Genomic DNA, 72,089 nt, shown 5'->3' with positions numbered 1-72,089 from the left:
GTAATTTTAAACAATTTTCCAATTTACTTTTATCACCAATTTTTCTTTGTTCTCTTGGTATTCTTAGTTGAAAGCTTAACTTAGGAGGTTCATATGCTAATTTCGTAGACCTTGAAGGCCGCCTCTTAAGAATGCATTTTAACAGGTTTTTCACCACTAGAGGGTGTTAGTTTATGTTTTTCATATAGATAACACTGTGCTTGTGCACGTGAAGTTACCTGGGAGCCATCACTGATTGGCTAAACTGCAAGTCTGTCAAAAGAACAAAGAAAGGGGCAGTCTGCAGAGGCTTAGATACAAGATAATCACAGAGGTAAAAAATATATAAATATAACTGTGTTGGTTATGCAAAACTAGGGAGTGGGTAAACAAGGGATTATCTATCTTTTAAAACAATAACAATTCTGGTGTAGACTGTCCCTTTAATTAATTTAATAAATTTTATAAGCCTACCGATCATAATCTGTGCATTTAAAATATATTTATGCCAAAGAATGCATTTTTAAAAAAAATCTAAAACAATTTGAATAATATATATCATAACATTCTCTTCGCTGCAAAGCACATTCTGACATCTGCTAATTCACTTGTCCATTTCATATATTGCATTGGCAATTGTCCATGTTTTTTTCATCTTCTTCTTCTTACTTATGAGCTTAAATATACTCAATATCAGAAATCACTTTGATGAAATTTCCTTTAAATTTTCACTAACACTCTTGGACAATGAAAATATATTACTTTCCAAGGAAATCAGTGTTGAATCATGAAGTATTTCTCTCTTTGAATAGAGCCTTTGTTCGAAGGTTCTACACAATAAAATCCAAAATAACAGCCACAAAAGCTAACATAAAAGTTAATTACATGATGTTTTATTGCCCTGGGAAACGTTACAGATGTAGAAAAGCAAATATACATGGTTTTATTGGAAAATGGCTTTCATTCTTTGTGATTCTTCTAAAATATAACAAAAATAAATTGAAGTGAGAAAAAGTCACTTTTATAGTTTATAATATTAAACAGAATTGCAATATTACATTATTATTATTATTAGTATTGTTATTATCTTAAAAATATTTACAAAAAGGGGCCAATGTATTAAGCAGCGTAACCCGCTCATTCCGCGCGAGCCTTAGGAAACAGGAGTTAAGGAGCAGTGGTTTAAAGACCGTGGCGGACTGCAATTATCCCGGTCAGATACGATCGGGATGATTGACACCCCCTGCTAGCGGCTGATTGGTCGCGAGTGTGCATGGGGCGGCACTACACAAGCATTTCACAAGAAATGCTTGTACAATGATAAATGGTGACAGCGTATTCTGTCTGCATTTATCGATGTCGTGCAGACATGATTCGCTATAGCAAATCATGTCCGCCTGCCATATCATAAATCGGCCCCTAAGTATCAAGTAGTAAAATATGACTGAAACTAAAACAAATCATAATGACAAAATCTTTGTATTATCTATAGCAATTCCACTAATGATGTAAATTATTGTCATTTTGAAAAGGATTTAGAGCACTGTTATCAATTTTGATCTTAAACGTTTGGAAGCCCCATTTCAAAAGTTAAAAACTCCTTATAAAAAAGAACTTAATAAAGAAAATGTTTTAATCATATACGCTTAGATTACACGCGCAGTGTAAAAATGGAAAGTTTTATGGTGCTCTAACATGGCAATCCAAAGTGCTTCTATTCTTTCTCTTACATTTTAATTAAAGAGTACAATGTTTGCAGTTGAGTTAAAATAAAGCCTAGAGTGCATCTACATCTGGAGGTCGGAGATCAAGGCCACGATAGATACCTCACGTAATAGACTTCTATAGGTGCACGGAAAATAAACTCAGGTCCTGGCTATTGACTAAACTCTAACTCGAAGGTGCTCTAAACAGTACATGCACATATACTTACACCTACATATGTATACACATTTATACATAATTACACAATGTAACTTAAGAGTCCTTTGTGTGCCTAGAAACCTAATAAAATATGAAATCTTTAATTGGACAAAAAATAACATGATAAAAAAGTGCAGTTGAGGAGCGCTAAAACAGTCGAAAACTGAGAGAGCTAAAGTATGGGGATTTAAAAGAATAATTTATTACTCTCAGATAAAACACCAATATGCAACTTGGCTAAATCTGCTAAAAACTATCAGTAAAAAGCATCCATATGAAACAGTATAACTTTCATGTTGATATATATATCAGTTAACCTAACATAGTAACATATATAATAAAAAAATAGAAAATGTCCCAAAAATAATTTCTTCCTTGTGGTACAAAGTCTAAGTTCAAAGATGGTGTCCAAAAATATAGTGTCCAAAAATATGTGTGTATCCAGATGAAGAAATAGAGAATGTGGTGCACACCAAAAATTATAAAAATATAAAAAATATAAAAATACAAAAATACCAAACTGTGTAGAACGTGAAAAAATATATAAAAAATGAAGAATGTGTAAAAGTATATCCAAATTCCTTTAGTGTGATGTGTCTTCAAAAAAATATATATTGGAAATCTTCAAGTGAAGTGTGGGTCGATCTTTTAAATCCCCACACTTTAGCTCTCTCAGTTTTCAACTGTTTTAGCACTCCACACACCGCACTTTTTTGTCATTTTACCTGAGATCTGGTTGGGAGATCTTGCTTATAGGAGGAGCTTGTGTGTTTTTACCTTTGGCGCTGTGTATTTCTTTTAGTGTTCGCAAAAATAACATGATGTACTATGCATACACAAGTACTTTTTCTGCATTGTTGTCTGGTTCTATTTCATTGCTTTTATATTCTCTGTAGCTTTTCTAACCAATAGACATGTGCAGCTTCGAAAAATTCGGTTTGGTTCGGATCGGATCGATTCGGACCGATTAGAATTTCGGTTCAGATCGATTCGAATTCGGAAGAAATCGAATGAATTTGTTTCGGATTCATTCGGATTCTTTCAGATTCGTGAAAAATTTGGTTCGATTCGGTTCGAATTGATTGGGAATTTCGGAATTTTGGTCAGTCTTAATTGGGATGTGCTGTGTATTACACTAGTATACTGTACAATACAAGTGTAATACACGGCCATCCAAATCCATCCGAATCTACCGAATAAATTCGAATTGATTCGGATTTATTCGGTAGATTCGGCACTACCGCAATTTGGAAATTCAAATCGATCCGAATCTCCGAATTCGACAAATTCATCCGAATTTTGATTCTGACCGAATCGAATCACACATGTCTACTAACCAATATGGCTGTCTGAAGAGTGAAAGATTGCAGCCACATATATATTTCCTGCAACATTTTGTGCATCACCTGAAGAGCTGTGAATATCAGCCGGACTGCTTGATTTTAAATACTGCCTCTTCATTTTTGAAGCAAGAGTCTGATGCATAGGGGCCGATTTATCAAGTGTATGTCCGACATGATCCCCTCTGTGGATCATGTCAGATAGACATCGCTGTATGCCGAAAGCATATGCTGTCGACATTTAACATTGCACAATCAGTTCTGGTGAACTGCTTGTGCACTGTCGCCCCCTGCAGATTGGCGGCCAATCGGCTGCTAGCAGGGGGTGTCAATCAACCCGATCGTATACGATTGGGCAGATTGATGTCTACAGCCTTAGAGGGGGCTTACGAGTTAAGGAGCAGCTTCTTCTTAACTCCTGTTTCCAGAGAGCCTGAAGGCTCGCGTGGAAACAGTTGCATTGGGGCTGATTGACAGCTTGTTAAATCGGCCCCATATTGTCAAGTTTGCTTGGTTTTAAATAAGTGCCACAGGCGTCCTAGGTGTATGTAGTTTATGGTCTTGCCCCTGCATATCAGGAATGATATCTTGTTGTCATAAAAGACTGTGAGCCTAATTTTTGCTTGTCTACTTTATTTTTTCGTGAAGAAATGTTTTCCAAAACATCTTTGTAGATTAGTGCATCTGCTTGTTCATCTTATAAATTGAATGATATTTTATGATTTTGACCAATCAGTTTGCTGAAGTAATGAGAGAGGTCATAAATCAATTTGCTATGTTAAACCTTTGTGCTCCATGTACTAAGCAGCGTAAGCTGCTCCAGAGCCCTTGCGGGCAACCCTGCTTCCTGCAATGTAAGAAGCAGCAGTCATTAGACCACTGCTTCTCACACTCTTTGCCACCTCTGAGATGGTGAGGAGAAATCACAGAGAGCTTGCACGCTCCGAGTGATTGACCGTCCCTTCTCTCACGTGATTAACCATGTGAAAGAAGAGGCGGGCTTTACACGCTCACTTGAGCGTGTGATGATACATACGGGCAGCAGATCCTGTTAGTCCGCTGCCCATATGCAGCGAAGGTGAGTGGACAACTTTTCGCCTTTTTTTTTGTCCGCCTTTTAGTACATGGAGCCCTTTAACTAATACTCTTTTAATAAAATATTACATTCTAATCATTTTAATTTACTTTTTCCTTTAGAACAAAAATACTTAGTCTATCATTCAATTTTTTTTCTTTTAAATTTATTTATTCCATCTGTTTTTTGTTTTTTTTAAATCAATGAATTAATATTTTGTACCCTATATGATCTTTCCCTTGATCTATACAATGTGTATAGTTTTTAATATATTTTTTTTCCTGACTATTTATTTGATTGCAGTTTGTGTCTAGTATCAGTGCACCTTTATGTTAGATTCCTTTTTCTACCTTCAAGATAACATATTTCTCTGTGTCCTTTGATACAAGTAAAATGAAGTACTGACCTTAAAGATAAGGAATTTCAGAAGAGAAATGCAATATTGAAGTCTGGTGCCCAAAAATTAAATGTCTTTTTTTTTTTTATAACTTTTTAAACAAAATAAAAATAATTTTAAAGTAGTCAATCATCGTATCCTGCATACCTTGACGTGTTTTTAGAAATATGTATATTTTTTGCAATGGATATAAATGTATGTATTATAAAAGCAATGAATTATCTCTACACCTATAAAAATAAATGTTGTATACATTTTCCAAGTTTATCCTACTTTAAATTGAATGTGTTTTCTCACTTTTGAATTTGCAACAAGACTGGCTACAATAAATACAACATAGTGACAAATTGCTTTTTGTTTAAATATAGCTCAATAAATAATCATATTTTTTCTTAAATTGATCTAATAGATCTATAGCACTAAATTTTGCATTGTCTTTCATTGAGGTTTTTTAAAATAAAAAGCGGATAAATTTATCTTTGTGCATTTCTCATATTGGTTATAGCACTGTCCCATCTTTCATTTTATAGTGAAAGACCAAAATTAAAAAAATAACCATCATAAATGTATATGTAAAATAAATCGCCACCAATATACACAAATATGTTGTTTTTGACATATTTTAATAAAAAATGCAAGAGACAAGTGTGTTAGATTTTCACATTAAAAAAAAAGAATAATAATTATTGTGATACACTTTTCTTCTGAAATATCTTAAGTTGCAGCTTATAAAAATGATGTGACTTTAAGTAAAAAATAAAAAAAACATTTTCCTGAAAAGGCTGAAGCCATTAACTTAAATCAACGAGGGTATTCTAGCCTCAGCCATTGCTTACATCATACAAGTCCCTTTACAGAATGAATCTGTTCTTATTAATTGTGCTTCAAAGCAATGTGTTAAATTAAATAATCTCTTCTATCCTTTTAGTTACATTTATGTTATACAATAATAAGTGCATCTTACACTAGCATGCATATTACATAAATAAAATAATGAAATTCAAGAAGGTAGTTTAGGATTTAATGTTATATAGGTTGATTGCCCTAAATATCAGGATAGATGATGTTTTCATCTCACATACTGTAGATGAGATAAAAATATCCTGGGAATCAATGAGACCTGTATGGAATGATCCACTTATATGAATGAGATCTAAATGCTGCATTGTCCATAAGACCTCTAAACTGTGTATTTCTGAAATCTGAAATCCACTTGTGCTGTAGCAGATCAATGCCTTCAATAATGTTTTTTTCCATTTTCGCGCTTTAACTAAAAAAAATATTGCCATGCTTTTTCACATATCTATGTGCAGAACACTGCAATATGTAATCTCTGGACCTGATTTATACCCTTTAGGTTTGTTTTTGGCACCAGCAGCCTTTCTAGCACCCTATCATTGAGTTTATATTGCTTTCTAATATGCACCATCTCCAACACCGACCCCTCCTTTAACCATTACACCAACTCTCTGAAAGTGATATGAAAGTCAAAATTAAACTCTCATGAATCAGATACGACATGCAATATTAAACAGCTTTACGTATCACATTTGCTTGGTTCTCGTAGTATCCTTTGTTGTTAGCATATCTTTATAGCAGCAGTGTTTGTAACAAGTTTTTTTTTAACTATGATATAAACTGATGTGCACTAGCAAGCAGCAGTATTTGTAACATTGTATATCAATTTATAAAGTAAGCAAAAATGATCTTTGATTGCTGAAACCAATTCTGCAGGAGAAGTGTTGCAGGTAGAAAATTGAAATAGCCTTGAATCAGCTCCCAGAAGAAAGCAGACAACACCCAGGATTAAGTTATAGTAACAGATGAGTAGTTAGGAAAAAGACAGTAACCGTTCACCACAGCAAAATATAACATAAATGTGTCCCAAATACCCCCAAAATACAATGTAGTGTATTTGATTAAAAAATACAAATTGTTGAACTTTTAATTTTTAATAAAATAACTGTACTAGGCAGTATTTTGGGGGTAAAGTTTGAGGGAGTGGGGTGTTAGAAAAAAATGGCATGAAAAGTGCCTTTACATTGCGGTCTATGGGAACTGTGTTTTCCCAGTATATATATGTATATGCTTATATACATAAATATTTAAGTGTTAATTTGTGCATAGTCAAAGTTCAAGGAAAGAGTGCTTATTTAATGCTTAAAAAGGTTACCAGGTAGATAATACCTCCAAAGTCATACAGCCATTCGTACACAGAGAAAGTCCCCTTGACACCTACAATATATGTATAAAATACCTTAACAGGTACCTTCGCTCCTGTAAATCCCCCTGGAGTTATACTCCAACCTGCTTTGCAGTCTTCTATGATGTGGGATATGTACAGCCTCTTGGACTGCTCTTAGGTGCATACATGGACTGAATCGTCTTCACCTCTTTCGGCATCCTCTCTAGCATGTCCCTCCTGCTTTCAGCGGTACAAAGGTGATGATGTCATCAGGCGATAATTGAGCGCCCATGTAGTGCTAAATCTCGGAATATTCGGAAGCAAAACCAGGCTGGCTAGAGTGAACAAACAAACAGAAGAATGACCAGCTTCCATAAAACAATTACTTTATTGGAAAAATTTAAAATCCAAAACGAAGGTCACAGCATCACAGGATAAAAACACATGACAACGCAATACCAGATGCATGTTCTATTTTTTGTTTTAAAAAAATATTGAATTTATGTATTGACTGCCATCAACATTTTGAGGCTAGCTTGCACACTTACCTGACAGGGAAAGTACACTTTAAAATTGTTTTTGCATTAATGTGTTTTCAATGACTTGTTAAACCAGCAAAGTATTCAATGTATGATAAATTGCATTTTCAGGTTTATTTGTGCATATAAATTAGCTGGTTGTGTGCTTTTAAACCACAGCCTATTACAATGCGTTGAGATTGCCGGTAGTATCATATCTCATTAAGTTATCACTTTGTGTATACATACATGCTTCCTTATCTTATGTTCGTCTGTAAACCAAAGTTTAATACTTAGGGGCCGAATTATCAAGGGCCGAATGGTCCCTGATCCCCATGTTTCCGTGTGAGACATCAGGCTTGCCGGAAACAGCAGTTAAGAAGCAGCAGTCTTAAGACTGCTGCTCCTTAAAGGGACATGAAACCCCAACATTTTCTTTCATGATTCAGATAGAGAATATTATTTTAAGCAGCTTTCCAATTTACTTCTATTATTTAATTTGCTTCATTCCCTTGTTATTCTTTGCTAAAAGGTTTATCTATAAAAGCTCAGGAGCAGCAGAGAATATAGGTTCTAGCTGCTGATTGGTCGCTGCATACATATACCAATTGTCATTGGCTCACCCATGTGTTTAATTAGAAACCAGTAGTGCATTGCTGCTCCTTCAACAAATGATACCAAGAGAATAAAACAAATTAAATAATAGAAGTAAATTATAAAGTTGTTGAAAATTGTATTCTCTATCTGAATCATAAAAGAACATTTTTGGGTTTCATGTCCCTTTAACTGTTCCGCTGCCTCCAGGCTGCTGACATTAATCCGCCCGATCCTATACGATTGGGCTGATTGATACTTCCTGCTAGCGGCCGATTGGCCGCAAATCTGCAGGGGGCTACATTGCACAAGCAGTTCACAAGAACTGCTTGTGCAATGTTAAATGCCGACAGCTTATGCTGTCGGCATTTAGCGATGTCTGTCGAACATGATCCACTGAGTGGACCATGTTGGCCAGACCGTTAGTAAATCGGCCCCTCTGAGAGAACAATAGAAAATTAACATTTTATTACTTAAAAATCCTGCACCCCATTGAGAGTGTAATTTCTTCTGCTGGCTCTGTTTACATAGGCTTATCAATAGCCTTGACTCGAGTATAGAAACTTTCAGTATAGGTGGGAATACCACAGGCTAAATCAGCTATATCAAAAGCCTAAATAGGGGTAAAGGAGCTACTTGTAAACAATTGTATACACTCCAGCAGGTAAAATGGATCATTGGGAACAATTTAAAGGGGAGAATTTTTTGGAGGTAAACTGTCCCTTTAAACCTGCAGTGCTAACCTGAAGGTAGTTACGAATATTTTACATTCCAAAGTTCTTCAGATAGAAGAAAATGTTCTATTTATTTTTAATTTTATATATATATATATATATATATATATATATATATATATATATATATATATATATATATATATATAAAATGTTTTTTTTTTATATTTTCAGGTATTTGAGTGGAAAGAAATCCAAAATATATATACATACTGTATGGATACATATATATATGGAACAGAGATTGCAACAGAGAGGCTATGGTGCCAGAAAAAAAATCTTGTCAACTCCATTCTACGGAAACACTGGGATATTATAAAATCTGACCCAACTTTGCCATTTGGAGACTTTGAGCTACCAGTAGTGAGAATCCAGATAGATCCATAAACTTGACACTTTAACCCCTAAAGGACTAAATGTGATGCTAGAATGGCATTGCTTCCTTTAAACATCCCTAATAAAAGAGATGCAATACCCTAGATTAGGGTTTAATGATAGATTTTATCCATTTGCTCAAATGCCAACATCTCGAATTTATCTCTGGAATTTGACCCTTGTAATCTTCCTATCTAGGAATTTTGCTATACTTGTTACCTCACCTAAGCCCAGAAGGGGTAGATTATTTCAATTATGCACTGGGATGTAGTTTTCTTGTAATAATCATTTTTCCTAAAATTGGACAAATATGTTTGCTATATGAAGTCGCCAACCCTGGCTCCGACTGAGCTATTCGAGATGAATGTATCACATAGCTATAGGCTAATTATTGTCTAAGCAAGTTAGTTTGTACACCTACTTTTATTCAAACTATATGTGTTTTACTTATTTCTGATAATGTCGCTATTTTTGACCAGAAGCTCAGAATTACTGTTGTTTTTTTGGTAATCTAACCCTTGCACATAGGATCAACACTTAACTATAGGCATACTGTTGCCACTTAAGGTTTTTTCTTAAACAAGGAAATTTGCACTAACTATGTGTTTAACCTGACTTAATTTAATCAACTAGGTATCCCAAGATGTTAAGATCTTTTCTACCTGACATTTACTTAATGTAATGTATTGCATTGTATTTATTTTACACTTATATAACCAGGAATGTTTATGAGTAATCTATCACTGCAAAGGGCCTCATGCCCCGCTATTTATTTCTGTTTGTACACAGATGACATAGATACTGATTCCATTCCCTGTTAGTTACGTAGATCCGATCTGCTGTTATCGATGTCCAGCTGTCTTTTGACTATTGCCGTTTGGCTTTTTTCGTTTTCATTTTATATGATTATGTATATATATGTTTACATACATAGTTTGTTTACCACTTATAAGACTCACTTCTTTGGTACACAATATGAGTCACACCACACTATCTATTAGATGTCTGAGACACACTATGGTTTGTTATGTTTCACATAATTGTTTATTCATATCACCATGGTAACAACACCGTGAGCTTATGAATCACTTGATACCGGAAGTGTTTGTTTTTTTAAACCATGTCGGTTCACCAATGAACAGAGGAGTATGTTCATTTTCCTTGTTTACACTTTACTTTGTATTTGCATATTTGATTAGGTTTGTTATATATAGCATTTGCTTGATACATTATACACTGTCTGAGGAAGGGGTTAACGACCCTGAAACGTCACAGGAGTGTTGTTTTGAAAATTAAAGCTCTTTATTTGCTTCACAAATCTAGTGAGTGCCGCTTCCCATTCTTTGACCAGTGTTGGAATTTTCTGCATATTCTACATACAAGCTGGACACCCTGGTTGCTGACCTGTATGTGAGAGTGCCTGCCTTTTTGGATATTTTATATATGTATGTATATACATATATATATACACATATAAACACATAAATACACATGTATATATACACACACACACACATATATATATATATATATATATATATATATACCCACTGATATACTGTATATGTTGCAGGTAAAGTAAGAATTTGGTTAATCCTAGCATTACCCGGGTAAACCTGACAAGCGGCTATGGGCAAAGCCTGAAGTAAGATGATAAATCTTCTCAGGTGCATCAAGTCACTGCACCAAACATAATTACGATGCACTGTAATTCACACATCTTCACTATCTTTTTTGCCTCCTCCAGGGGGGTTCAAGGAAACAAAGCCCCCCATTTAAACCACATTCACCAAGGTTTACTTGGGGTGGATGCCAGAGGATCGTCGGGCACCTTCCTTAAACCACCCAGGCAAAGGCAAAAAAAAAAGTCTAGATGGGGAATTACATTACATCAGGCTTTACCCACTGCCTCTTGGGTAATGTCAGGTTTACCTGGGTAATCCAAGGATTACACGGATTTCTGACTTTACAATTGACTGTTTGACTTCAATTGACAAAGGCTCCTGCGAGAGCCGAAACGTTTGGTGTCTAGCCTTTGCTTATCGATTAAAGGCGATTGGCTAAATCCTGTTTGTTCCTGCTTTTTGGATATCCTGGGAGATACGGATGCCATCCGTGGGAATTATCCAGTATTTGTGTATACTCTATTACTGCGGAGCACCAGGTGACTGAGTGGTTGGTGTGTGCCGTTTTCCAAAATATCTGTATATATGTATATGTATATGTATACAACACTGGAGAAATCTTTCAGATAGACAGATATATAAACTGTAGAGACAAAGGGGTAGTGTACCTCATTGAATGCAACATTTGCAAACTTCAATATATAGGAAAAAACGGTAAGAGAAATAAGAAGCCGTATAAGAGAGCATCTATCTAGCATCACGGTAGATACAGAAAAAAGCAGACAGAGAGAGGATAAACTGCTCCCCATAACTAAACACTTCATAGAGGTACATGATAGGAACACAAAATCATTAAGATGGACAGTAGTGGACAAAATAACCCTAGATCTAAGGGGAGGCGACTTGGACAGCATACTAAGTAAAAAAGAAGTATACTGGATGTTCCGCTTAAAGACTAACATCCCTCATGCTTTAAATTCACGATTTGAACTTATAAACTTCTGGGAGTAGAACATATTCATGGTAAAACATTGTAACAACAAGTAAAGTTAATAGAATAAAATATATAAGCTCACACACTAGTTTACAAGATTCACAAGTGACATATATATAGTGACTCTAACTGTAACAACATTGTTTATATGTTATTAATATAGGGGACTAATAAGAGCAATATACAGTTTTTTTCTTTTACACAATAGACATACAAAACAAAATGAAATGATCTAATTTAATTAAAAACAAGTATAAAAGAGATAGTTTCCCTAATACATTAAAACAACAAACCCATTGGTAGCCCCCCTGAGAATCATAATACACTTAGAGTTAATCACCCTGAATAAAAGGAATACCAATAGAAAGGACTAGAAAGACACACAGGGGTTAATAAGTAATACCCAGACTGGGCAAGTGTTTTTAATTGATTCAATTAGACATGTATATAAAGATGCATAGTAACTGCACCAGATCAGAGGTCTATGAGTACGGCTCAACAGAGCTGAAACGCGTAAGACCTGATCTGTTGCCCGTTTTGGATTTTACAAGTTGTGTTTATGATTGTATCAATAAATTTCAACTTTTTACCTCATCCAACGACTGGAGAACTTTTTCCTTCACTTGTGTATGTATATATATATATATATATATATATATATATATATATATATATATATAGTCCATATGTAGAAAGTAACAGCACCACAGCACACCAGTATTCTTAAAGGTGAATTATTTCTTTATTGGTGATATCACAACCATAAAACAGTGACGTTTCGGACATACATGGTCCTTATTCATGCATGAATAAGGACCATGTAGGTCCGAAACGTTGCTGTTTTATGGTTGTGATATCACCAATAAAGAAATAATTCACCTTTAAGAATACTGGTGTGCTGTGGTGCTGTTACTTTCTACATATGGACTGTATCTATTGGGGTCCTGCTGATACCTCATTGTGACCAGCACACAGCCAGGTAAAAATATTTGGACATAGTGCTGGACTTTTGTCTACTTTTATATATATATATATATACATATATATATATATATATATATATATATATATATATATATATATATATATATATATATACACACACACACACACACACACAGAGATAAACAGATACATGCACACAGATACAAATGTATATATATATATATATATATATATATATATATATATATATATATATATATATATATATATATATACATTATAGCCCTTTCCATTCAAATACCTCTGAACCCTTATCAGTTTTTAATTTTAATATTTATGTGAATAATTTATTTCAGATAGTGTATTTATGAGTCTAACACATTATTTTAATGTATTTAAGTTGTGTTTGGTGCCCCTTTTTATTTAGCTCTAAACCTTTACGCAAGGTCTTCAGTCACTCTAACACGACAAGCACAAATCCAGTTTGTACTTGTGCGGTTGCAAACGCAAGTTAGTGCGGGATAACATTAGCGCGTCACTTGTAAACTAGCCATTACGTTTTATCATTGTGCACAGATGTTTTTTAACTTTATTATTTTTCCCTTTGTCTTTGTACTCTCCATTTTCCTTATAAATCTGCAGATATCATAAAATACAGTTCAATCTCCTTTTTCTAACAAGAAATCCTTGCTTTAAACAACCACAGTTAAAAGCTTGATTCATAAAACCTAATAGACCTTGTGTTCAGTTAAACAAGCAGACTGGAAAAACACCTTATTGCCTTCCATGTGTCACACTCACTTCAGATTTCAGGATGTGACAATGACTTCTACCTTTAAATATAAAATGCCTTTTTGGGGGCTTTATGTAAATAGTAAACTTTCTACAGCTGCATTATATATTGTGACTTACATCTTCTTTAACTATCTGTGATATAATGTCTCAATGGAGACATGCTGCTTTATAGCTGGCAAGAACACAAACTAATCTAATTTGTTCTCCTTAAATGGCTAATATATAAACCTGTAGAAATGCAAGCCACCTTAAAGTAATATAGAATTCATTTTATCAAAGTAAATGAAGCATCTCTAGTTCTAACACAAACAGACAGAAGTATTAGTCCTTTAGCCCTGAAAAGTAAATAAAGATATTTGATTTAGGCAGAAAAATTCTTCATTTATGGGCTACCTGGCCTCGTAGAGTTCAGTCCAGACATAGATGACTTGATGCTGAATTATTTATACAGTAAAGCAGAAAGTCTAGATTTGAATCATACCAGTTTGATATAACACAGGATAATACACAGGATGTAAATAAACTTGTTTGGTTTATTTATTTCATACAGTAGAGATTGTCTATGTATTTACTCTACGGCTAGATTTAGAGTTTTGCGGCCAAAGGGGTGCGTTAGCTACGCAAGTTTTTTCCCTCCCCCGCACCTTTTAAATAACACTGGTATTTAGAGTTCTCTGAAGGGCTGCGTTAGGCTCCAAAAAGGGAGAGTAGAGCATAATTTACTGCCACTTCAACTCTCAATACCAGCGTTGCTTACGGTAGCAGTAAGCTGGAAAAACGTGCTCGTGCACGATTCCCCTATGGGGAAACACTTTCTAAGTCTGCACCTAACACCCTAACATGTACCCCAAGTCTAAACACCCCTAAACTTACACTTATTAACCCCTAATCTGCCGCCCCCGCTATCTCTGACCCCTGCATTATATTATTAACCCGTAATCTGCCGCTCCGTACACAGCCGCAACCTACATTATACCTATGTACCCCTAATCTGCTGCCCACAACACCGCCCACCCCTATAGTATATTTATTAACCCCTAATCTGCCCCCCCAACGTCGCCGCTACCTTACATACACTTATTAACCCCTAATCTGCCGAACGGACCTCACCGCCACTATAATAAATGTATTAACCCCTAAAACGCCGCACTCCCGCCTCAAAAAAACCTATAATAAATAGTATTAACCCCTAATCTGCCCTCCCTAACATCGTCGACACCTAACTTCAAGTATTAACCCCTAATCTGCTGACCGGACCTCGCTGCTACTCTAATAAATGTATTAACCCCTAAAGCTAAGTCTAACCCCCCTAACCCTAACACCCCCCTAAATTAAATATAATTTTAAGCTAACGAAATAAATTCAATCTTATTAACTAAAGTATTCCTATTTAAAGCTAAATACTTACCTGTAAAATAAACCCTATATAGCTACAATATAACAAATAATTATATTGTAGCTATTTTAGGATTTATATTTATTTTACAGGCAACTTAGTATTTATTTTAACTAGGTACAATAGCTATTAAATAGTTATTAACTATTTAATAGCTACCTAGTTAAAATAATTACAAAATTACCTGTAAAATAAATCCTAACCTGTTACAATTAAACCTAACACTACACTATCAATAAATAAATTAAACCAATTAACTACAAGTACCTACAATTAAATAAACTAAACTAAATTACAAAAAAAACCCCACTAAATTAAAAAAAAAAAAAGATTACAAGAATTTTAAGCTAAATACATCTACTCTAAGCCCCCTAATAAAATAACAAAGCCCCTCAAAATAAAAATCTAAATTAAAATAGTTAACAGCTCTATTACCTTACCAGCCCTTAAAAGGGCTTTTTGCGGGGCATGCCCCAAAGAAATCAGCTCTTTTGCCTGTAAAAAAAACACAATATCACCCCCCAACATTACAACCCACCACCCACATACCCCTACTCTAACCCAAACCCCCCTTAAATAAACCTAACACTACCCCCCTGAAGATCACCCTACCTTGAGTCGTCTTCACTCAGCCAAGCAACGAAGGACCAAAGGAAGACATCCGGAGAGGCAGAAGTCTTCATCCTATCCGGGCAGAAGAGGACATCCGGACCGGCAAACATCTTCAGCCAAGCGGCATCTTCTATCTTCATCCATCCGATGAGGAGCGGGTCCATCTTCAAGACCTCCGGCGCAGAACATCCTCTTCTACCGACGACTACAGACGAATGAAGGTTCCTTAAGTGATTAGGATTGATTCAGCCAATCGGAATTAAGGTAGGAAAAATCTGATTGGCTAATTGAATCAGCCAATCAGATTCAAGTTCAATAGGATTGGCTGATCCAATCAGCCAATCAGATTGAGCTCGCATTCTATTGGCTGATCGGAACAGCCAATAGAATGCGAGCTCAATCTGATTGGCTGATTGGATCAGCCAATCGGATTGAACTTGAATCTGATTGGCTGATTCAATCAGCCAATCAGATTTTTCCTACCTTAATTCCGATTGGCTGATAGAATCCTATCAGCCAATCGGAATTCAAGGGATGCCATCTTGGATGACGTCACTTAAAGAAACCTTCATTTGTCGTAGTCATCGGTAGAAGAGGATGTTCCGCGCCGGAGGTCTTGAAGATGGACCCGCTCCTCGTCGGATGAAGATAGAAGATGCCGCTTGGATGAAGATGTCTGCCGGTCCGGATGTCCTCTTCTGCCCGGATAGGATGAAGACTTCTGCTGCTCCGGATGTCTTCTTTTGGTCCATCGCTGCTCGGCTGAGTGAAGACGACTCAAGGTAGGGAGATCTTCAAGGGGGTAGTGTTAGGTTTATTTATGTTTGAATATTTTTTTATTATTTTGCAAAAAGAATTGGAAAAAATAACATAAACATTGATAGACATACCTTCCACCGTATTCATCACTATCTTCAGGATCTACGGGGATCAGGCTTACAAAACCTTAATTACATACACTTGATAATTTGGTTAACATAACAGAGGCATGCTCGAACCATTACTCCGCAGTCCGTAAACTATGATGATGTATTATCTATAAATCTTCTTGCATATCAAACAACGATTATTAATAAAAAGTGCTTGCTTTTGATTATTTCTCATAAAGTCTTTTGATGCACTAAGTTAAAACGTACAATGGAATTCTATCCATTTTCCAAGTTACTGTTTGATTTCAGTTGAAGTTACCTCACATCAATGAAAGGGTAAGGTATAACAATTAACAAGGGGTGGGGTGGGGGTAAAGGGGGGGACAGGGGGGGGGGTGTGACGACACATCATACTTTAAGCTATGTTGTATGTGTAGAAAGTTAATAAAAGATTTATCTCTATTTAAGCCATCTAAGCCTGTTCCTCATACTAGTCTTATGTCTCCTATTCTGATTTAGTTATCCAATAGTACCATACCATTTGGACTACCTCTCTGTTATCTAGGGTATGTGCTGCTAATTCGTACATATTGTATGTATATTGGATTTTATTGTAAATTTCTGTCCAGGTTGGGCTACCTATCTTCCAGTGTCTGGCTATGCAGATCCTCGTAATTGTGCACAGTATTCTTATAAATGTATTGATATGTTTGTTGAGTCTACCCATATGAATATGTAGGAGAGCATGTTGGTTTGTAAGATCTATATCTTCATTTAAGAGTCGACTAAGGAAAGAAGAGAGTTGCTTCCATATCCCCGCTACTTCCTTGCAGTCCCACCACATGTGCCTATATGTACCTATTTTACCGCATCCTCTGTAACATAAGGTGCTTCCTTGTTTGTTCATATGAGCTGTTCTTGTGGGTGTTAAATACCATCTGTATATTGTCTTAACAACATTTTCCTTAAGGTCTACACTTATCAACCCTTTTTCTGCATTTTGGAAAATTCTCTCCCAATCTTTAATTTCTTTACTGGTATGTAGTTCTCTTTCCCAGGCTAACATGGTGGTAGTTTTTATGTTGGAATGTGAGGTCTGAATGGCCACATATAGGGTAGAAATAGTATGTTTGTCACGTTCCTCGGATTTGCATAAGGTTTCTAATGGTGTAGTGCTATTATTTCTAGGCTTTTTCAGGTATGATCGGATCGCTGAGTATATTTGTAAGTACATGTACCAATGTAGCGTCAGGGGGCTCAGTTTTGTCTGAAGTTGGGTAAATGTAAGAGGTCCTCCGCCCTCCATGAAATCTGCCACTCTGTATAACCCCTTATTTTCCCATTTCTGCAGTTGTGCCCAGATTTCACTGGGCAGGATATATCTTATCGGTGTATACAAAGAGTGTTGTGGCATGAGGTTGTATTTTGTTTTTGCTTCTTTCCACATATCGATTGTGAGGTTAGTAGTGTAGGGGTTAGTAGTCTTCTGAGCAGACTGTACTTTCACTGGTTCCCAAATAATTGTATCAGTTTCGCCCCAGCCGCCTAAGGTTGCTTCTAATGTAGGCCATATTATTTCCTTATTTCTTTTTAGGAGTAAGCTATCTTGTGCTAATCGGGCTGCTTTGAAATATTCTATTAAATTAGGGGCCCCAATACCTCCCAATTTCTTATGCCTATTAAGTATGGATTTCGCAATTCTGTTTGTCTTATCTCCTCTAATGTATATAAGTATGTCTTTTTGTAATGCTTCTAGGTCTTTTATAACTATCTATTAATAGGTAAAGTTCTAAATAGGTATAGAATTCTCGGTAAAGTGGTCATCTTAACCGCAGCTACCCTACCCATCCATGAAAATTTATAAGATTTCCATTTTAATAAATCTTTTCTAATTTGTTTAAACAATGGCGTATAATTTGCTTTATAGAGTTGCATAGGGCATGCTGTCAAGTGGATTCCCAGGTATTTTAAGGAGTGTTTCATCCATTTAAATTTGAAATTGAATTCTAAAAGTGTCTGAGTGTGACGGGGTATCTCAATGGGAAGTGCCTCACATTTCTCTGTGTTTATTTTGAAGCCTGAAATACTAGAAAAAGTCTCTAAAGTTTGATAAAGATTGGGCAGCGATATTAGGGGGTTCGTCATAGTTAGTAGGATATCATCCGCAAATAAGGCTAATTTATATTCCCTGGTGTCTGTCTTTACTCCTGTTATATCTTTGTTTGATCTGATTTTAGCGGCTAGAGGCTCTATGCACAGAGCAAAAAGAAGTGGAGAAAGGGGGCACCCCTGCCTGGTCCCGTTGCGGATAGGAAAGGGTTGGGATTTGTATCCCGCCGATGATACCTGAGCTCCTGGCGCTGAATAGATAGCTCTCAGGGCCTTCACTATTGCTCCCTCAAAACCCATCTTATGTAGCACTAGAAACATGTAATTCCAATCAATTCTATCGAATGCCTTCTCTGCATCCAATGATAGGAGAAGGGAAGGCGTATGTGATTCTTTTAGGGTTTGGATTAAATTAGTGACTTTGCGTATGTTGTCTGGGGCTTCCCTTCCTTTAATGAAACCCACCTGGTCTGGGTGGACCAGATGCGGTATGATGTGTTTAAATCGGTTAGCTAATATCTTTGTAAATATCTTGAGGTCTTAATTAATAAGGGATATTGGGCGATAATTTTGGCATTTTTTATGGTCCTTTCCTGGTTTGGGGATTACTACTATTTTCACAGCCAGGAGCTCAGGTGGAATGGGTCCCCCTTCCATAACATGGTTACAAAATTTAAGTAGGTGTGGGATCAGTGCTACTTTGAAAAGCTTATAATATTCGCCTGGAAAGCCATCCGGCCCCGCCGCCTTCCCCGGCTTCAGATCTTTGATAGCCCCTATTATTTCTATAGTGGTTATGGGGGTATTTAATGCGTCTCTCTGATCTTTGGATATGGTTCGAAGTAGATTGTGGTTAAAGAAAGTCGAAGTAAGTGTCTCTGTCTCTAAAGTGTGAATGACTTTCCTCCCATCATAGAGGTCGCCATAGTATGTCGCAAAAGTATCTACAATCTCTTGTGGGTGCGAAGTTGTTGTGTTGTTAGGTGTCTCAATTAGGGAGATCACTGAGGCTCTACAGCGCTCCCGGATTTTATGCGCCATGTATCTATCTGGTTTGTTTGCAAATATAAAATATTGTGCTTGTCGGTTCTGTATGGCTCTAGTAGCTTGTGAGTGGAGGAGTGTAGCTAGTACTGATTTTTTCAAGTGGAGAGTTTTTAGGATGGCTGTAGTCTTAGTGTGTTTGTGACGCCTTTCTAGGTCTTCAATTTCTGTGTGGAGCTGTTTTATCTGTTTTCTAAATTGTCTAATCTGTAGCGATTTCTCCTTGATAAGTATCCCCCTTAGGACCGCTTTATGAGCAGCCCAGGTAATCCCTGGATTTGTTACTGTGTTTGTGTTTAGATGCCAATATTCATTCAGTAGTTTAAGCACATTATCATGTGTTTGGGGATTTCTGAGGTATGACTTATCGAAGGTCCACGTTTTACTTCTTTTTGGATCACTTAGACCATCCACCTGTAGGGTGATAATTGAGTGATCAGACCATACGCAAGCATGGATTTGAGAATTTAGTAAGAGGGGCTGAAGTATTTGACTGACATATATGTAGTCCAATCTGATATAAGTTTTATGTGCTGCCGAATAAAATGTTGTGTCATTGGTCAAGCCATATAATGTTATCCAGGAATCTATTAGAGAGTGAGGCAAAAGGGTTTCTTGTATTGATTTCACTATACGATTGTGCCTAGTTTGTTTGTTGGTTAAGGGTTTAGTGTCATCTGATCTAATGGTCGACATGGTGATGTTGAAGTCTCCTGCTAAGAATAATTTGGTGTGAGACCACTGTGTGAGTAAGTGTGAGAGTTTTTGAAAGAAGCTGTGTTGATTTTCGTTCGGAGCATAAACGTTGCATAAGGTGATTTCGGTGTCTGAAATCCTTCCTTTTACTATAATATATCTCCCTTCAGTGTCTGCAATTATATCCTCTTGTATGAAATTGAGAGAAGAGTGTATCAGAAAGGATGTGCCTCTTTTTTTTGAATTAGCTGTTGAGTGGAAATGAGTGTTGAAATGTCTAGCCCAGTATTTTGGGATTTTATCTTTAATCAGGTGAGTCTCCTGTAGAAATAAGATGTTGGCATGTAATGAATTGTATTGTGTCATTGCCATCCGCCTCTTTACGTCCGTGTTTAATCCCCTAACATTATGGGATAATATTTTCAGTTTGGGAATCATGGTGGTTTATCTGTGTTAGTGTGATGTAAGAAGCATTTCGTTACCTGTAAGTTGTTGGCCTGGTATTTTAAAGTATGGCGTGGTAGCTGATCTAGGGTACAGATGGTGGTAAGAGATGTGTCGTCACTGGGAATGGATGGGAAACTAGAAAAAAAATACAACATTAATAACATAATAAATAACAGTATAGGGTCCCCAACATTGGGACTTCTAGGGGGGGATACTATGATATATCCTAACAATATACATGAAAGTATCGTGTCTTATTCTGTTCGGGGGGGAAGCTATATTCCCACAACATTAAGAGTCTTTTTTGAAAGAATGGTTGAGCTGGAGTCTCTGAGGGCAGGGATCCATTAGGAATGGTGAGTGTCAGATAGGGACCTGATGAACCAAGGTTGAAGACACTTATAGGGTGATCTAAAGCTATCTCTGCTCATGGCCCATTCAACCCCTCTCTGTTGTCCTCAGGCTCCACAAAAAATTTGTTTTACTTCTTTGTAGTTGTGAAGTGGATATGATTTCGTTTATGAGATTTTTCCTCTTGTTTCTTTAACTTTTTGTTTTTTAGCATTAATATTCTGCCATTTAGATAAATCTGGGTGTCTGTCTGGATTTCTGTTCTTCTCTGGGGCTGCCGTTATATTTGGGGTGATGGGAGTCTCTAGATCTAAGATCTTGCAGATCTCGGGTATATCTTCTGGGTCTTTTAGTGTGATCGTTTTAGAGTCCTTCATGATATACAGGGCAAATGGGAATCCCCATCTATATGGGATCTGATGCTTTCTGAGCAAGTTGGTAAGGGGACGTAGGGCTCCTCTTCTTTGTAGTGTCCTAATACTGAGATCTTGGTAAAATTGTATAACGTTACCCTGGTATTTGAATGTTGGTTGTTTTCTGGCTGCCTGTAAAATTTTCTCTTTGTCCGGGAAGAATGTCAATTTGATTATAATGTCTCTTGGGGGTAGATCTGGTTTAGGTTTGGCCTTTAGTGCCCTGTGTGCTCTTTCTATGTGAAAGATATAATCAGCTGGAGAGTTGGTGATGCTAGTGAAGAGTTGGGTAAGATAGGCTGGAATTTCTGTAGGGCTCACCTCTTCAGGAACCCCTTTAAGGCGAATATTATTCCTCCTGCTCCTGTTCTCCAGATCCTCCAATTTATCTTGAAATTCCTCTAGTGACTGTTGTTGTGAGGATATAGTTTGGGACATTTCATCCATTTGTTCGACCATCGAGTCCTTTTGATCTTCCAGTGTTTCAATTCTATTACCCATATCATGTAGGTCAGATTTTATTTCAGATAGGCTGGTAGTAACGGTTGAGTGTATGGAGTCGATTTTCTCCCAAAGTTTTTCGAAATTGTCTGCAATGTCCTTTTTTGATACTAGATTTCTAAGATCAGCCTTAGTTAGCGGGCTTTGGTCTGGTATTTGTTGTTGTGAATCAGTGTCTGAGTCCTCATCTGCTTCAGTTTCTAGCGGCTGCTTATTTGTTTGGGAGGGTTTGAAAAATGTAGACACCGTTGAAGATTTTATGGTTTTGTCACCCTTTGTGGGCCTCCTAGTGGCCATCTTGATATCTGACAAATGCAGTATAGAGAACTATAGACTTAAGCACACAGAGCTGTTATGCTGTTTCTTGGCAATTTTAGTCTCCCTTGGGCCCAAAGTTGCGCTTATTAAGCTCCTAAACAGCAAGAAATTTATATTCCAGACTTGACAATAGTTTTGTTGTATAGGCAGGTATCTTCTTTAAGATAGAAAGAGGTATGTCTTCTGATCTCAGTTCACATAGAGATTTATTTTAATGTTGTGGGTTTTCCATATCGTGCTCATCTTGTCCCCCCATAAGAGTCAATATGTGATTCACATGTTATGTCATATATATTCTTGATCTGTTATATCTTGCTGATAGAAAAGTATAAGCTTATTGTTGTTAGATTGAGCATAAGCTGGAGAGCAGAACGTTAGAGGTTAAATTAGCTGTAGTATTACCCCTCCACTATGTTACTGTATATATACTTCTTCAGGGGGTGCGGGTAGCCCAGAATGTCGCAAACAAAGATTGTGGTGGTTACTGGGTCTTTTAGTTAAGAGTTGTTTTTATAGGTGGTGGTAAATCTGTTGTTTAGATAAGTAAAGTCACTTAGTTTAGTGCCCACCAAGTTGCAAATGACCCAACCCACCAGAGGTCAAAATAAAGGGAGAAAAGAGCTTTCTGGGATATCCTTATACTGTGACACAGAAAAAGAGATTTGCAAGTAGTGCTGGTTGGTGTTTATTTCACTTTATTAACCTATAGGTGATTAGTGTTGTTGTTACTGGGCTTGCATAGAATTTCCTTAACACCTCTGTCTCTATTGTATTTAGGCGATATTGTGTGTGTCCTGCTTATTTAGGTGATGCTGCAGGTTGAAACTTGAGACTACTGTGGCTCCCTCACTTCATGCAGTGATCTTATATGGCAGGGTAAACAACGCTCTTGGTGTCTATTAGTGTTGTAGTTCGCTGCCCCACTGATCAGACAGGAGGTCTACTGCAGTCTGTGAGCACCGGAGGTCTAGTTAGATCTAAGTGCGCAGCTCTAACACCTCTCTCTCTGCCGCGTCCCACTTTCTCTTCCGGTTGCGCTCGTGTTAGGTTTATTTAAAGGGACAATGTACCCCAATTTTTCCTTTCGTGATTCAGATTGAGCATGAAATTTTAAGCAACTTTCTAATTTACTCCTATTATCAAATTTTCTTCATTCTTTTGGTATCTTTATTTGAAATGCACGAATGTAAGTTTAGATGCCAGCCCATTTTTGGTGAACAACCTGGGTTGTCCTTGCTGATTGGTGGATACATTCATCCACCAATAAAAAAGAGGTGTCTAGAGTACTGAAACCAAAAAAAGCTTAGATGCCTTCTTTTTAAAATAAAGATAGCAAGAGAATGAAGAAAAATTGATAATAGGAGCAATTTAGAAAGTTGCTTAAAATTGCATGCTCTTTCTGAATTACAAAAGAAATTTTTTGGGTTCAGTGTCCCTTTAAGGGGGGTTTGGGTTAGAGTAGGGGTATTTGGGTGGTGGGTTGTAATGTTGGGGGGTGGTATTGTGTTTTTTTTACAGGCAAAAGAGCTGATTTCTTTGGGGCATGCCCCTCAAAAAGCCCTTTTAAGGGCTGGTAAGGTAATAGAGCTGTTAACTATTTTAATTTAAATTAGGGTAGGGAATTTTTTATTTTGGGGGGGCTTTGTTATTTTATTAGGGGGCTTAGAGTAGGTGTAATTAGCTTAAAATTCTTGTAATCTTTTTTTTTGTAATTTAGTGTTTGTTTTTGTAATTTATTTTAGTTTATTTAATTGTAGGTACTTGTAGTTAATTGATTTAATTTATTTATTTATTGATAGTGTTAGGTTTAATTGTAACTTTGGTTAAGATTTATTTTACAGGTAATTTTGTAATTATTTTAACTAGGTAGCTATTAAATAGTTAATAACTATTTAATAAATATTGTACCTAGTTAAAATAAATACAAAATGTGCCTGTAAAATAAATATAAATCCTAAAATAGCTACAATATAATTATTCGTTATATTGTAGCTATATTAGGGTTTATTTTACAGGTAAGTATTTAGCTTTAAATAGGAATACTTTAGTTAATAAGATTGAATTTATTTTGTTAGATTAAAATTATATTTAATTTAGGGGGGGTGTTAGGGTTAGGGTTAGACTTAGCTTTAGGGGTTAATACATTTATTAGAGTAGCGGCGAGGTCCGGTCGGCAGATTAGGGGTTAATACTTGAAGTTAGGTGTTGGTGATGTTAGGGCAGATTAGGGGTTAATACTATTTATTATAGGGTTTGCAAGGCGGGAGTGCGGCGGTTTAGGGGTTAATACATTTATTAGAATAGCGGCGAGGTCCGGTCGGCAGATTAGGGGTTAATAAGTGTAGGTAAGGTAGCGGCCACGTTGGGGGGGCAGATTAGGGGTTAATAAATATTATCTAAGTGTCGGCGATGTTAGGGGCAGCAGATTAGGGGTACATAGGGATAATGTAGGTGGCAGCGGTGTGCGTTCGGCAGATTAGGGGTTAAAATTTTTTATTATTTATTATAGTGGCGGCGATGTGGGGGGACCTCGGTTTAGGGGTACATAGGTAGTTTATGGGTGTTAGTGTACTTTAGAGCACAGTAGTTAAGAGCTTTATAAACCGGTGTTAGCCCAGAAAGCTCTTAACTACTGACTTTTTTCTGCGGATGGAGTCTTGTCGGTAGAGGCTCTACCGCTCACTTCAGCCAAGACTCTAAATACCGGCTTTAGGAAAAGATAGGATACGCAAATGGCGTAAGGGGATCTGCGGTAAGGAAAAGTCGCGGCTTGGAAGTGAGCGTTAGACCCTTTCCTGACTGACTCCAAATACCAGCGCGCGGTAAAAAGCAGCGTTAGGACCCCTTAACGCTGCTTTTGACGGCTAACGCAGAACTCTAAATCTAGGCGCTAGTTTTTTAGTAGATAGATTTCTATTAATTGGGAATATACTGCTTTTTATTTATCTCAAATATCCACAAATTATTCTATTAACATTTTTGTTCTGTACTTGATAAAGTATACACATTAAAAATGTCATATTAATACCATTTTCAGCAAATATAAGGCTAGAGCATATGCTGCTCGCAACTGAAAGTGACAGAGTAGCAGCAGACTGCTGCTTCTTGACTACTATGCCAACTTTTAATTGGATTTTCTTAATTCTCCGTCTGGGGTGATTGACAGCCTCAGCTCACATGCTATTTGTTGTGTGTGAGCAGGGGGTGGTGTTGCACAAGCAGCTGCTTGCGCAATGATGTATGTTCTAGTGGCAATGCCAGTCAGACAGAGGCGCAGATGTCTACCAAGCCTTTGGTAAATCAACCCCATTGCCTTCACTGTAAATAAAACTCAAGGTGGCCATTAGACGGTGGCACAGATCACTGGCTTAAGGGGGCAGGTGAAGTAGCACCCATGTCTGATTTTGACTGCAGTTATTTCCCAACTGGCAATTTTGGATGTGCAATGGAAAACCTAGTTAGTAGCGAGTGAGTGAAGGTAGTGAGAGCCCATACCATGGGGCGGTCACAGGTGGACTACTGTAGATTGTTCTATTGTGCAAACCTAAGAGATGATTGAAACAAGACAAAAGAAGAAGGAAGATGTTTTTCAGCTTGTGTGTGGTGTGGTGTGGTGTGTATCTGTTTGTGTTTGTGTGTGTGTGGTGTGGTGGGTGTGTGGGTGTGGTGTGCATGTGTGTATGAGTGTGTGTCTGTTTTTGTGTGTGTATGTGTGTTACATTATTGGTATGGTGTGTGTGTATTTTCAGGTGCAGTATGGTGTGTGCAAAAAAAAAAAAAAAAATTGCATGTGTCATTAACAATTATGATTACATAAAAAAATTCCATTAGACAGTCTTCATCAATATCAAACCAGTGAGCTATCAGCTATTTATGTTCTGTGAAGTCTTTAAAAATACCTTAAAAAGCTTTCTTTAAAGTTTGTTTTTTTTCCTTCACTTTTTTAGTCCAAATTTGTAACGTACTGGCTTGTTTATATTGCATAATTTTCTTATGCCACGGTTGCATCATCATTGGTACTTTGCAAGATATGACTGATATCTGACTTTGATATTGGACTGTTTTCTGACCTTGGCCTTATCTCTCTGGTCCCTGACTTCTTACTGCTCCTGGAGATACCTTGATACTGGTCTATCCTAGAGAATAAATTGTCAGCTTCCAGGTACTTAATCTGTGACTTTACTCTGTTCTGTGCCGAATTAATATCTAGAACTAGTCACGGCCCGGAGTTGTCCAGAGTCATTGGTCGTCCATACCTAATTCCTACCTCAGTCTCTGGGTTATTTCGTACTAGACATTAACTTGAGTAGTGTGGCAAAATTGCAAGTGGAGCACAAAAATATTAGCGATATTGAGTGATAACACCACTCAAGCTAAATCAATAAGGCTCCTGTTCTTGCAGACATTTTACAAGTTAAAAGTAAAAAGTCAATCAAGCGAAAGCCTCATATGCACCAACATCTGGAGGTCGGATATTGCAGCCACACTAAATCCCTATCCTCATAGACTTCTATGAGCTGCGATACAAAAACATTTTTGGGTTTTCCTTTTAGCACTAAACTCGAAGGTGTAATAAGTTAAAGTGTGCTAAACCCGAAGGTGTGCTAAGAAAATATATATATATATATATATATATAGGGAGTGCAGAATTATTAGGCAAGTTGTATTTTTGAGGATTAATTTTATTATTGAACAACAACCATGTTCTCAATGAACCCAAAAAACTCATTAATATCAAAGCTGAATAGTTTTGGAAGTAGTTTTTAGTTTGTTTTTAGTTATAGCTATTTTAGGGGGATATCGGTTTGTGCAGGTGACTATTACTGTGCATAATTATTAGGCAACTTAACAAAAAACAAATATATACCCATTTCAATTATTTATTTTTACCAGTGAAACCAATATAACATCTCAACATTCACAAATATACATTTCTGACATTCAAAAACAAAACAAAAACAAATCAGTGACCAATATAGCCACCTTTCTTTGCAAGGACACTCAAAAGCCTGCCATCCATGGATTCTGTCAGTGTTTTGATCTGTTCACCATCAACATTGCGTGCAGCAGCAAACACAGCCTCCCAGACACTGTTCAGAGAGGTTTTTTTTTTCCCTCCTTGTAAATCTCACATTTGATGATGGACCACAGGTTCTCAATGGGGTTCAGATCAGGTGAACAAGGAGGCCATGTCATTAGATTTTCTTCTTTTATACCCTTTCTTGCCAGCCACGCTGTGGAGTACTTGGACGCGTGTGATGGAGCATTGTCCTGCATGAAAATCATGTTTATCTTGAAGGATGCAGACTTCTTCCTGTACCACTGCTTGAAGAAGGTGTCTTCCAGAAACTGGCAGTAGGACTGGGAGTTGAGCTTGACTCCATCCTCAACCCGAAAAGGCCCCACAAGCTCATCTTTGATGATACCAGCCCAAACCAGTACTCCACCTCCACCTTGCTGGCGTCTGAGTCGGACTGGAGCTCTCTGCCCTTTACCAATCCACCACGGGCCCATCCATCTGGCCCATCAAGACTCACTCTCATTTCATCAGTCCATAAAACCTTAGAAAAATCAGTCTTGAGATATTTCTTGGCCCAGTCTTGACATTTCAGCTTGTGTGTCTTGTTCAGTGGTGGTCGTCTTTCAGCCTTTCTTACCTTGGCCATGTCTCTGAGTATTGCACACCTTGTGCTTTTGGGCACTCCAGTGATGTTGCAGCTCTGAAATATGGCCAAACTGGTGGCAAGTGGCATCTTGGCAGCTGCACGCTTGACTTTTCTCAGTTCATGGGCAGTTATTTTGCGCCTTGGTTTTTCCACACGCTTCTTGCGACCCTGTTGACTATTTTGAATGAAACGCTTGATTGTTCGATGATCACGCTTCAGAAGCTTTGCAATTTTAAGAGTGCTGCATCCCTCTGCAAGATATCTCACTATTTTTGACTTTTCTGAGCCTGTCAAGTCCTTCTTTTTACCCATTTTGCCAAAGGAAAGGAAGTTGCCTAATAATTATGCACACCTGATATAGGGTGTTGATGTCATTAGACCACACCCCTTCTCATTACACAGATGCACATCACCTAATATGCTTAATTGGTAGTAGGCTTTCGAGCCTATACAGCTTGGAGTAAGACAACATGCATAAAGAGGATGATGTGGTCAAAATACTCATTTGCCTAATAATTCTGCACTCCCTGTATATATATATATATATATATATATATATATATGTATATCTGTCTGTCTCTATCTATATCTATCTATTTATCTATCTATCTATCTATCTATCTATATATATATATATATATATATATATATATAAGAAGTAAGTGAGTTGAATCCAGCACCATAGATTTTAGTAAAATTTCTTTCCCACCTGTGTGCACGTTACCAAGGAGTATCAGCCAAACTCCAGTGTATACAGTCCATGTAAAAAACAAGGTAACAGCACCACAGCACACAATCTTCTTTTAAAGGTGAAAAATCTTTATTTGAGGTTTAGCAACCAGTAAAAAGCGACGTTTCGGACCTACATAGTCCTTAATCATGCATAAGTTAAAATCAAACAAACAGACTTTATAAAGGGTATCTGGACCAATCATGCTTCAATTCTCAGTGTTAATTGGTTTAACCCATACCTATCCAGGTTTGTAAATTTCAACAACACAGTGACCTCTAGTGGTTCCAGAATATATTCCATCATTTAAAACCATTATAAAAACAAATACAAATCATAATCTCTATTCAGACCATATGGATGTAACACTGAGAATTGAAGCATGATTGGTCCAGATACCCTTTTTAAAGTCTGTTTGTTTGATTTTAACTTATGCATGATTAAGGACTATGTAGGTCCGAAACGTCGCTTTTTACTGGTTGCTAAACCTCAAATAAAGATTTTTCACCTTTAAAAGAAGATTGTGTGCTGTGGTGCTGTTACCTTGTTTTTTACATGGACTGTATACACTGGAGTTTGGCTGATACTCCTTGGTAACGTGCACACAGGTGGGAAAGAAATTTTACTAAAACCTATGGTGCTGGATTCAACTCACTTACTTCTTGTTCATGGAATCAGCAGAGTCACGAGCACCTGTAGTGAGTGAAAACATAATGGAGGACAAGCAGCCTTCTACTTTCTCCTATTCAGACATAGATGCAGCACGCATCACCTCACTGGCCCTGGGATCAAGGAATTTCTTAAGGGTCACTGCAGAAGCAGACACTAAAAAAGAGTATGAGAGAACAAAAAGAAAATTGATATCTCTGGAACTGCATTCTGTGACACTTGCAGAATACTACCGTATTAAAAGGATCCCCAGAGGCTTAAGAGTTAAATTGAGGCCCACCATTCTATCTAACAATGAAATGTATAAAAGTAAATTTGAGAGCATTCTGAATAAGTGCTCATTTGACCTTATCGTCTTGACCGTGGAGTGCCTACAACTGGAAATTGAGAAACAGAAAAAAACCGTATCAGAAGTGGAAAGAATGATGGAAACTAAACTCACCCTGGATATGCTGAAAACTACTAAAGAAGAAGTAGATGCATTACTGGCACAATACCGTTCAGACCTGGAAGAAAGGAAAAGGGTTAAATTTACACCGGATGAAATGGACTATGCCAACAACCGAGTGTACCAGTGGTCACATGACCAGACGTCACGACGTGAGGGCCCACGCTGGAGGAGACAGCCGAGAATTACAGCAGCGCAAGAAAAGGAAGACAGCTCATCATCCGGCGAGAGTTTTTTAGACACAGGCTCAGAAGGCGACACCGGAGGGGAGGGCGGAAGCACCGCCGATCAAAGGGAGTACAAGATGCACACACGGAGTTCCTGGAACCAGCAAGGGCAGCCGCAGCGGTCACGGAGAGGAGCCAGACATCGCAGGGGTATGAGAAAACAACAATAGAGGTAAAAAAGTTGCCGGTTGTTAACCCCTTACTGTTTAACAAAAATGAACTGCCTGTTACTAACTTTATAAAGGGAAATGAACGGAACGAACTGTCTAATATTGCTAGTACTCCAGTGTTATCTGAAAATCCACTTGAGGGAAATGAACTGCCTGAGATTAACCTCTTAGAGTGTGGTATAATAGGGGGAAATGAACTGCCTGAAATTAACTCCCTAGAGTGTGACATAGTAGATAGTACACTGTCTGAGTTTATACCTGTGATACCCAATGCTAGTCCACAGGCAAATGTTGAAACTAATCTGGTTATTAATATTTCAAAATATAAGCTTACAGATAATGAGCATAGCTTATTAATGAAGGGCTTGTCATACTGTCCAGTGAAAGATTGTGATGAGTTTGAAATTGACAAAGATCTATACAAATTTTTCAGACTGCTAAGGTTGAAATCAATATATGGTGGTAAAAATGTAGCCAATGTAAGTGAAACTAATGCAATAAATGAAGATGATATGCAGAGTGAATGTTTGAATTTGAAAAAGTTAAATCTGCACAAAAAATCTTCATATGTACCTCCAACAAGCAACTCAGGTGTAGAAACATTTGTTAAATTTGTTCAACAAGATGTTGCTAATCTAATGAAAAAAACTAGATTAAATCCTTACACAAAACAACATAACCTCACAAAAGGGGAATGGGAGGCTATATCTACTTTGAAAAATAACAAAAATATCACCATAAAAAATGCTGACAAGGGCGGAGCAATAATAGTGTTAGACACTGACTATTATGTGCAGGAGATATTACAACAGCTGTCAGATGGAGGGGTTTATGAAATATTGGATCATGATCCTCTTAAAGAAATACAAAGAGAGCTTAAGGGCATATTAGATAGAGCTTTGACTCATAACATTATTTCTAAACAGGTCTATGATTTTTTGTATAATAAATACCCTATAACACCAATTTTTTATACATTACCCAAAGTCCATAAAAGCTTATTACATCCACCAGGATGCCCTATTGTGGCCTGTACCGATTCCATTTTTTCTAATATCTCTATCTTTCTGGACAAAGTCCTCTTTCCATTTGTCAAACAGCAAAAATCCTTTATTAAGGATACAAATGATTTTCTTTCAAAACTTATGGGGATTGAAATAGAGGATACTTGGTTAATTTTTTCACTGGATGTGGTAAATCTATATACCTCTATTCCCCATGAGGCAGGTCTATTGACTGTGAAAAGTTTTTTGAGTGACAGTGGCTTATATAATCTATCTCAGATTGATTTTTTTGATGACATGTTGAGACTTGTCCTATATTGCAATTATTTTCTCTTTCAAGACACTTACTACATGCAAAAGCGGGGAACAGCCATGGGCTCCAATGTAGCCCCCTCATATGCCAATTTGTTCATGAGTGGCTTTGAGAACAAATTTGTCTACACTAATCAGCCATTCATCAGCCATTGTAAGCTGTGGCTAAGGTATATAGATGATATTTTTGGCATATGGGGGGGCTCATTGGAGTCCCTGATACAGTTTGTTGAGGATATCAATGCCTCCATGACAAGCCTAAGATTTACCCTTACTTACTCTATCCAAAAGATTAACTTTTTGGATACAACTGTATATCGACATGGAAATACATTAAGTACAGATCTATATGTAAAACCCACAGATAGAAATACTCTGCTGCGATATGAAAGTTTCCATCCTGATACTGTTTTTAAATCCATACCCAGGAGTCAACTTTTGCGTACTAAAAGAATAGTTAGAGATCAAAAAGTATTGCCAGAAAGACTAGTGTCTATGGGCAATAAATTTATCCAAAGAGGATATCCAAAAGAAAATATCGCTAAAAACATTCAGGATTTGGATAGAATACATGATAAAAAACCAACAGAGAAAGGAACAGATAGATTAGTGCTTTCAATGGAATACAGTGACAAGAGCAATGACATCTTTAGAATAGTAAGAAAACACTGGCATCTTTTGTCAAAATATAATCCAGAGATAGAATCATTTAAACTCCCCCCTATGCCATCATATAGAAGGGTAAAAGATCTTAGGGATCACATAGTAAAAGCTGATATAGGTACAACTAAAATGTCTGATGTAAATTATTTAACTACCCCTAATAAAGGCTGTTACCCCTGCTTACACTGTGCTCAATGTAATTCAGTTATTAAAGGGAAATTCTTAGCACAAAATGACAAAAGAAAGCAATATACAATCAATGGGTTATATACATGCCAAACTAACTATGCAATCTACCTACTTAAATGCCCATGTGGCCTTTGTTACATTGGCGAGACCACCCAAGCCGCCAGGGATAGGTTTAGTCAACATAAAGCATCCATTAAATCAAAAGATATGTCACTTCCAGTATCAGCACATTTTACAAATATGGGTCATACAGTAAGCCAGCATCGCTTTCAAGTGATTGACCATATCCCCCATCATAGAAGAGGGGGTAATAGGGAATTAAAATTAAAACAGAAAGAAGTATGGTGGATTAAACGTCTGAACACATTACATCCATATGGTCTGAATAGAGATTATGATTTGTATTTGTTTTTATAATGGTTTTAAATGATGGAATATATTCTGGTACCACTAGAGGTCACTGTGTTGTTGAAATTTACAAACCTGGATAGGTATGGGTTAAACCAATTAACACTGAGAATTGAAGCATGATTGGTCCAGATACCCTTTTTAAAGTCTGTTTGTTTGATTTTAACTTATGCATGATTAAGGACTATGTAGGTCCGAAACGTCGCTTTTTACCTCAAATAAAGATTTTTCACCTTTAAAAGAAGATTGTGTGCTGTGGTGCTGTTACCTTGTTTTTTACATGGACTATATATATATATATATATATATATATATATATATATATATAATCCAAAGGGGTAGAGGCACTCACAGTAACACAATCTTGAAGTTCAGCATGCCCGGGGTGCTTTAAAAATATAATATATGCATCCAAGGAAAAAAGCACTCACCGGGTCTTTACAGCTGTAAAGACCCGGTGAGTGTTTTTTTCCTTGGATACATATATATACAGGTATACCCAGCACATACAGCGGGTTAGGGACCGGAGCCCCGCTGTAAAGTGAAAACCGCCTTAAAGTCAAACAATGCGGTTTTAGCTTTCTTTTCACTTGCCAGCGTATTTAAAAACTTGAAAACATGTTTGAACTTATATATATTAGTGTGCAATAGCACTAAGTTTAGTTTAATACTAGCACAGTACAGTATTCAATAAATACTGTAACCGTAAAATAGTGACAATGACTGTAGTAAAATTTGCCAGTCTATAACACTGAGACACAGTTTGCACTGAAATGCGGTAAACAGAGTGATCTGTGCATAACAAAATGGTACCAGTCACTTTTCTCGCAATCTCATGATGATTACAGCACTGTTTCAAAATCCTTGGAGGTTGAACTTCAGCTCCACAAAGCGCTGTATTAGCGAAGCGCTGTAAAGTGAAGCGCTGTAAAGTGAGGTATACCTGTATATATATATATATATATATATATATATATATATATATATATATACAGTGAGTGCAGAATTATTAGGCAAGTTGTATTTTTGAGGATTAATTTTATTATTGAACAACAACCATGTTCTCAATGAACCCAAAAAACTCATTAATATCAAAGCTGAATAGTTTTGGAAGTAGTTTTTAGTTTGTTTTTAGTTATAGTTATTTTAGGGGGATATCTGTGTGTGCAGGTGACTATTACTGTGCATAATTATTAGGCAACTTAACAAAAAACAAATATATACCCATTTCAATTATTTATTTTTACCAGTGAAACCAATATAACATTTCAACATTCACAAATATACATTTCTGACATTCAAAAACAAAACAAAAACAAATCAGTGACCAATATAGCCACCTTTCTTTGCAAGGACACTCAAAAGCCTGCCATCCATGGATTCTGTCAGTGTTTTGATCTGTTCACCATCAACATTGCGTGCAGCCGCAACCACAGCCTCCCAGACACTGTTCAGAGAGGTGTACTGTTTTCCCTCCTTGTAAATCTCACATTTGATGATGGACCACAGGTTCTCAATGGGGTTCAGATCAGGTGAACAAGGAGGCCATGTCATTAGATTTTCTTCTTTTATACCCTTTCTTGCCAGCCACGCTGTGGAGTACTTGGACGCGTGTGATGGAGCATTGTCCTGCATGAAAATCATGTTTTTCTTGAAGGATGCAGACTTCTTCCTGTACCACTGCTTGAAGAAGGTGTCTTCCAGAAACTGGCAGTAGGACTGGGAGTTGAGCTTGACTCCATCCTCAACCCGAAAAGGCCCCACAAGCTCATCTTTGATGATACCAGCCCAAACCAGTACTCCACCTCCACCTTGCTGGCGTCTGAGTCGGACTGGAGCTCTCTGCCCTTTACCAATCCAGCCACAGGCCCATCCATCTGGCCCATCAAGACTCACTCTCATTTCATCAGTCCATAAAACCTTAGAAAAATCAGTCTTGAGATATTTCTTGGCCCAGTCTTGACGTTTCAGCTTGTGTGTCTTGTTCAGTGGTGGTCGTCTTTCAGCCTTTCTTACCTTTGCCATGTCTCTGAGTATTGCACACCTTGTGCTTTTGGGCACTCCAGTGATGTTGCAGCTCTGAAATACGGCCAAACTGGTGGCAAGTGGCATCTTGGCAGCTGCACGCTTGACTTTTCTCAGTTCATGGGCAGTTATTTTGCGCCTTGGTTTTTCCACACGCTTCTTGCGACCCTGTTGACTATTTTGAATGAAACGCTTGATTGTTCGATGATCACGCTTCAGAAGCTTTGCAATTTTAAGAGTGCTGCATCCCTCTGCAAGATATCTCACTATTTTTGACTTTTCTGAGCCTGTCAAGTCCTTCTTTTGACCCATTTTGCCAAAGGAAAGGAAGTTGCCTAATAATTATGCACACCTGATATAGGGTGTTGATGTCATTAGACCACACCCCTTCTCATTACAGAGATGCACATCACCTAATATGCTTAATTGGTAGTAGGCTTTCGAGCCTATACAGCTTGGAGTAAGACAACATGCATAAAGAGGATGATGTGGTCAAAATACTCATTTGCCTAATAATTCTGCACTCCCTGTATATGCACACAGAAAAAATACAGCGCTATTAAACAAATACAGTCCCTAATCTAGAGTACCAGATCTAAACCTGATTTGACAGGCCTCCCTTCAGTACTGACCCCAAAAATTATATAGTTCTCTTGGGGATAGTAGAAGGGGTATCCAAGTTGACTTGAAGCCTAATCTCAGAGGAAAATGGGATTAACACCAAAGCAGGAGAGATCCCAGGAAAAGTCTGAAACAATAGAAGAGGGAAGGGTGCACAGCAACATAAAATCCTCTCTGATGTAGTACGTAAGATGCAGGCAAAATGAGAGATAAAGAAAATGCCAAATGGACACTCACGCTTTTTTACCTCAACTCATATGAGGTATGGAAACAGCAAAGGGGGCAAAAAGCCTCTGTGGTATTTAGAATGAAGGTCTTCGCTTTCCCAGCAGTAAATTCCTCTCCAGGGGAAATCCAAACCAGGAGCGATATATTTGGAATAAAAAAACAAGTTTTTTAATTTGCCAATATGCAGTAACTATTTCTGCAACAAGTTATTTAGTTTTGCCCATAATAACAATGGAGTCTAGCATAACAGCTAAACTACTGCAACATGTTGTTAGTTTTGCCCATAATAAAAATGGAGTCGAGCGTAACAGCTAAATGCGAGACAAGACGCAAGCTGAATATAAATAAGAGGACTAGGGGAGCCATTCCCTACCGCTGATGAAGCGACCAATATTGTTGCGAAATGCATCAGGCCATGCCCTCTTACTAGCTCACACACGCTGACAGTACTACGGCACATTTTTATACTCTATCTTGTTGTTAGAGAGTTTTTGTATGTATGATTTGTTTTACACTATAACTTATATATAGCATTTTAGTGGTTTGATTTTATCCCAAATACATTTTGTACTTTTTTTTTCCAATTATTTTTTATTGAGATTAATATAAACATATACAATGTATGTAGAATTGCCAAAACTTGAGTAGTACAAACATTGGGATACAATTTGCGATAATAAAACAGTGTACAGTCAGGTAAATCTATAATCCAAATGAAATAGGCAGAGATATCAGTAACCTCATTTTTGTAATTATATATACCACTTCTTAAATAAGTAGGCCACTCTTGGACAATGGTAAAGTATAATTATGCAATGGAGGTAAGTGAGTTGAGTCTATAGCCACTTTTGGGCTTGAGTATAGAACATTAAATATATATATCACCAACAAATTATGTAATAAGTTTCAACCATTATGGATAACATTTCGTTCTTCTGTAAACATATGAAGTACACTCATCAACAAATCATCACTGTCTAGAAAGATGCAAAAGATCAGACATATCAATACAGTTAATACCAAAATACTATCAATGATATAATAGATCTTTAATCAATCTGTCTACTCCATTCCAGTAAAGAAAATTAGTTGTTCACACTTCAAAGTCTATTTATCACTGGAAATTTTTAAGATCATGGAAATAAAATATAGTTGATGGATGAATTAGGTTGTTATCATTTTCCTTTGCTTACAAAGTAATCTCAATGGTGTAAGGAGGGGGGGAAATAAGGGATAATGGAGGAACGGAGCCATCCGAAACTCAAAGGAGTGAGGTTAGAGGCTAGGGGGCAAATATAAGGAAATATAACTTTGAAGCCGCTTGGTATAGAAACATAACATCCCCGGACCTATATAGTAAAGAGATATAAGTGGTATCTCCCCTCAGGGATTGCTGTCACCACTGGGCGAAGACGGGAAAGGGGTAGTGGATATGACCCACTCTACCTCGCAGAGCGGGAAAGGGTAAGGGGAGACACCTTTCTTTCCTTTCTCTTTTCCTCCATTTCCAGGTATATATTATTGGAGCTAACATAGCCATATAAACCAGAACTCAGGTGCATTAGTAAAAAGATCAAACAACAAGTACTATACACAATTAACCAAAGTATGGCAAAGTTCGTAATGGGTACAAACAAATAAAAAAAACAGAACAAATAAAATAGAAGCCAACGTGATACACCATATTATCCCCTCATTAACCCCTCATGATCAATAGCAAATAAAAAAGGACAAAAAACACTTATCAGTATTCAGTCTATAATAGGTATACATCATAAGGCACTCCTAGCATGCAGAGAAAGCTTATAGAAAGTAGAACCAAAGGATCTTAATAGTCCTCTGCTAATATGCGGCTGTAAAACCCCACTTCAACTGAATAATTTAACAGATATGACTGCCCCGGCCGCAGGCAGCCTACTGATATGGGTCTCCATGTGTCCAGTGTCATTTAAAAGCTAGGAGGACCTAACTAGAATATAACCTGTATTGTGATGACTCTACTAACACATATTGTATGATGCCTTTTGTAATTATATCGGACTTAAGTTCATGTTTATAGCCATGCTTTCTATTCTTCCCCTTCTATGTTAGTATCTCCAGTATTATATTAGGGAATACTGTAGTGTTATTGACCCTAATGAAATATATAAAATCGCAATGTGTATAGGGATCCACAGCAGGACAGAAGTTATACTTGAACTATATCTGGATATTGTCATTGCGGCAAGTGCGATTTACTGGCCCGAATGAAGGCCTAACTGCGTGAACACATTGAAAACTGCTGAGAGCAAATTAGATAATGTAAGGTAATAAAACCTCCTGCTGCATGCCTATATATCAAAGCTCAAGGTGCACAGATTGTATATTGGTACAAAAACAATAGGCTTCCGGATAACAACAGATATGTACTCAGTGAGGTGGTTAGAATTTAAACGCTTAAGAAAGGATATATTTAGTAAGTTCAGGTTAGTAAAAACACATACACAACAGTGTTATTGGTTTGTGTCAATGGTAACAGGTATATAACATCAAACTAGCCAGTTATCATGGAGTTTATAAAGTGTAGATTGTCTTAATGGAAGGTTACATTTAGTAGATGTGAACAAATGTGTCTTACCCCATCCCTATTTTTGGTAGCAAATTAGTTATGATTTTCCACATAGCAGTAGGTAGTATGGTGGTGGCAAATGGAGTAGCAATCCATCAAGGGCCTCAGTACTGTTCTCCATCCGAAGTGGTTGAGAGGGGATCGGTCCTGGCTTCTCTGGTTCCTCCTCATGTATGATAAAGACTAAGTCAGTACTTATTGCTTCCCCTTGACTGAGTAGGGCTCCTTGTGTATTCTCTGTGATGGTCACCATCTCTTCCCTGATTCTAGGCTGCCTCGTGGCTACTCGTAACTCTCCACCAATTAGTTTCCATCTCGTGGTGGTAGAAGGCCCTGATGTCGCTTCCAAGGTGCTGGTCTCTTGCTGTGGTAGGTCGGTAAAGACGTTATGACTAGCCAGATACCTTGATGTGCTTTGTTTAACATCCAGTAGATTTATGCTCTGAGGCGCCATTATTGGCGGCACTACTGATTCTGGATATGTATATCTCTTGACACTGTGTGCCGCACGCTGTGTGATTGCACAATCTAGTGAGGTGGCTTCAATCATAGAGGAACCTAAAATATATTTAAATTTAGCTTGTATACTCTGTTCTAAGATAGCGAGAATATATTAAAATTACTCCAAATAAGGTATGATGGAACCGAAACTCCTGTAAGTTGAGTCTTAGATCTTCGGCAGTTGGCTCCGCCCCCTACATTTTGTACTTTTATCTCATATTGCCCAGTTGTTCCATCCAAGTACCATCTGAACATTGTTGTATACAGATATACCACACAGGTTTAAACAAACCCTCTCTGCAATGATTAATCTTCTGTTGGAGAAGTTTGAATTTCACCTGGAGAGGAATTTACTGCTGGGAAAGCGAGGACCTTCATTCTCAATACCACAAAGACTTTATGCCCCCTTTGCTGTTTCCATACCTCATATGAGTTGAGGTAAAAAAACATGTCCATTTGGCATTCTCTTTATCATTTTGCCTGCATCTTACGTACTACACCAGAGAGGATTTTTTGTTGCTGTGCGCCCTTCCATCTTCTGTTGTTTCATATATATATATATATATATATATATATACATATATATATACACACACAGGTGGCCCTCTGTTTAAGCCGGTTCAATTTGCGCCATTTCAGAATAATAACTTTTTTTTCCAGTCATGTGACTGCTATTGAAAAACATTAAAAAGCAGTGCACTAATTAAAATAGCCAGTAGGTGGAGCTGTCCGCTTGTGTTGCAGTAAAGTTATGCCAGCTTAGCAGACTTAAATAAATCTGTGTACATAATTTATTTATCTGTGTACTTAGCTATCGAGCAACAAGATCTAGCAGCCACTTCACTATTATCTTCCTGCCCTGCTGCTTGAGGTGAGGGTGCCTAACTGCCTATTAATCACTCCAGATTGAAATGCATAGAATAGGTGCAGACCCAATATTATCTAACATGCTAACAATGTAGAGAACTGTGCAGAAAAATGCACGTAAAAAAATGTTTTTGTTCATTAAACTTAGTCTGTTGTGTAATTATTTAATTAGGTTTATAATGCTGTTTAGCATTTAAAGTCTTCATTTCAAAGCTTTAAAAAGAATGTATTAGGTGTTACTAATGTCAATTTTGAGAGGGGCCTGGAACCTAACTCTCTCACTTTCCTTTAACTTGCATTATAAACTGGGTTTCGATTTACAACCATTCCTTCTGGAACCTAACCCCGGTGTAAACTGAGGGCTACCTATATATATATATATATATATATATATATATATATATATATGCACAGTACTGTTCAAAAGTCTTAGGTCACTATTAGATTTGTTGTTTTGGCAAAGTTTTAATGACTATCCATAGTTATTTTTCAGTCTTTTTATTACAAACAGAAACTACAGGAAATATGTACACAAAGTATAACCCCCCCCCCCCCACACACACACACACACAATTTTCAGAACAAAATATCTTCTTCAGGCAAAGGTCAGTATTAATTGTGACCTCCTTTGGCACTAAGCACATTTTGAACTCTTTTGGGAAGACTGTCCTGAAGTTTTCTAATCATCTGGTATATTATAAAAGGCTTCTTTCAGAACTTCCCAGAGTTCTTCTTTAGATTTAGGTTGTCTTTTATTTATTTCTCTGTCCAAGTGATCCCATACTGCCTCTATAACATTCAGGTCTGGACTCTGTGGAGGCCAGTCCATGACTGTCAGTGTTTTATAAGCTGTTTTTCTCTCCAAATATGATTTCACTGCATTAGCAGTGTGCTTGGGATCATTATCATGCTGAAAAATAAAACCATTTCGAATCAGGCAATTTCCAAAAGGAATGGCATGATGAATTAAAACCTGTCTGTACTTTTCAGCATTCATAATTCCATCAATTTGGACAATATTGCCAACACCATTTGCAGAATTGCAGCCCCAAACCAGGACAGACTCTCCACCATGTTTCAGTGAAGGCTGCAAGCACTGATTCTTCCATCTCTATGCAACTCTTCTCCTCACATATTGTTGACAACTGGACTCAAAAATTTCAAACTTGGACTCTTCAGTCCATATAACTCTTTTCCAATAATTTCCAATCATTGTGAGCTTTAGCATATCTTGGCCTTTTCACCCTGTTCCCCTTCCTAAACAAAACGGTTTCTTGGCTGCTACCCTTCCACAAGGACCATTCTTGATCAAGGTTCTTCGGACTGTAGAAATGTCAACCTGGCATCTCGATAAAGCTGCCATATGCTAAGCCAGGTCCTTTCTGGACTTCTTCCGGTCTCTCAAAGACAAAACTCTGAGAAAATTCTCATCAGATTTTGAAAGTTTTCCAGTACTTTTTTTTTTGTCCTTGACCCCTCCTGATTCTTCAACTGTCTTTATAACAGCTTAAATACCACATCTTGAGTATCCAGTTTGTTTGCTGTTATCCTTTTGAGAATTGCCTTGCTGATGCAAAAGTATGATTTTATGTCTGTCAAATTCTGTGACCTTTGGCATTTTGAATGGAATTATGTGATTTAACGTTGGTCTTATTAGCAAGCTTCCAATGAATTTAACTCATACCACATGTGTATGTAATGCCCAAGCATGTCTTGCACAAACCTGGTGTAATAGACTTTTTTCACAGCAGTCATTTTGACATGAAATAGTAGGACAAATATGTTAGCAATGACATGACTTAGGTTTCCATTCCATTTAGGTTTTTGAGAGCCAGGTTTCTGCTATTGCTCAAGTGTAAGGGGAGGTCACACTAAATACTTGCCACTTTTGCCTATAGAAGCAGTTTTTTCGTATTCTAATAAAGAGACTGAGAAATAATTATATGGTCATTGTACTATTGCTAAAACAACAAATCTAATGGTGGCCTAAGACTTTTGCATAGCTTTCTTCCTATTGGCTGATTTGAATTTGAATATTCAAATCAGCCAATAGGAATGCAAGGGTACACCCTATATAATAAGGGTACCTTGCATTCACTAATAAGTGCGTGACTGGAGTCCACATGAAGAGGACCTCCCTGTTAAAGGTCTGAAGAGGACCACTGACATCGCCGCCAACCTCACCACTGATGTCGCCGCCACCACCGGGATGAAAATAGAAGATGGATTGCGGCCGGGATGAAGATGGAAGAAGATGGACCCACGATGGATCAGGATGGATGAAGATGGAGCGCATCCGGAATAAAGATTTAGCATCGCCCATCATCACCGGTGAATACCGAAATTGGGGTAGAGTTAGGTTTTATTTTTATTTTTTGCAGTTTTTTTTTTAGCTTAGGGTTTTTTTGGGGGCAGCAAAAGAGCTGAAAGCTATTTTACAGGCATTGCCCATCCACATGCCCTTTTTGGGGCAATAGGTAGTTTAGGATTTTTTTTTGTTATTTTGGGGGGTTGGGGGTGGGGGTTTGTAATATTAGGGGGTTACTGTTTTTTAAACAAAAGAGCCGATCGCTTTAAGGCAATCCCTTATAAAAGGTCCTTTTAAGGGCTATTGATAGTTTATTTTTATGAGGCTACTACTTTTATCAGATGAAAATAGAAAGATGTTTCTTTCAGGTGCTATTTCCATTTAATTTAACTGAATATCATTCAAATAGAAATTATTTTTATATTGGTTTACAATCAGTTATTTTTAATTCTTTATTGAGGTTTCCTTCTGCTCTTTAACTTGGTTACACTGTTACCTTATTTGATTTTAATAATACTGGTAAAAAGTAACTAATTGTAAAGCAATATGAAAAGAATATCCATTTGAATGAAATTTAGTTAAATTTAAAGGAAACATATTTCTATTTTCATCTGATAAAAGTAGATAGCATCATAAAGTAGGATTTAACATTGAACAATAATAACCTTTGTAGATACAATGTCCCTAGATAAACATAACATGCTGTGAATAATAATAGAGATGTTTGCACACATTTATTTGATGACATGGGAAAAAAAATCACAAACTGTTTTTGCATGTGCGGGTTATGTCTTTCTTTTGGGTAACACAATATACAGTTAAGTATATTGATTTTATAGATATTAATGTCTTTAAAAAGAATTATAGATAAACTGAAACATCAACATTAAATTTTTTATGAATTATGGAAATATATCAAGATGGTTAATAAGACCTGAGAATGCCCGTCAATGATTGTCTTGAATATATAAATAAAGAAATAAAGAAGCAAGGAATGCACCCAGGCAATATAAGAAAAGTTAAGGATTGAGTGCTTGGTTGGCTATAAATATTTTGTGTGCCAGGGTGCATGCAGTATATCATAATAGGCAAACAAAGCAGTCTTGCACTCGCTGGTCTTTAAATAACAGGTGCCTTTTAATGTGACGTTTCGGGGAACATATCCTCTTCCTCAGACAAAGTGACAAAGTGCATTCCAAAAATGTATGCACAATCAAATAGTGAAAACATATACCCCTCCCCCTAATTCAAGAAAATTTGCTGTCTCCTCAAAATAACTCAACACACAGCCATTAATGTCTAAACCGTTGTCAACAAAAGTGAGTATACCCCTAAGTGGAAATGTTCAAATTGGGCCCAAAGTGTCAATATTTTGTGTGGCCACAATTATTTTCCAGCACTGCCTTAACCCTCTTGGGCATGGAGTTTACCAGATCTTCACAGGTTGCCACTGGAGTCCAGTGATGTGCAGTGAGGTCAGAGGCTGGTGAGGCACTAGATATGATACGCCGGAGAAACACATGTACAGAGGGCCGCAAGTACCCCCAACAGGGCAGGTTTACATGATAGCTGAACCAGTGCACAGGTGACATAATCAGGTGATGGGTGAGAGCAAGTTAGTAACCACTGAGTTACTGATCAGCTGATTACTTCACCTGTGCACTGATTTGGCTATAATGAAAACCTGGCCTGTTGGGGGTACTTGAGGACCATTGTTGAGAAACACTGCACTAAAGCACCAGCTCATCGGAAATGTATTGATTACCTGGAGAATAAAGCACACATACTCTGCTCATTGACACCCACACACACTCTGCTCACATACACACTCACACAATTCTGTGGCACAGTGCCAGTTACTAAGCAATTAGAATGATACACAATCTCTTCTCTACTCACTACTGTATTATAAAAATAGAGATAATTTACCATGCAAGTTTTACACAAAGTTATCAACACAGCTGCTGCAATATGGTGTTCATATGCACGTGCACATCCCACTTAGGTATGCTCTTCAACAAAGGACACCAAAGGATACCAAAAGAATGAAGTACATAATAATAAAAGTAAAATAGAAAGTTTTTTGTTTTTTTTGTGTGCAATTTCTATCTGAATGATGGAAATGTAATTATGACTTTCCTGTTCCTTTCAAAAACTAATTTGATTTGCTGACATGGGACCAGTAACAGTTGATGCTAATTCTCAAAATATAAATAACTAGAAAAGTCTATTAAAATAGCATGCTCTACATCAATCATGAAAGTTTAATTTTAAATGTCTCCCTTTGACTGTGTTTAACCAGTTACTTTACAGTGGCATTATTTCTAAAAACATTTAACTGCAATAATTACATATATTTTTTAAATGACTCATTATCTCCTTTTTATTAATATAAACTTGTATAAAAGCAGCACATATTAAAAACACAATGCAACAGCTTTCAATTGATTTGTGAATTACAAGTTAACAGCAGTCTTTAAATAAATGGAGACACAGAGAAAAATAACAATAGATACTGCATCCTCTGACTGAACAGACATAACATATATGGAGTTTGTACCTAATTAAATCAAATAACCATGAAAAAGGGAGGCTTAGCAATATTCAATGTCAAAAACTTTAATTTAAATAATGTGGACACTGCACACTTCAAACTCTGGGTTTTAAATGATGGATTTAAATTTGAATTGACCCTTTGACTTCCTGTAAGTATTGGGTTATGCTCACTTACTGTCCCCCCCCTGTTAATGAGCTGTATCTGAACACAATTTGTGAATCACAAGAGATGTAGAATACTACTTTACTCTTCTGCTTGGGTTATGCTCACTTACTGGCCCCCCTGTTAATGAGCTGTATCTGAACACAATTTGTGAATCACAAGAGATGTAGAATACTACTTTACTCTTCTGCTTGGGTTATGCTCACTTACTGTCCCCCCTGTTAATGAGCTGTATCTGAACACAATTCAACAAAAACAATAAACCACATTCATTAAATTATCATTTTCACTAACAGAATCCATTTCAGTAAAATCTACGGCTGCAGCACTTACTAAAATAAAATGTGGCTGAAACACTGCTCTCTCTGCCTCTCTCCCTTTCCTGCTCTGTAAGGATTCAGGAAGTGTCAGTGGAACATTCCACTGCACTTAGAGGGGAAGAACAGAACTCTCTTTTTCACTTTAGCAAAGCTGTCAGCTTCACAGGACAGCAATAAAATAAATGAAAGTTGTTTTTTTTTCCGTTTTTGTTTTGTTTTATATAATTTAACATCCAGCCCCAACCCTAAATTCCACTTACTAATGCCTCTCACTGGATTGGGTCAGCCCAAATGGGACTGCCTCAAATAAGCAGATAATGGGCCATGCAATGATCTTAACGACTTTCATCCAGTAGATGGCGCAGCATGTTGTGTAATGGTGGGCAGACCTGCTTGTGCCTCTTCATTGCACAACATGTAGCTGTGAAAAAAAAATGCTGGGGGGAAAAAATAGCAATTTTTTTATTTTTTTTAAAGCCAATAAAAAAAAATATTTATTTTTGCCCATATGAGAGGTGAAGCACTGCCTCACCTGCCTCTAGTGACTGCACATCACTGCTGGAGTCCTCTTCCACTCCACAATGACGACATCACAGAGCTAGTGGATGTTAGAGACCTTGAGCTCCCCCACCTTCCATTTGAGGTTACCCCACAGATGCTCAATAGGGTTTAGGTCTGGAGACATGCTTGGCCAGTCCATCACCTTTACACTCAGCTTCTTCAGCAAGGCAGTTATCGTCTTGGAGGTGTGTTTGGGGTTGTTATCATGTTGGAATACTGCCCTGCGGCCAAGTCTCCGAAGGGAGGGGATCATGCTCCGCTTCAGTATGTCACAGTACATGTTGGCATTCATGGTTCCCTCAATGAACTGTAGCTCCCTAGTGCCGGCAGCACTTATGCAGGCCCAGACTATGACACTCCCACCACCATGCTTGACTGTAGGCAAGACACACTTGTCTTTGTACTCCTCACCTGGTTGCCGCCACACACGCTTGACACCATCTGAACCAAATAAGTTTATCTTGGTCTCATTGGACCACAGGACATGGTTCCAGTAATTCATTAATAATAATTCATTAGTCTGTCTTCAGCAAACTGTTTGCAGGTTTTCTTGTGCATCATCATTTCCCTTCTGGGATGACAGCAATGCAGACCAATTTGATGCAGTGTGCGGCGTATGGTCTGAGCACTGACAGGCTGACCCCCCCACCCCTTCAACCTCTGCAGCAATGCTGGCAGCACTCATAAGTCGATTTCCCAAAGACAACCTCTGGATATGACGCTGAGCACGTCCACTCAACTTCTTTAATTGACCATGGCGAGGCCTGTTCTGAGTGGAACCTGTCCTGTGAAACCTCTGTATGGTCTTGCCCACCATGATGCAGCTCAGTTTCAAGGTCTTGGCAATCTTCTTATAGCCTAGACCATCTTTATGTAGAGCAACAATTCTGTTTTTTAGATCCTCAGAGAGTTCTTTGCCATGAGGTGCCATGTTGAACTTCCAGTGACCAGAATGAGAGAGTGTGAGAGCGATAACACCAAATTTAACACACCTGCTCCCCATTCACACCTGAGACCTTGTAACACTAACGAGTCACATGACACTGGGGAGGGAAAATGGCTAATTGGGCCCAATTTGGACATTTCCACTTAGGGGTGTATTCACTTTTGTTGCCAATGGTTTAGACCTTAATGGCTGTGTGTAAAAATGTAAGGGGTGTACTCACTTTTGTGAGATACTGTATATACTGTATATATATATATATATATATATATATTTATATATATGTGTGTGTGTGTGTGTGTGTGTGTGTGTGTGTTTGTGTACACTACTATGCAAAATGCTGTAAAATAAGAATGCTTTTAAAAGTAGACATGTTAATAGTTTATTTTTATTAATTAACAAAATGAAAAGTGAGTGAACAGAAGAAAAATTTAAATCATATCAAAATTGAGAGTGACCACCTTTTGCCTTCAAAACAGAATCAATTCTTCTAGATACACTTGACCATAGTTTCACCCCTTAACAAAAACTGTCACTGTCACATATTGAGGCATCCTTCAATAACCTTTCTAAAGCATCCAATGCAGAGAGAGCCACTCTGTGGCCCTCTCTGTATCGTCCATTGATGGTGCTGATCATTGGTGGGTGGGTGCTATTGCAGGGAGGCGAGTGGGTGGCCCATCCCTGGGAACTTCCGGCCAGTGGATGATTTCATTTGTGGGAGCGCGTGCGCAGTGTGGGTGAGCGCAGGTTCGAGCACGACCACTTAACAAGAAGTGGTGGGAGAGGAGAAGGGAGAGGAAGGGGGAGAGGGAGGGGGGAATAATGTTAGGAAAGGGATCTTGGAGGGGGGGTAGGGTATTGAGGGGGCAGCTACACTACAGAAAAAGTTTTATTTAAATAAAAAAGGGTAAATTTCACTGAAAAGGGGGTATTGGCAGACAGCTGCCAGTACCCAAAATGGTGGCAAATAGCGAGAGTGGGGAGGGTTAGAGAGCTGTTGGCGGGGCTTAGGGGGGATCCTACACTGCAGAAAATATGTAATTTAAAAAAAACAAAAAAACAAACAAAAACCTTTTATTTTTATACTAGCAGACTTTCTGCCAGTACTAAAGATGACAGTGACAATAGTGAGGTGGGGGAGGGAAGAGAGCTGTTTGAGAGGGGTCAGGGAGGGATCAGGGGGTGGGATGTGTCAGGTGGGAGGCTGAACTCTACACTAAAGCTAAAATTAACCCTTAAAGGGCTCTACAAGCTACCTAATTAACCCATTCACTGCTGGGTGTGGTGGGCAGCGGCATTTAGCGGCCTTCTATTTACCAAAAATCAATGCCAAACCCTTATATGTCTGCTATTTCTGAACAAAGGGGATCCCAGAGAATCATTTACAACCATGTGTGCCATAATTGCACAAGCTGTTTGTAAATAATTTCAATGAGAAACCTAAAGTTTGTGAAAAAGTTAGTAAAAAGTTAACAATTTATTTTTTATTTGATCGCATTTGGAGGTGAAATGGTGGCATTAAATATACAAAAATGGGCCAAGATCAATACTTTGTGTTGTCTACTAAAAAAGTATATACATGTGAAGGGTTATTCAGGGATTCCTGACAGATATCAGTGTTAAAATGTAACTATTGTTAATTTTGAAGAAAAAAAAAAAGGTTTGGAAATAGCAAAGTGCTACTTGTACTTATTGCCCTATAACTTGCAAAAAAAGCAAAGAACATGTAAACATTGGGTATTTATAAACTCAGGACAGAATTTAGAAACTATTTAGCATGGGTGTTTTTTGGTGGTTGTAGATGTATAACAGATTTTGGGGGTCAAAGTTAGAAAAAGTGTATTTTTTTTTCAATTTTGTCATCATATTTTATATTTTTTTTGATAGTAAATATAAGATATGAAGAAAATAAGGGTTTCTTTAGTAAGTCCATTTAATGGCGAGAAAAACATTATATAATATGTGTGGGTACAGTAAATGAGTAAGAGGAAATTTACAGATAAACACAAACACAGCAGAAATTTAAAAATAGCCTTGGTCTCAAACAGGAAGAAAATTGAAAAGTGCTGTGGTCACTAAGGGGTTAAGGAACCCAGCACTTAGGTTGTTCCAAACACATTGGACAACTAACCACATTTATTATGTGTATTTAGGCAGCCTCAGTTGCATCTGTCTCTTTGTGTAATCTCAGACAGACTTGATGATGTTGAGATCAGTGCTCTATGTGGGCCATACCATCACTCCCAGGGTTCCTTGATTTAGAACATCCTAACTATACAACATCCATATGTTATTGCACCCTAGACTTTTGCACGTGCAGTAAAAAAATACTCACAACTTGTAATAGGTGTGCAAAAATAACAGCTCTATTGATTTAACTTGAGCGATATTAGCACACATTAGGACTAATATTTTTGCGCTCTAAATGAACTACATCTTAAATAAGACTGATTTAAACTGTATTTATTTTAAAATTACTTACTCTATATAATAGAGGAACTACTTATGACTATAAAAGTAAAATTTGAAAGTTAACCGGCGACTTGCCCTTTTTTCACAATTACACTTTTTCCTCAAATCTTGCTTCATATCAGAAACCTAAGTTTGACATTGCAAATGTTAAAATACAGACAGAGAACAAAGCAGACTTTTAAAGATGTAACACAAAAGAAGATACTGATTCTCGTGGGACAGTTAATCCTACGCTGCTTAATATTTTCTGTTATCTTACATGAATCAGACATTTCGGGTCAAACATTTCAAAAGAAAAATAAATCTATTTATTTTTACAAAAGACCGTCCATAATTTTTATGTGAACTTTAAATTCTGATCTTCCTTCTTAACCCATAAAGTATTTTTAGAAATATGTATTTTCATCTTATGATAATTGAGAACATGTGTTAGAAACTGACATGGTAAGGTTTTTAGTCATACATTTATTAAAAGTACATAAAAGTCAACTTAAAAAGTAGACAACATAAGTGCTAAAAAGTAAAAGCACTTACTAAAAAGCTGCTTTTCTAGTATTTAAAAAATCTGCTGCCAAATTAGAGATTTTTTTTATTATCCTCACTATTTGATAACTCTCTCTCTCTCTATCGCTTTCTCTCTCTCTTTCTCTCTCTCTCTCTCTCTCTCTCTCTCTTTCTCTCTCTCTCTCTCTCTCTCTCTCTCTCTCTCTCTCTCTCACTCTCTCTCTCTCTCTCTTTCTCTTTCTCTCTTTTTCTCACAGGAGAGTAGCCAAGAAACAAGCTGGGCCAGGAAACAATAATTCAATCTGTAGCTGAGGCATGGAGCACAGGGAGTAGACAGAATAGTCCTAAATACCGTTCCAGTGGTCAACAGCAGGTAATCATACAAAGGTAAAATAGCTAACTTAGCAAAGGGGTAGGGTAAGACAGGATCCAGAAGTCAGGCCAAGGTCATACAAGTAAAGGATGGTCAGGTGCATGAACACCAGAATCATTAAAGATGAATAACCAAGTGACAAATAGTGCTTTCACAGGCCTTTTCAAATTTTCAGTTCAACTTTTGCCACACTTTGTGCTGCAAGGTTATTTCCAATGTTGTGGTCACAAAAAGCATTGTTCTCAATGCAGAACTCTTAGTCTACACTATGAAGCAGCGCTGCCCTCAGAGTTAATGTCTACAGGTTCTAAATGCACTGATTATAGAGCACCTTAATATGCTTATAATGCTACCACTCACCTTCCTTTTAGCACAGGCTATAATAAACACTGAGAAAACCCCCAGAACTTGAAAACTAGAAACATTATAAATGTTCAAAAACCTCACAAAGGTATAAAAGCTATATTTCCTCTTGATTTTACATAGACTATGACAACTTATAAGCACAAGAATCATTCAAACCTTGTAATGGAAGAAACTGAAATGAGTACTTACTCTGGAAAGTAGCTGATACAAATTCCTTGTATTCAAAGCAGCTGCAAGAATATAATTTTAAATGGGCTGAGCTATTGCTCTTCCATAACCCACTGAGCAGTTTCTTTCCTCTGCTGTGTCTTGTTTAGATAGCTTTCCTATAGAAAATAATGTAGTATCTTCAGTATAGGTGTGGGTTTCAACAAGCAAGGAAAAAGAGTGTAAACAATTTAAAACACTACAGAAAAAAAAATACATAATAAACCGTAACACATTAAAGGGAAGAAAATCTTTCAGTACAATGTCCCTTTAAAGGCTAACAATAAGAAGGGACAGAAAAAGCCAAATCCCTATTAGATATAAACTCATAGGGGCCGAATTATTAAAGGGACAGTCTACCATAGAATTTTTATTGTTTTAAAAGATAAATAATCCCTTTATTACCCATTCCCCAGTTTTGCATAACCAACACAGTTATATTAATATACTTTTTTACCTCTGTGATTACATTGTATCTAGGAACATTCTCCCAGCCCCCTGATCACATGACTGTGACTGTTTATTATCTATTGTCTGAAATTTAGCATTGTGTTGTTAAATAACCCCCTGTGCCTGAACACAGTGTTATCTATATGGCCCACGTGTACTTTCTGTCTCTTTGTGTTGAAAAGAGATTTAAAAAACATGTGATAAGAGGCAGCCTTCAAAGGCTTAGAAATTAGCATATGAGTCTACCTATGTTTAGTTTAAACTAAGAATACCAAGAGAAAAAAGCAAATTTGATGATAAAAGTAAATTGGAAAGTTGATTAAAATTAAAAGTCTTAACTGAATAATGAAAGTTTAATTTATACTAGACTGTCCCTTTTTTTTTTTTTTTTAAATAATTTTTATTGAGGTATTCAGAACATACAAAAACAAAATCAAATATAAATCATGGCAACACACCTATAGACATACAGTCAGACTCAAACATAAAAAACATAGGCATGTCTTAGAACCTTGAACAACAGTAGAGTCTCACCGGGAGAATATGCACAAAGCCATGTGTGGAACCTCCTTTTATATATAAACATGTTAGCTTGGACAAGTCAAAAATAATGGAATACATGTGAATTCTGAGACCTGGCTTTTGTAGAGAGGTTTTGAATAAGAACATGTAGGTCCTTGTGAGTCCACATCATTTAACTTCAGATAGTGTAGAGAACATCCCTCTAAAATATAAAAAGGGCACATACCCCATTAAAGGGATAAGTGGTGAGGACTACAGAGAGAGGGTGTTAAGTTTAGTTTTTCCATATACCCGTAAGGTAACTATAGGCTTGTGTAAAGCCTCAAATTGCTAAAAAAAAAAAGTAAGTAAAATACAACAAGACTTATAACTAGATAACATAAAAGAATTTTGTCTCATACCCAAATGCCTTGATGGGCCATTCACAGCTCTTATAGTGAATTGAATAGCCTCTGCAACTAAGCAACCGACATGAGGATATCAAAACATAAATTCTAACTAAGTAGGGCACAGTGGTGAGTTTGGGACACAGAGATATGCAGTCGGTATATGTAACATAGTTATAACACAGTGCAGCTTGCAAACACAAACACATTTTAAGCTATAACACACCTTACCTAACCGCGCTGTGATGGGAGACCCATACAAGGGTGAACATTTATTTAAATATTTAGCCTATATGCTGTGTAGTGACCATTATGAAAATCTCAGTTATCTCCCTAACCTCACTGACTCCAGGACTTAAATTAGGAACAGAGGGGCCTAACTGTAACACTAAATAACATGTGTTGTATAGTCCACTCCTATATTAACAGTAGGTTAGCAGGGTATGCTATGGAGTTTTGCATATAGCCCTAAACAGCATGTCTAGTGCAGTAGAAACATGGAACCTTGTTCATTATATATACATGTACACACCTGCATATATACACATACATCATAACAATTAAATGACCTAACATTTAGAACAGCCAGTAGGAGACAAAAGGTATTTACACAACTAGAGTCCTGTGCAAAACTAAACCATAAGGCACAGTCTAATGAAGGGTATAAGACTAGCAAAGTACTTACTAACATGTGCTGTACACACCTCAAAGTGAGAGCTATTCTAAAGGCTACTGGTTAAACTCACTAAAATAATGGCATTAACATATACAACAACCCCAGACTCCATGAAAGCTAGTCTCATACCTAAACTGTCAAGTAAATATAGGTGTTCCAGCACGATAGAAAAGAAGCATAGGCATAACCATTAGGCACATTTTGAACAGTTTAGTAATGGATATAGAAATGGCAAGGTACTTGCTTACATGTGCTATACATAGCTCAAAATAAGAGCTATCTGTGGGCTGCTAGTTAAGCTCAGTAAAATAATGACATTAATATATACAATAATCTCAAACTCTATACAGGTTAGTCTCATACCTAAACTGTCAAGTAAATATAAGTGTTTCAGCATGATAGAGCAGTATATTACATACATGTCCCATACAGTTAATATGAATTCAGGCTAAACAACAGAGGTCCCCATGGGCTGGTAATCTTAACCTATTTAGGAAGGGATGCACACACTAATCTAACTTGAAACACGGGGCCCAACAGTGTCAGAAAAGTGGTAGCAAGCTTCTCAGCCTCAAGCAGACATCCATGAGACTATTATTTAGGGTCAAGACTCAGGAGAGAGTGCCATTTGTAATAAAGAACTAAGTCAGACCTGGCACTCCGGAGTCCACCGCTATGCTGGATACATCATCCAACACCAACTTTGTCCTGATCCATCAAATTTGGGGCTAAGTCGTAAGTTGATCGCAGCACTCGCCGCTGTTCTAAGTCACAGCCTGTGAAAAAACCTAAGGTAATAGGGTAGCAGCGGGCCATCAGCACTCGGCACTCAGCTGCATTGCTATACACTGGGTGGCCGGCCGCTCTCCCCCCGGCAGCCACGCACGTTGCAGTATGCTGAATATCCCCTGCCGGGCAGTCTCCATGGGCCTTCTCTGCATCCTGCTTGCTGGGTATAGACCCTCCGGTCTCAGTCAGATTCCTCTCAGGCCTTTTGAAGTCCTGCTGAGCCTTTGATTCGCATGAGCCTCTCAAGCATGCCTCTACAATGGTAGCCTCCTGCTGCTTCTTCTCAAATGGAGCCATATCAACGGGAGCACCCTCGCAGCATGACTCTTGAGCGCCATGCTGCTCAGTCACAGCTGCGCTCCTTATCTCAGCAGGCCCTAATTTCTTCTCTGTAGGGACGCCTGCTATAGCCATAAGGCGCTCAAATCGGCGGAGCATCTGTTGTTCAAATTCAATAAATCGGGCATGAAACTTCTCATACAGGTCCTCCTCCATGCTTGAAAACATTTATGCAGAGCTTTTCAGTAAATTCTGCTTACCCGGTTCCCCGGGGGGGGGGGGGGGTGCTGAGATCTCTCTCCTAGGGAGCCGCCAGAAAATCTCAGCGGTCCAGTCTGGGAAGTCTCTTTATTGCAAGAGAGGCAAATATTTCCATTCAGCTAAATGTCTACTGTGTGTTGGATTCTTAATCTGTAGATTACAGGCGGGTTGTAAATCCAGTTCACAGAGCTCCCAGTTTAGCAGCCATCTTAGGCTATAGCCCGGACACGCCCCCCGACTGTCCCTTTAAGCTGCGAATGCAGCCGTTTCCGTGCGAGCCTTCTTAACAAAAGTAAAAAATGAGTGGCCTCTCTTAAGAGCGCTGCTCCTTAACTCATCCGCTACCTCTAAAGTGGTGAACAGCAATAAGCTACAGCGGATCATGTTCATCCGCATCTTAATAAATTGGCCCCCATTGTCTCATTCCACAAGGCAAAATATATACACTGTGGGGTACAGACAAAAAAGGAAGAAGTTACTGATAAACGTCATCCATCAGTAACCCCTGTTGTAGGAGATGGTGGTGACAAAATAAATATTTTGGGTCTCTATGTACTTACTTTGTTTGGGATTTGAGATGTGGACTCTTTTCTTGTTGTTTTGTAGTGTTGGAGAAATAAGTAATCATTTGCAAGGAAGGAAGTGTAATATACCTTGCAAAAAATCCTTTAGTTCCACAACAGATTTATAGGCATGGTGTTTCTATATAGCCAATATTAATTCTTCTAGGTTTGGAACTTGGATGTCTACCGAAATGGTCTTTAGAATGCATCTGAATCTCAGACGTTGACATTTGCTTCTTTTGTCCATATCCTCCATTTGGTTCTCTAGTTGTTGAATGAGAGTCTTGCTGATTGACTCTGGTCTCAGACATAAAATAATCCAACTGTTTAACTAGTTCTGAGTTCCTTTTTTATATCCGCTAGACCATCTTAAATTAACTAACTGACACTGAAGATACATTAGACAAAGTCTTCTTTGATTGGAATAGTTTAAAAGCCAGCTCTTGAAAGAGCTGCATACATTTAGAGATGCTAGGCATCTACTAGTGATGAAGGCCTGATATGTAAGACCACAGCAAGAAATTAATTCTTTATAGATGCTTCCAAATTCTTGAAGAAAAGGCTACATTTTAAAAAGGCAGAAGTGGATGATTTAGATGAATTATCTGGTTTTGATGGTCTTTTAATAACCATTTTAAGGCCTTTTTTCAAAATCAAGAGATACTGCCAACTTGTGACAAAAGATATTCAAACTCAAGTTATACAGGCTGAAATATGTGTCTGCATGAAATGTTGCAAGAAAAACTACACTATATGTAATTATTAAAAAAAATGGAATTATAATAAAAAAAATTAAAACAACACAATTTTAGTGCAAAGTGGGTACTGACAGACAGCTGCAAATAGGAAGAGGAGGGAGGTTAAGAAAGCTGTTTTTTGGGGGCATCATGGAGGTTGGGGGTTAGGGGGAACCTACACTGCAGAAATTATATATATACCAAAAAAAAACTTTTATTTTAGTACTGGCAGACTTTCTGCCAGTACTTAAGATGGAGATGACAATTGTGAGATGGGGAGGGAAGAGAGCTGTTTGAGGCGGGTCATGGAGGGATCAGGGGGTGGGATGTGTCAGGTGAGAGGCTGATCTCTACACTAAAGCTAACAATAACCCTACAAGCTACCTAATTAACCCCTTCACTGTTGGGCATAATACAAGTGTGGTGCGCAGCGGTATTTAGCTGCCTTCTAATTACCAAAAAGCAACTACAAAGCCATGTATGTCTAGTATTTCTGAACAAAGGGGTTCCCAGAGAAGCATTTACAACCATTTGTGACATAATTGCACAAGCTGTTTGTAAATAATTTCAGTGAGAAACCTTAAGTTAACGATTTTTTTTTATTTAATCACATTTGGCAGTGAAATGGTGGCATGAAATATACCAAAATGGTCCTAGATCAATACTTTAGTTGTCTACTACACTACACTAAAGCTAAAATTAACCCTACAAGTTACTTAATTAACCCCTTCACTGCTGGACATAATACAAGTGTGATGCGCAGCAGCATTTAGCGGCCTTCTAATTACAAAAAAGTAATGCCAAAGCCATAAATGTCTGCTATTTCTGAACAAAGGTGATCCCAGAGAAGCATTTACAACCATTTTTGCCTTAATTGCACAAGTTGTTTGTAAATACTTTCAGTGAGAAACCTTAAGTTTGTGAAAAAGTTAGTGAAAAAGTTAACATTTTTTTTTATTTGATCGCATTTGGCGGTGAAATAGTGGCATGAAATATACCAAAATGGGCCTGGATCAATACTTTGGGTTGTCTACTAAAATATATATATATATATATATATATATATATATATATATATATATACACACACACACATTTGAAGGGTTATTCAAGGATTCCTGACCGATATCAGTATTTCACTGTAACTATCGCTAATTTTGAAGAAAAAAAAATTGTTTGGAAATAGCAAAGTGCTACTTGTACTTATTGCCCTATAACTTGCAAAAAAAAGCAAAGCACATGTAAACATTGAGTATTTATAAACTCAGGACAAAATTTAGAAACAATTTAGCATGGGTGTTTTTTGGTGGTTGTAGATGTGTAACAGATTTTTGGGGTCAAAGTTAGAAAAAGTGTGTTTTTTCCATTTTTTCATCATATTTTATAAAAAAGAATTATAGTAAATGATATGATATGATGAAAATAATGGTATCCTTAGAAAGTCCATTTAATTGCCAGAAAAATGTTATATAAGATGTGCGGGTACAGTAAATGAATAAGAGGAAAATTACAGCTAAACAAAAACACAGCAGAAATGTAAAAATAGGCCTGGTCCTTAACGGTAAGAAAATTGAAAAATGGTCTGGTCACTAAGGGGTTAATGCCCTTTTAAGAAAACATAATTTTCTTTTCCTAAAGTAAGATCTTCATTATTTAGAATTCAGGTAATGGTGGAGGTTTAAATAATGATATTTGCCAGAAACTGCCTGTCAGATCTTTACTGCATTCCAACTTTATGACAAAATGGTAGCTATCTCGCATCAAATATTTTTTATGTGTTCCAAACAACAGTAAACAACAAGGTACAACAACAAAGAGGAGAAAGAATACATCTGTAACAAACACAAGCCTACACAATTAGAAGCCTGATATCCTCATCTTCTTCTTTGTTTTGCTGCCTTCTAAACAGCAGGTCATGAATATTCTCTCTGATTTGTGTGGTTAATGTGATTCCTTGTTGTTAGGATTTGGTTTAGCCTTTTTCACTTTAGGTCTGTTGTGTCTCTCTTTTTTCCCCTTTGTTGCAATAACGTTTCCTGTGGGGTTCATTCTTTTTTTTATTATTACATTTTTTTGTAACCCATCACTGACAAAATACATTTTTACATGCATGTGGCCCTTTACTGATACAACAGTAGGTCTCATGCATTTGCACATACTAAGTGGCACTATCCGCATTAGGTGCAGGGGGCAATATACTGCAATGTGTTAGAGGCATCTTTATTATACAAGCTGTGCCCTAATATTAATCCCTGAGGATCTCTATTATTCTGTTTCTTGCTATTTGTTTGTATTCTATTAAGCCTTACACTTTGGTTTTCTCTTAGTCAGTATACTATTCACTAAATCTGAGATCAATTACATTTTTACAGTTTGTCAACAATTCACAAACATCCTGATAAACTCCATTTCTGCTCAACACAACCCATCATTTTATTTATTTATATAGCCAAAAATGTCTGCATGATCTGTCTGAAACACTTATGTATGTCATATTTAACCATTCCATTGACATGCAGCAGTTCACTCAAATGTATCTACTTTAATACTAAATTTTTTTCCAGTCCATTGAAAGAGCTGCTTCTAATAGGTTTTAATGGACTTTCATGAACTCCAAGGCAATTCCAAAAATTTAACATTAATGATTTAGGGCAAGAAAACAATTGGCGCAACCATTAGCACGCCACTTTGATATTACAAGTCTGAGGTAAAGCGCACATAAAGAATAAGTGTACTCCTGTCAGCAAACACAACAAGAGAACACTAATTATTCATGTGCAGTAAACCCACATGAGTTATCTTAAGGTGCATTGTATTTATTAAATATGTGATACTGATAAATATTAATAATAATTCTAAATAATTATTATATATGTATCAAAATATTCTAAAAATACATAGAATATATATGTATATTTTACAATATCTATAATAATTATTAATAATAATTATTGATATTTTTTCAATATTTAATATTTAATATTTCAATAACTCCAATTAAGATGACTAATTCTACATGTGCGCTAAGCCGTCACAGTGTTAGACCTAAAACATAAAACCCAAAGTGCGTTCTGCATATTTTACATTCCTATGTCCTCCTAAACATAGAAAATAATTTCATATATTATTGAATATAAATAAATATATATATTTATTTAACCCCTTAACGACCAAGGACGTTCCAGGCACAAAACCGGTCGTTAACAACCAAGGACGTGCCTGACACATCCTCTGGGGTTTCAAGCGCTGGAAGCGATTGTGATTTTTTTTTTTTTTTTAATTACCAAAAAGCAATGCCAAAGTCATATATGTCTGATATTTCTGAACAAAGGGGATTCAAGAGAAGCATTTACAATCATTTGTTTCATAATTGCACCAGCTGTTTTTAAATAGTTTCAGTGATAAACCTAAAGTTTGTGAAAAAGTTAAACATTTTTTTTTAATGTGCCTAGATCAATACCTTGGGTTGTCTACTAAAAAAAATATATACATGTCAAGGGATATTCAGGGATTCCTGACAGATATCAGTGTTACAATGTAACTAGCGCTAATTTTGAAAAAAAAAATGGTTTAGAAATACAGTAGCAAAGTGCTTATTGCCCTATAGCTTGCAAAAAATGCAAAGAACATGTAAACATTGGGTATTTGTAAACTCAGGACAAAATGATGTGTAACACATTTTGGGGGTCAAATTTAGAAAAGTGTGTATTTTCATTTTTTTATCATATTTTATAATATTTTATAGTAAATTATAAGATATTATGAAAATAATGGTATCTTTAGAAAGTCCATTTAATGGCGAGAAAAACAGTATATAATATGAGTGGTTCCAGTAAATGAGTAAGAGGAAAATTACAGCTACACACAAGCACTGCAGAAATGTAAAAATAGTCCTGGTCCCTAACGGTAAGAAAATTGAAAAATGGTCTGGTCACTAAGGGGTTAAATATATATATATATATATATATATATAATCATTTTAAAGTAAAAAATATATAGTTATAGGTATACATAGATACTGTATAGAAATATAGAAATATTTATTTAAAATAAAAATTAAATTTTCCTGTATATTAAGAACATTGGAATGTTAAATATTTACAGTAAAAACACAGTAAAACACATTATTAAATAATTAAGTAATTATTATTTAGACATATATATATATATATATATATATATATATATATATATATATATATATATATATATATATATATATATATATATATTATAGCCCTTGTGTTGCCCTTATGTGAGTGTAACGGTATATTTTATTGTATTTATCTTGTGTTTAAAGGGACATGAAACCCACATTTTTTCTTTCGTGATTTAGAAAGAGCATGTCATTTTAAACAACTTTCTAATTTACTTTATCTAATTTGCTTCAGTCTCTTGATATCACTTGCTGAAAAGCATATCTAGATATGCTCAGAAGCTGCTTATTGGTTGCTGCACATAGAGGCCTCATGTGATTGGCTCACACATGTGCATTGTTATTTCTTCAACAAAGGATATCTAAAGAATTTAGCAAATTAGATAATAGAAGTAAATTGGAAAGTTGTTTAAAATTACATGCCCTATCTGAATCATGAAAGTTTAATTTTGATTAGACTGTCCCTTTAATGCAACTTTTTTTTAGTCCTAATCCTTTACGCAAGATCTTCAGTCACGCTAACACAACGCAAGTAAATCTGATTACACACAAGCAAACAGGTTTACTTTGAACTTGTAACACGCACGCAAATTAACACACATGCGATATTCTGATATTGCTCGCATAAAAATGTTAGTGCACCACTTGTAATCTAACTCTTTATTGGCAGCATCTTTTTCATTGTCCATTGGATGAAAAATGACGCTATACATAACATGGGTTTGCTTGGCTGATTAGCATCCACATTTTTAATAATCAAAGGAACATGCAAGTGTAAAATGATTGCACTTTTGCTTGAGTATAACTGTATGTTTAACCCCTGCAAAAGGGTTAAACAAAACAAAGCTCCAGAGCAGCAATGCACTACTTGAACCAACTGAACACATCTGGTGAGGTAAATGAGCTACCAATTACAAGCCAACTTCTAGTAGTACATTGCTGCTCCTGAGTCTACTTAAAGGGACAGTTTACCCCAATTTTTTCTCCACTTTAAATTGTTCCCAATGATCCATTTTACCCGCTGGAGTGTATTAAATTGTTAACAAGTAGCTCACTTACCGTTATTTCAGCATTTGAAATAGCTGATTTAACCTGTGGTTAAACTGAAAGTTTCTATACTGGAGTCTATGCTATTGAGAAGCCTAAGTAGACACATCCAGCAGAAGAAATTAAACTCCCAGTGGGGTACAGGATAGTTAAAGGGACATGAAACCCACATTTTTTTTTTCTTTCATGATTCAGAAAGAGCATGCAATTTTAAACAATTTTCCAATTGATTTCTATCATTTAATTTGCTTCTTTCTCTTGTTATCCTTTGCTGAAAGGTTTATCTAGGTAAGCTCAGGAGCAGCAAGGAACCAAGGTTTTAGCTGCTGATTGGTGGCTGCATATATATATACCGATTGTCATTGGCTCACCTATGTGTTCAGTTAGAAACCAGTAGTGTATTGCTGCTCCTTCAACAAATGATACCAAGAGAATTAAGCAAATTTGATAATATAAATAAATTGGAAATTTGTTTAAAATTGTATGTTCTACTTTTTTCACCAATTTTGCTTTGTTCTCTTGGTATTCTTAGTTGAAAACATAACCTAGGAGGTTCATATGCTAATTTCTTAGACCTTGAAGCCCACCTCTTTCAGATTGCATTTTAACAGTTTTTCACCACTAGAGGGTGTTAGTTCACATATTTCATATAGATAACACTGTGCTTGTGCACATGAAGTTATCTGGGAGCAGGTACTGATTGGCTAGACTGCAAGTCTGACAAAAGAACTGAAAAAGGGTCAGTTTGCAGAGGCTTAGATACAAGATAATCACAGAGGTTAAAAGTATATTATTATAACTGTGTTGGTTATGCAAAACTGGGAAATGGGTAATAAAGGGATTATCTATCTTTTAAAACAATACAAATTCTGGTGTAGACTGTCCCTTTAACGATAAGAAAGCATGTGTGTGTACACAAAGTGATAACACAATGAGATCTGATATTACCTACACGTTAAACACACTGTAATAGGCTATGGTTTGAAACCACAAAACCAGCTAATTCATGTGCACAAATAAACCTGAAAATGCAATTTCTCATACATTGTATAATCTGCAGCTCGTATAACAAGTGATTAAAAATACATTAAAGGGACAGTCTAGGACAAAATAAACTTTCATGATTCAGATAGGGCATGTAATTTTAAACAATTTTCCAATTTACTATTATCACCAATTTTGCTTTGTTCTCTTGGTATTCTTAGTTGAAAACTTAACCTAGGAGGTTCATATGCTAATTTCTTAGACCTTGAAGCCCACCTCTTTCAGATTGCATTTGAACAGTTTTTCACCACTAGAGGGTGTTAGTTCACGTATTTCATATAGATAACACTGTGCTTGTGCACGAGAAGTTATCTGGGAGCAGGCACTGATTGGCTAGACTGCAAGTCTGTCAAAAGAACTGAAAAAAGTGTCAGTTTGCAGAAGCTTAGATACAAGATAATCACAGAGGTTAAAAGTGTATTATTATAACTGTGTTAGTTATGCAAAACTGGGAAATGGGTAATAAACGGATTATCTATCTTTTAAAACAATAAAAATTCTGGTGTAGACTGTCCCTTTAATGGAAAAACTATTTTACAGTGTACTTTAAGTATGCCTTTTAACAAAGGATACCAAGAGCATAGAGTAAATAGAAAAGTCTTTTAGAATTGAATTCTCTGTCTGACACATGTACAAGGTCATTTTTCCATAACTAAAAGAACTTGGTAAACCCTAGAGAGTACTTTTCAAATTATTACCAAGTACTTAAAAAAGTTTTAGAATGGAGCATTGGTTTTACGAATTGGTAAAAGCACATTGACGTTACCCCTGACATATTGATTAACATTGGGAAGCAACATCACCAAACAGATACAAATGCTACCTGCTCAACTAATTAAAGTTAAAGAAATGAATAATAAACTAGTGAAATTCAGCAATATCAATAACCCAACAAACACACAAGACAACTATACTGATAATAACCCTTTTCAAATTCCTCATATACGTCTCTATGGTTTTGGAGCGTAACAGGTTGAGTCACAACACACTATTAAAGGGACAGTCAGCACCAAAATTGTTATTGTTTAAACAGATAAATAACGCCTTTACTACCCATTCCCCAGCTTTGCTTAACCAACATTAATATTAATATACTTTATAACATTTAAACCTCTAAATGTATGCCTGTTTCTAAGCTACTACAGACCTCTTATCACATACTTTGTTATTAGCTTTTCACAAAAGGAGACTGCTAGTTTAAAGATAACATTGTGCTCACACCCATGGGTTGTGGAAAATACTGCACTAATTTGCTAAAATTCAAGTAAATAGATAATAAATAAATACTTATGTGATCAGGGGGCTGTCGAAAGAGGCTTAGATACAAGGTAATCACAGAGTTTTAAAGTATATTAATATAACTGTGTTGGTCGTGCAAAACTGGGAAATGGGTAATAAAGGGATTATCTATCTTCTTAAACAATACACATTTTTGAGTTGACTGTTCCTTTAAAAGGGATCAATCAACATAAAGGCCCTAACATCTGTAATGTAATTACTTAATCCACAAAAAGACCATTTTGTTTGTCATTACTCCTTGCCGTTTAGTTTTTGGATTTTGAAACTAGGAGATTAATGATTCAGATATTGATTTTGTGTTGTTTTCTGGAGGTAACATTTTTTTACTTCAGGGGTATTAATAGCAGATGAATTTTGTGATTGTGATCACTGGAAAATACTTTGATAATACTTAATGATCATCCACCAAAAACAAGCATCAGATTGTTATCAACCCCATAATATTTAAAAAGCATTTTAAACTTTTATTGAGTTAGTAAAATATGCAGTTTTTCAGGCCTACGACGCACCCTTTGAAAAACCCTCTGTAATGTTGTATATCTTACTTCATTTGTTGTGGCCAATCTAGGAGAACACTTATAAATGAGCTCCTGCAAATATCAACCAATCACTGCAGCATAAAGGGAAATAACAAACCGCAAACCATTTCCTCTCCTGTTCTCAGTGTCAGGTGGAGTGATGTTGTTTTGAATGTAACAAGCTGGAATTAATGGCTGAATGGCTCAGTTCACCACAAGCCCTTCCTGATGCACTGAAAGTTAACACAGTGGATCAGATTAATTAAAAACCATGCGGACAGGGGCATATCTATGATTAAGCTCTCAGTGGGAGCTCAAAACGCGTAAGATGGCTATGCTCTACCTTTGTGTCAAGTTTTATTAATTTTTTTCAATACATTTTTTATTTTTTATGAACATTTCAAGTGCAGCTTTTCCCTGTGTATATCTTCATCTCTGTCTGATAGGCATCTCGTTTGGCAGGCAGCTGTCAATCTCCTTGGCTGGAAATGTCTGGGGGGATTGACATAAGCCACATTACAGGTGACTGCCGCTTCTTAGCTCTCAGCTGCAGGCTCGCTTGTATGAACCTGCAGCTGATGGGGCTCCGAAGCTCATATTAAAACTTCAGAAATGGAGCCCAGTGTTTCATCAGAGACCAGGGGTAAGAGAGCAATTATTATCGGTGAGAAAAGAAAAATAAGAGACCCCACAGAAGCACTCTAGTCGATAGAACCAATGTTTAATCACTTAGGGTAATATCCCCTATTATAATGAACATAAACACCATCTAAGGTGGCAATCAAACAATAATAATAAATATGTAATTCAGTATTCAACAAAAGAACACATTGAGAGGTGTAACAGAGCTCTGATACGACAGATTATTCATAAATATATGAACACAAGAGCAAGACATATAAACAATGTTGGCCAACAAATGATGCAATAGTATACTTATCCGAAAGAAAAAGTGAGCCAGAAAAGTTCCTCTTTTTCAGAATTTGGGATAGTGCACTTATCCTGATGTTGGGTTGCTGAGATTCTTGATGTGTAGACAAAATGATCTGTGCAGTGAAGGAGAAGAAGAAACGCCTTATTAGTCAGCGACGACTACTGCTGAGTGCAAGAGACCCATTCACTGATCTTGTACCCACTTGTGTAATTATTCAGAATGGAGTGTGCCTTTCTCTACATGCAGCAGAGCATTCTTGGCCAAGTCGGCAGCTGAGCAACCTCGGCCAATCCTAACTGCAGAGAAATTGGGAAAGCTTGCCCAATGCCTGCTTCCAAAGATTGAGACACACAATGCTGTACGTTATAGCGATCAGTGGATAATAGGCTGAATCCTCCAAAAGCTCTGTCAGTCCTCAATGGAGCAGAAAAACGCTCCATATATATAATTTTTCTCTTTTTTTAATTTCTAAAAGCATATTAAGTTAGAAAATGTTGAACTTGTTAGAAATATAGTTACAATATGAAGATGCTTATAGCACTTTCTTTATATAGAATAAGCATTTATCCTGCAATGGAAGAATGCTTTTCCCCTTCAGCAATTGAATACATTATCAACAGTGAATGCTTTTATCAAAACTCGTTTTATTATATTTTATTCCTTTTTAAAATATCATATTGTATTTATTATTCATGTATTTATTTTGGGATTCATATTACTTTGTATGCTTGGACAATTCTGAAAGGTGCAGTCCTGTCAGAGATGATAAAAATTCTGAGCATTAGCCAGAACTGTGTAGCAGCTTACATTTTTTCCCTAGATAATGGACTTTTAAAACATTAATTATGCCTCAGCAATTATATATATATATATATATATATATATATATATATATATATATATATATATATATATACTGTATATATATATATATATATATATATATATATATATATATATATTATTTTTTATTTTTTTATTTTACATGTGTTGTTTTGTTAGACAAAAATGCATTGTTTTGAAGACTTCAGACACAACCCTTGAACATTCTCTGAAATATTGTTTATTTTACTTATTTTGCTGTGGCCAATATGAGACTTATGTATATTAACAAACTCCTGCATATATTGGCCAATCAAGGTACACCCTGAAGGAGTGTGGGGCTTCCAGATTCTGGGGAAAGGCAAAGTAGACAATGAAAGTGCATTACAACGTTTTAAAATGATGCATAATGTTACTTTTTATGGTAAACTCAATTTTGAGTTTCATGTCCTTTTAAGAAAATCCTTTTAAAATATCTTTTAAATAAAACACTAAACAATAACTTTTATAACAGTATAGTTAATATCACTAGATAAATCTGTGGGCATGAGAGGGTGAGGAGGGGCAGAATGGAAAAAGACAGGATGGGAAGAGGGCAAGCAAGCAAGTTGGTGTGTGAGCAAGAGGGGCTGTGTAAAAAATGAAGTGTTAGAGGAAAAAGAGACAATGGGGTGAGGATGGTCCTGTTTGTTAGGGACAGAGGAATAAGAGGGTGAGTAGGAAGCTGTATGAGAGACAAGATAAGAAGATGCTGAGGAGACTGTATGTCAGTGTGCTGGTGAGGAGGCTGTGCCTCATGGGTGTCACAGATGATGTCGCTATAGATGTTATTGAAGATAGGTAATAGGTGATTTAATTGATGATTCCATCAATGATGTCATGAAAAACTCCAAAGGGGGGTGGTTTAAGTTTAATACGTTTAAGGTTAATACTTTATTGTTTTGTACATTTAATAAAAAAACTTAAATTGTGGCATTAACTTTTTTTATTAATATACCAACTAAGATAAATATATATGCGTGTGTATCTGTGTTTGTTTGTGTGAGTATAATTGTTTTTAAAATGTGTAAATAATGCTGAATCTGGCAACTATGTATATGACTATAAAAACTCTAAACTCCCCTTGACAGTGCATAAACGTACAACTGCAAAATAGAAATTACAAATTACATCCAGCCACTTTTTGTTGGGGTGTGGAGCAGAGAGATTATTTTTGTATTTATCTTAAGTGAACCAAATTAAACTCTGGCTATCATTAACCCCTTAATGACCAGACCATTTTTCAATTTTTACATTTCTGCAGTGTTTGTGTTTAGCTGTAATTTTCCTCTTACTCATTTACTGTACCCACGCATATTATATACTGTTTTTCTTGCCATTAAACGGACTTTCTAAAGATACCATTATTTTCATCATATCGTATAATTTACTATAAATTATTTTTATAAAATATGAGGAAAAAATGGAAAAAAACACACTTCTAATTCTAATTTTGACCCCCAAAATCTGTTAAACATCTACAACCACTAAAAAAACACCCATGCTAAATAGTTTCTAAATTTTGTCCTGAGTTTAGAAATAACTAATGTTTACATGTTCTTTGCTTTTTTTTTTGCAAGTTATAGGGCAATAAATACAAGTAGCACTTTGCTATTTCCAAACCCCTTTTTTTCAAAATTAGCGCTAGTTACATTGGAACACTGATATCTGTCAGGAATCCCTGAATATCCCTTGACATGTATATATTTGTTTTAGAAGACAACCCAAAGTATTGATCTAGGCCCATTTTGGTATAAGTCATGCCACCATTTCACCGCCAAATGCGATCAAATAAAAAAAATTATTCAGTTTTTCACAAATTTTGTCACAAACTTTAGGTTTCTCACTGAAATTATTTACAAACAGCTTGTGCAATTATGGCACACATTGTTGTAAATGCTTCTCTGGGATCTCCTTTGTTCAGAAAAAGCAGACTTATATGGCTTTGGCTTTGCTTTTTGGTAATTAGAAGGCCGCCAAATGCCGCTGCACACCACATGTGTATTATGCCCAGCAGTGAAGGGGTTAATTAGGGAGCTTGTAGGGAGCTTATAGGGTTCATTTTAGCTTTAGTGTAGTAGACAACCCATAGTATTGATCTAGGCCCATTTTGGTATATTTCATGCCACCATTTCACCGCCAAAAGCGATCAAATAAAAAAAAAGTTTACTTTTTTACTAATTTTTTCACAAACTTTAGGTTTCTCACTGAAATTATTTACAAACAGCTTGTGCAATTATGGCACAAATGGTTGTAAATGCTTCTCTGAGATCCCCTTTGTTCAGAAATATCAGACATATATGGCTTTGGCGTTGCTTTTTGGTAATTAGAAGGCCGCTAAATGCTGCTGCGCACCACACGTGAATTATGCCCAGCAGTGGAGGGGTTTAATTAGGTATCTTGTAGGGAGCTTGCAGGGTTAATTTCAGCTTTAGTGTAGAGATCAGTCTCCCACCTGACACATCTCACCCTCTGATCCCTCCCAAACAGCTCCCTTCCCTCCTCCATCCCACAATTGTCCCCGCCATCTTAAGTACTGGCAGAAAGCAGTGGCGGCTGGTGACTTTTGAGGATGGGGGAGCACTAGTCCCGCCCCTCAGATGGCCCCGCCCATTTTAATGTGTGTGTGTATGTATATATATCTATATATAACTTATATTATCAAATTTGCTTCATTCTCGTTGTATCCTTTATTGAAAGAGCATCAATATCCCACTGAGCGCTAGTTGAACATATTGGGTGAGCCAATGACATGAGGCATATATGTGCAGGCACTAAACATCAGTTAATTCCCAGTAGTGCATTGCTGCTTTTGAGCCTATCTAGGTATCCTTTTTTACAACAGATATCAAGAGAACAAAGCATATTAGATAACAGAAGTAAATTGGAAAGTTGTTTAAAATTGTTCTATCTGAATCATGAAAGGAAACATTTGGGTTCCATGTCCAGTTAAATATTTTATATTACAATCTAAAGTTGTTTTATGCCACAATAACTTAAAAGATTTTGCCTGAATAAATGTAGCTTTAATCAGTCATTACACAAAACTGTGTAATGTGACAGTTGTAGAGAGCTGCCCCTTTAAACACTAATAATTCTGTTTGTGGTTCTTACAAAAAGAAAAAAGAAAAGAGAGAGCAGTCTGGGCTCAGCTTTTTTAAGTTTTTTCAGAAGTTCATAATTTCCCCAATAAAGGTAGACAGACCTCACTTATAGTATACATACATACAAACACAAATTCAAATATATATATATATACACTCACACACACATATACATACACACACACAAATATATATATATATATATATATATATATACACTCACACACACATATACATACACACATATACATACATACATACACACACACAAATATATATATATATATACACTCACACACACATATACATACACACACACATATACATACATACATATACACACAAATATATACACTCACACACACATATACATACACACACACATACATAAATACACAAATATATACACTCACACACACATATACATACACACACACATATACATACATACATACACACACAAATATATACACTCACACACACATATACATACACACACATATACATAAATACACAAATATATACACTCACACACACATATACATACACACACTGAAAACTGCAGCTTATGTCAGTGTGACTGTGTGATATAAACTTTAGGACAGCAAGTAAGAATGAATTTTTTTTTAAAAAAATGGTCTTAAAGCTCTTCTCAGTAACTTAAGATGGCTCCTGGTTTAACAGTCCCTACTGGAACTAGAAGGGTTAATTAGCAAAAGTGGTTCCCTGCTTACTTTTAGAGAGAGGCTGGCCAGATTTATTTGCAGAGGTGACTGTCAGCTCAATACAAACAATAAATCAGAGATTCAGTTCAACACATGGAAGGTCCTTACCTTTATAACCCGGCAGGTCAAGACAGCCATAAAACGCACATTTCTGTTCGAGAAGCACTGCAGTAATCTCTGTGCACACTTTCCTCAACAGGCTGCTTAGATTTATTTACCGAGGTGACAATTCAAATACAATTGCCTCGCTAACGGCTCCCACCATGCAGCAATCCCTTAGCCTGTATTATCTATACATACACACAACTTGGAAGGAAGTCCCTGTGCTAACTATCTAATTACTTGCAGCGTTGGGGTAAATAATCAAAAGCACACTGACTCAGTCAGCAGTTGTACCGAAGGGAAGAGGGACCATCTGTGGCCAGATTGAGTGCTGTCTAATTACTGGGAGTGCGGGGACCCACATGCAGTGAAATGAACTAGCGGTCAACTCTCAGTAAAGGCTTTACCCAAGATTGACCCTTGACTGCTAGTAGTAACTTTCATTTCACTGCATGTGGGTCCCCGCACTCCCAGCAATTAGACAGCACTTACTCTGGCCACAGACGGTCCCTCTTCCCTTCGGTACAACTGCTGACTGAGTCAGTGTGCTTTAGATTATTTACCCCAACGCTGCAAGTAATTAGATAGGTAGTTCCGCCCCTGCTCTTACCTCCTTAGACTGTTCTTCTGAAACTGGTGCTTGCTTTAATTGCTTACAGGCTTGAGGCTCCACTCCACTGCACCAGCCCAGAGAGCTCCTCTCAGCTCAACCACTATCTCTGCAATGAGATTTCGCGCCGTTGAGCTGGGAGGAGCTTGTCGAGCGTCATCACGTGACTGTGAGTGATGACGCTCTTCTCTGTCACTGGCTGCTGATGGCCTGCTGCCTGTCTCTCTCTAACACCTCCCACCCCTCGCACAGGCTGAAGTGTGCGAACAGCTAACTATGGGGATGGGGAGGCTGGGAGCTGCGCAGCAGGCAATTCTACAATGCGCAAAGCACAGTGCCATAGCTTAGGCTATCGCACGTGCGGTTAGGGCTTTGTATGTGTAAGTAATACTGACTGTATTTGTGATTGGGCATTGGAGACTGTGGACAATAATATTATTTAGACAGTGGCACTTTTACTACATGAATAAATGGAAAAAAAAGAATATAAGTTTATATTGTATTTTTTTCTGGGGGTAAAAAAAATATAATTTTTTCAATAGGGGGCTATTGGAAAAATTATATTTTTTTTTCTTATTTTTTTTTTCTTCTGTGATGCTGAGGGGGGCACGTGCGAGTGTGCTCAAATGGAGGAGCCTCCACTGGCAGAAAGTCTGCCAGTACTAAAATAAAAGGTATATGATTTTTTTTTTTTTTTCTAGCATATTTACATATGCTGCGGTGTAGGATCCCCCCTTAGCCCCCAACCTCCCTGATCCCCCCAAACAGCTCTTTAAACCTCCCCGCCACCTATTCACCCCCATCTTGGGTACTGGCAGCTGTCTGCCAGTACCCAGTTTGCCCCCAAAAACAACGTTTGTTTAAAAACATTTTTTTTAGAAAAAGCTTTTTCTGTAGTGTAGCTGCCCCCCCTCAATACCCCCACCCCCTCCCAGATCCTTTTAGATTTATTAATTTTATTTATTTCCCCCTCCCTCTCAATTTAAAGTTCATTGGTGGTAGTAGTTTCTGTGCATGCACGCTGGCCCCCCGCAGCCCCCCCATGCTCCCGGCACCCGGTGTGCACATTGCAGTTACAGGAACCGGATGCTGGATATTGATGGGTCGCCCACCCGCCTCCCTGGTAAGCTCCCACCCACCAACAAACGGCACCATTGTTACCGGTGCAGAGAGGGCCAAAGAGTGGCTCTCTGTGCATCGGAGGCTTGTAAAAGGGTATTGCAGGATGCCTCCATATCAAGGCATCACTGCAATACCCTGAGAGCTGCTGGAAGCGATTGCAATCACTTCCAGCACTCTTTTAGACAAATGACATACCAGGTACATCTATTGTCATTAACGGTCAGTTTTTGTATGACGCACCTGGTACGTCAGCTGTAATTAAGGGGTTAAAGTTTCTTTTGCCATTGATTTTTATATCAAATTTGCTACTTCAAATATCTCTAAAACAGCTAAGTTTAACCTGTTGGGGCTGATTTATCCAGCTCTGTATGGAACATGATGCCCCTGTTTCCACTCAAGCCTTCAGGCTCGCCTAAAACAGAAGTTATGAAGCAGCGGTCTAAAGACCCCTGCTCCATAACTTGTCCACGTGCTCTGAGGCCGGGGACAGAAATCAACCCGATCGAATATGATCAGGTTGATTGACACCCCTTGCTACCGTCCGATTGGCCACGAATCTAAAGGGGGGCGGCATTGCACCAGCAGTTCACAAGAACTGCTGGTGCAATGATAAATGCCGACAGCATATGCTGTGTGCTGTCAGCATTTATCGATGTGCAGCGGACATGATATGCTACAATTTATCATGTCCGCTCGCACTATTATAAATCTACCCCACAGAGTGATTTAAATTACAAAAAATACTATGTGAGCTGACTAAAAAACCCTGTAAGTAATATGTCTACAAAACTTCAACTGTGCATGTGAAACATAAAGCTATGGATTTGTTTAATACTGCGCACGCACACACACACACACACACACAAATTGCATTATTCATATTTAAATGAAATATTTTTTCTCAAAATTCTGTTTAGATTTACTTGCTTATTTCCAAAGATTCTGAAACCTTGTTAAAGAATATTAGCTTAACAAATTTCAATTAGTTATTAGTCTTGTAATTGCTCTAAAGATATTTGATAGGATTACATAGAAAATTTTATAACACTGATCCCCAAATTTGTATAATCTCTGCATATGAACCATGGATGTGTTCTGCATCAGTATAATAGGCACTCTAAGTTACAAATACATAGTCTCTTTGGCATAAAAGGGGGGTTCCCACAACATTAAAAATAGAAATGTAAGCTTCCGTCACAGTCTGTTGGCGTTTTCACTTGTTTCTCTGGTCTAAAAGGCTACCTTTCATTCAGCATGATCACAATAGTGTGTTTCCAGCACCCTTGGTGAAAGTTCTATTTTTCCTTGGGACCAAAAGGTTCTTAACAATCACAACACATTTTTTAGTTACTTTTCCACAGCTTTTCGAGAATATTATTCTTTTTGAATTTGACACCTCTAGGCACTCGATAAGTCATTGAAAGGCATTTTGACAACGTTAACACTATTTCACAGCAATTTGCATTTATATATAGCACTGTATTAAAACACTTTGGGCAAGATTGCAAGTGCAGCATGCACACAAGCACAGTTGGAAGTAAACTTGTAACATGTGCG

This window comes from Bombina bombina, chromosome 1 (assembly GCF_027579735.1).
Source record: "Bombina bombina isolate aBomBom1 chromosome 1, aBomBom1.pri, whole genome shotgun sequence".
NCBI lineage: Eukaryota > Metazoa > Chordata > Amphibia > Anura > Bombinatoridae > Bombina > Bombina bombina.
Note: the sequence above shows the minus strand (reverse complement) of the source record.